General features: G+C 39.2%; 3 protein-coding genes across 5 annotated transcripts; 1 reads left to right on the forward strand and 2 right to left on the reverse strand.

The window, feature by feature from the left end:
- Window positions 1-5,090: 5,090 nt before the first annotated feature.
- On the forward strand, window positions 5,091-20,828 carry LOC137779166 (golgin subfamily A member 7-like). 3 transcript variants are annotated; one of them, XR_011077039.1, is made up of 6 exons: window positions 5,091-5,164; window positions 6,609-6,734; window positions 10,407-10,559; window positions 13,157-13,247; window positions 19,391-19,706; window positions 19,885-20,828. XR_011077039.1 is itself a non-coding variant. In XM_068566708.1 (6 exons), the coding sequence occupies exons 1-5, from the start codon at window positions 5,156-5,158 to the stop codon at window positions 15,397-15,399; spliced, it is 432 nt and encodes a 143-aa protein (XP_068422809.1). In that variant the 5' UTR covers window positions 5,091-5,155; the 3' UTR covers window positions 15,400-15,410; window positions 19,391-19,531. The 3 variants fall into 3 exon arrangements, 2 of the variants coding, with proteins under 2 accessions (XP_068422809.1, XP_068422808.1); XM_068566708.1 differs by lacking the exon at window positions 19,885-20,828 and adding an exon at window positions 15,358-15,410 and having other exon boundaries at window positions 13,157-13,258; window positions 19,391-19,531; XM_068566707.1 differs by having other exon boundaries at window positions 19,391-20,828.
- Window positions 20,829-25,180: 4,352 nt separating this feature from the next.
- loxl2b (lysyl oxidase-like 2b) lies at window positions 25,181-59,637 on the reverse strand. The gene is made up of 14 exons (XM_068604878.1): window positions 59,563-59,637; window positions 56,256-56,615; window positions 55,235-55,410; window positions 45,350-45,561; window positions 41,077-41,293; window positions 38,465-38,648; window positions 35,291-35,442; window positions 34,212-34,379; window positions 32,209-32,374; window positions 31,553-31,793; window positions 29,557-29,672; window positions 28,247-28,383; window positions 28,032-28,143; window positions 25,181-27,341 (listed from the first exon to the last, which is right to left on the reverse strand). Exons 2-14 carry the CDS (start codon window positions 56,602-56,604, stop codon window positions 27,271-27,273), a joined length of 2,301 nt encoding a protein of 766 aa, XP_068460979.1. The 5' UTR covers window positions 56,605-56,615; window positions 59,563-59,637; the 3' UTR covers window positions 25,181-27,270.
- A 3,924-nt stretch (window positions 59,638-63,561) lies between these two features.
- On the reverse strand, window positions 63,562-66,961 carry cyb561a3a (cytochrome b561 family, member A3a). Its single transcript, XM_068566561.1, has 7 exons — window positions 66,730-66,961; window positions 66,458-66,592; window positions 65,130-65,334; window positions 64,384-64,592; window positions 64,093-64,247; window positions 63,840-64,002; window positions 63,562-63,741 (listed from the first exon to the last, which is right to left on the reverse strand). The coding sequence occupies exons 2-7, from the start codon at window positions 66,590-66,592 to the stop codon at window positions 63,715-63,717; spliced, it is 894 nt and encodes a 297-aa protein (XP_068422662.1). The 5' UTR covers window positions 66,730-66,961; the 3' UTR covers window positions 63,562-63,714.
- Window positions 66,962-72,089: the final 5,128 nt, after the last annotated feature.

Below are 72,089 nucleotides of genomic sequence, written 5' to 3' on the forward strand. Positions count from 1 at the left end.
GAAAGAAGGCATTTAACAGTTCATATTGTTGTATAGTTTTCACTGCTTCACTGTTGTATTTCTTTTCAACAAAACCTGTCGGAGGGAAAAAAGGATTGAAATGACTTTTTTTATTGTAAAGTTTTGGCGGCTGTTTTTGTAAAGGAAGGTTTTGGTCACTGGAACTGTGAAGGAATGGCCAGCTGCAAAGATGTCTGCTTGTTAAGTTGGACATTTGGGTACACAGGTCTTAAATGAGCAGCAGAGTTATGTGGGTTATAAGCACTCTCACACACAACACTATAAAAATGTCTGGATTTAACGGGATGATTAATGCCTCTCAGACTGCAGAATGAAATATGAGGTAATCCGACTCCCCAATCCCAGTCAAAACATGCCCAACATGAGGGCAACCCACATCCTGCTGTAATGAATAAGGGACCTTTTGCTATTCTGTGTCTTCATTTGTGCCACAAAATAAAGATTCCATTTTTTGACAGAAAAAAATGTGTACAATATTACTTGGGTGGAAAGATTGTGTGCACATAACAAGCCATGTGGACTCGGATTTAGATCATTTGTATATCTTCAAGGGCCAGTGAAACTGAGAGGGGAACACTACATACAGGAAACGGTGACTTAACCGAGGGACTTAATAACACTAAAATGATAAAAGACACCCTAAACAGGATATTAAACAGCTAATAAACATTGAGAGGCATGTATGTTTCCCTTTAATTCTTGCATGCATCTTGATGAAAGTGATTGCTTGAATTTCCACAGTCTGTATAATACTGTAGACCACAACTGATGCAAGTGGAGGTGAGATAATAACAACATATCATTAGAATGGCAATTTTGGGTGGCATGAGGGACTCCTGGTACACATAAACCATGTGTGACTGATGCGTTCGTGCGTGAAAACAGTCAAACTTTCAATTCTTTCATTTATAAGAAGCTTTGAAGAATATCCCAGCTCTTTATACACATTATTATAAGCCTAAATTAAAAGATTAAATGATTATCCAGAGTTAATTTGCTGTTGTCTATGGTGGTTAATGTGGTTGTTGATGAATGCGAATGACTAAATAAGTATGTGGGCAGGTGCTGAGATTTCTGGCTTTTCATCTACCAGCACGATTTGTAATGAGAAGTCCACACTTAATGGAATTCCAGTACACTCCTCCATGTGCTGACATTTCAGCTGCTCAGTAGCGGAGGCTGTGGGGGATGAAAAAAAGGACCTAATAAGCAATACATAAATACACAGGCATTAATGAACACAATTTTTACATATGTGTTAAGGAACAAAAAGTTTAATAAATAATAAATTAATAATTATTTATTATTTTGTGTAATAAAATCGAGAGCTGTAGAGAAACATAAACAAAATACATGAATAGAAATTATTTAGACAAAGAAATTAATAAATGTAAAAGTTATAAATATATATCTTTATTTATTGCATCAGTCACACATGAATTTATTTCAGTATTTAAAAACAATAATAATGCTTTGAATTTATATAGAGCTTTTCTGAATACTCAAAGATGCTTCACATAGGAATCAATCACACACTGATGAGACAAGCGACCATGCAAGGTGTCACATCAGAACTATCTAACTTTCATACACCGTAGTCGCAGCTACGGAAGCAATTTTTGGGTTAATATAGTTTTATTTATTATGAATTAATACATTTTTATTTAATTCTATTTTTTATGTATATATCTTCAATCCTTGTTGTTTTGTTTTGTATTTTGTGTCTGTAAACTGCTACTTCGTCAACAAATTTATTTAAGTATATATTAATGAATTACCATACTTATTTGATTATTTCTGCATTGATTTCATATTTTTAACCAAACTCAAACAATTCTATTTTCCATTTGATCAAAGCAGAATACTGATAATCTCTGTTGTGATTTCCCACACACCAACATGTGCCAGCTCTATTCAAATTGCTTCAGCTTCTATAGCTTGCCAATAAAGGTCACCAAAAGGCGCAGATTCCTTGATACCTCTTTAAAATGTGAATGTAGGAAAACACTGAGAACACACAGGCATGCTGGCAGCCGACAGAAACAGCTCGGCACTGTTTTGCTACTTGGCTGTTGGTTCATGTTCACAGGGAAGCAGTTTGGAGCTTTGGGGCTAGGGTATATTAAGGGATAGAAGGATTTCACATTGCAGCACAAGAAGCAACTTTCTGTCAAGGACATGACGTTGGCAACACTTGTATCCTTAGTTTTTAGTCAATGGAATATAAAGCACAATAAAATGAACCAGCTTGTATCTGGAGGAACTCCTGCATGTGTGGATCTCCAGCTAAGGCTTCAACGGGAGGTGGATCGCTTCAAAAGGAGAAGACGGAATACAGAGGCCAGTACACATGCTAAGTGGTGAAAGAAGTATCGACATCCTTTACTTCAGTACATGTTCAAATACCACAACAGAAAACTATTCCATAACAAATGTCCGGCATTCGACAGTGGAAAAAAGTGTTTTGCCTTCTGTTACTTGTTAGTTGGATGTTTGAAGACTTCTGTTTTCAGATTCATCTGTTGAAGAATGAATGTTTTCTAAATAAGTTTAGAAACCTACAATGTTCTTCTCAGTTTGTTACACTGAGAGAGAACTTTTCAATAAAATGGAAGAGAAAGGTAATGTTGGTTAAAACCAAAAACCCTTTCTTCATAGATTGTGAAGCGTGAGAATGTAATTGAACCCTTTGTGTAAAACACCCATATCAGACACAAATGAATACTAAGAGACTATATTTAAATGTGTGTCTTCATATATAAAAGTTTGACAGTATTTTCAGCATGATGTACTTAAAAGCATCAAAGTAAAAGTACCCACATAGAAATGCCCCTGTAATGTTCTGTTATTATTCATTATATTATGGGATAATTATTACTGAGCATTCACAAGTAAGCATTTTATTGGAGTAGCTGCTCAACAAGGAGCAACATGAATACTTTTTGTTATTTTGACTTCTAACATTGTACAGTATTTTATAATCGGATGTTTTGGGTAAATCTGGAGGTAACTTAGTAGTAATAGCTGTCAGATAAATGTAGTGGAGTAGAAAGTACAGCATTTTCTGAAGTACTTAACCAATACAACACCACCCTATTTTTTAGGCCCTTTCCTCAAAAATCACATACCCAAACTATAAAGGGTTTATCTCTGCAACCACTCGGGCTATTTAAATAATTTTGGTTGTAATAAAAGGTACACATGTAAGATTTTATTCAGATGTGTAATATCAGTCCACATGTTACTGGTTAAGAGTAAATGAAGATGACACAGAAAAAAAAGAAAACTTTTCAGGTACCTCAAAAGTTTACCTAGAGTGATTCTGAAAGACATGCGTAATGTTCCACCACATAAATGGTGTGATTTGATCTTTGGATACTGTCTGCAGTCTGAACATGGGGTGCTCTTTAAAAATGGTGGTGTAAAAATCCCCCTTCTTTCATCTTCAGTGTGAGGTAGTCTGTTTAATTTGTCTCTACCTTTGGCGGTAAATGCTCAATGCCTGAGTCGAGATGTGAGTGATTATGGTAAAACACAGGCACTTCAGGCTAAGTCATCAAAACAAAGAATTACCAGGAAAAAAAACATACAAATATAATTGAGCAGATTTTCCTTCACAGACAGAGGTTAAGCTCTACCCATCATGTTCACACAATGATGTTTGATGACAGTTTTTTTTCTTCCACTTTGTAGTATGAAAGTGCAAGGCTTTTTTTGTTTATCGTTTATATATATATATATCTATATATATATATATATCTATATCTATATATATATATATATATATATATATATATATATGTATATATATATATATATATATATATATATATATATCTCCAGCTGTGGTTCTATGGAGGATGTATAGTGTTTCTATTCGAGAGCCACTTCAGACAGAGCGGCCTGAGCAGCAGTAAAACTATTGTCGTGGGCTATTAACCAGCATGTGTTGTAAATGAATGGCCCAAATGGTGCTCATTAGTGGTCTCTCCCACACCAACCACCACATCGGAGAGGGGCTTAAAAGGCCCAGCCCCATGCCAGCAGACAAACAAGCCCAGTGCAAGAGCAGTTGCATTTTTACATTCATACAGATCCACTAATTATCCACTGAAAATCGGGATCAGGCCTGGTGATGCATGGGATGGCAGACTGTGAAAAATGCATTCCTCACAGGCAAGGCAGTCAGATCACAAAACTGAACACCAACTCCTGACAGGCTGTGAAAATTTGTCTTGACTTTGCGAAAGTTGTTATACTGTTGCTCTTATTCCCTAAGAGGCATGCAGTGAGGGTCGCTTTTCTGCTGCTTGCTGTCAAACTAATAACACAACATAGTGTTTTGATTATATTTGGTTCTAGGTTGGGAGCCCTTTTCAATGATGAATATTTACGAAAATTTTAAAGTATGAAGTTGCACAACTACAGCTGTCAGGGTCTGTAAGGGTCCGATGCCAGGGACATCTGCCTCTCTTGAGTATAAAAAGCTGAATGCTATCGTTGAAACAGAAACCCAAAATAAGTTCAGTGTGGTCCTCAGACTTTATTGTCAAACAAACAAAACAAAACCTTCCAAGTCGTATCAAAGTGCACGTCTTATTTAAAGGAAAAGCTTAGTGTTTTACTACGATACTTTGGCTTATGTAACAATTATATGTGTACATATATATATAGATATATATATATATATATATATATATATATATATATATATATATATATATATATATATATATATATATAGATATATATATAGATATATATATATATATATATATATTATGGTGTTAGTAAGTGCATTGTATTAAATTATTTTATATATTTAAATTTTAATCTACGAGTAATTATAACTATAATTTATAGCATATAGTGGAGTTGTATGTGTAAAACTCTTTGCATGGAGTTAAAGTATAAAGTAACACACTTAAATAATATACCTTTGAATTGCGTTGCTACTTGAGTAAATGTATTGAGTTACTTTCTACCACTAGTTACATAGTTTCTTTCTTTTATTTTTTACACGGTCCTTTACAAACCGGAACCTTTGTCATTACGCAAATGTTCCTCCCGGGAAAGGTTATTTCGTAGGACATACATAGCTTCTAGCGGAAAGTAAACATAAATCTTGTTCAACATGGCAGAGGTAAACTAACGTTTATAAACCTTATTGTTTCGTATGTCAGTGGGGTGTGAACATTTATTTTTCTAATGTCTCATTGTATACATGATTTATGGGAGTGTGTCGGACTGAAAAACCGAAGGAAAGTTGACCCTCTCTGTTAAGCCATACTCTGTGGCCACTCGGTCACTTGACGGTTAACGTTATCATAATATTAATAGGGACTACGAGCGTTATCAGTCGTGTCATTGTTAACAAGCTCTGGGTTTCATGAAAGTTTTAAATGCGACATTGTCGGCATCCTGTTTGTATTTGAACAAGGAGCAAAGCTGATTAATGTAAATCATTTCCCTCACTTTGCTGGATTGGAAAAGTCATGCCGATTTAATTGGCAGCGTGCTAATTACACATCTGGCTACACAACTGTGCCACAGGGAGAGGGGACGAATACGGCTTCTGGTGACGTTACATTATAAAAACGTTGCCTCCTGGTCATGTAAGGACTGTAACGCCAGTGAGGATGGTCGGTGACAGTAGTCCTTTGCTGCCATTATCTTAAACGCTAACACTAGCTCACCTGCGGTGTGTGTAGACCAACTCACTGTGCCTGTGGATCAGATGGTGGTCTGGTGCAGAAAGGATGCGTCGATAAATGAATTAGCCTAATTGGTGCCAGACAATGAATATACACTGGTATAATTCTACTATCTTTTAATTACAATTTTAAATTGCAAGTAGGCCTTGTGAAGATCAGACATACTGACAGGCCATAGTAAGAAAAGTAAAGGCGTTACTAACGGGGATTCTGTTTTGCTCAAGTGTCCCACTAGCAGTTAAATGGAATTCAGCCATCATTAATTTGTATTATTTACATCTGTGGTTATCCTGCTGTGACGCATCACATGTCTTCTGTGAAAAATAATATCTTAGTGTTTTGTGTTTGCCTTCCTTTGTGCTACACATAACACCATGTTTTTGTTTGCTGAGTATGGCATAACTATGTGCAACCTACAATATGTTATCCTTTTATATTTGCAAGCCAAAAACAATTGTAGTGATGATTACTAACCTTTGTAACATAGCACATGTGTCTGTCAATTCTAAACTTGAGAAATATTTATCATGCAACAATAAGTGTTTAATATTGTCAAGAATATTGTTTCAATATCCACAAATACAGCTGAATATGTAAGAAATAAAACTATAATAGTGCGTATTGCCATGTGAAGTGCTCTTTTCACTGACAGTCTTTGTATGGTAATATATAATATGTAATATAACTGAAAATCTGTTTTAAAAACATCGTTATATGGCACATACATAAAAGTTAGACTTTTTTTCAGAATCTGCGTGATATAAACATGAAGCTACCACAAGTGAGATGGGCTCAGTATGTTCCCTGATTAATAGACAGGGCTGTTGTATCAATGTATGATCATGTTTTAATTGTCATCCCCTTTTTTCACAGACCCACAGTTTGCAGGACATGAGACAACAGACAGCCATCGCTGCCAAAATCTTCATCCAGAGGGATTATACCAACGGCACCGTGTGCCAGTTCCAAACTAAGTTCCCTTCTGAGCTGGAGTCCCGGGTAGGACGCACCTCACTGTTTCTCAGAATGACTTGTTCAGTCAAAGTATGGCATTGATTTATAGTAACTTCATGTCTCCATTACATCCATAAAACACTCATACTGGTGTTTGGACCGGACTACTCTGGATAGGACTCTGCAATATGACCAACATATACAATATCTTGGGGATCATCCACAATTTTAACACGGTAGATTTTTTGAAAATTATTTAACCATAGGTTTTCATGAAAGATAGTTAAGAAAGAATAATGAACAGAACTGCATGTTAAACATTGTGTACATAGCACTGGTGCTACAGCAATGTACAGTTTTGTAGCACAGACCTCAAAATTCAAGCACAGGTATTAAAGTATCAAGTCAGCGAAGTGTAATTTGTCGGCATGGAGCAGACAAACATACAGTTTAAACAGTTAATTTCCATGACAATTAAATTTGTAATTGTTAGGATTTATGCATATAGCATGAGCATTGGAACCAGTTGTGTTGAGGGGGCTACAGAACCTACCAAAACCCAGGACTAAAGAGACTACCAATTGATAAAAAAAATACTCGGGCTGGGCAAAGAAAAAATTAACTGATTAATCTCCTGATTTTTCTGCAATAAATCACAATTAATGGCATTATGTGCCAAATTCAATAATGAAGTAATGAAAAACTAGTATATTGCACACTTTTATTTTAAAGTAATGTTATCAGAAGAATATAACAGGTTCTCTGGAGCAACAGCAAGTTAACATACATACAAATATAGTATATAAATCTGTTTTATTTTTTCTTTCTGAACAGGTACTGTTCAGTAGTAAGGGTCCCTGTGAGGGACAAACAACTCCTTCTTTGGTCCAATTTGGTCCAAGCAATTGATTCACTTTATACAAAAGCAATAAGTGCTTTTAACGTTTTTCAGTTAAGTTTTTCTTCCTCAGTGAGAAAAGTCAAGTCTGTGTTGGCTTGAACAAGTGCACTAAACATCTTGTGATGTGTGGAAAGTTCTCCTCTTTGAGAGAAGAGCAAAGATCCAGAAGTGATCCTGACTTAAAGTGCTCTGCCATAGTGCATGCGCAATTGACTTTTATCTAGACGCGGAGTCTGCCCGTAGACTGCCCGCCCCTGTGAGGGCTTTGTGAGGCGAAACTGCTTGTTGCAGCACTCGCTGCTCATTGAGAACAGAAGTTAATGCTGCCTGTCGGCGAGACTACGAGTATGTACTAAAGTATTACACGTATTAGTATGTAAGTATTACAAGTACATGTGGTATGTGTATGTGTCTATATGTATTTATGTATGTACATATATACATATATATATATATATATATATATATATATATATATATATATATATATATATATATATATATATATATATATATATATATATATATATATATAAACTTACATAAACACACACACACACACACACATACACACATACATACATACACACACATACATACGTACACACACTCACTGGCTGGTCCTCGGTATGCTGCGGCCAGCTCTCGGTTGGCTTCTATAGGCCCAGGGTGAAGGTGGGTCACGGTGGCTCAAGACGTGAGGTTTACATCACCACTCCAGACCTCATCGTGAGCTTAGTGTCCTGCACTCTCTCTCCAGCTCCCGGCCCGGCTGTCCTCAGCCTGCGAACGCGGACCCCTGTCTGGTTTAACATGCTTTGTGGGTGTCACTATTTTAAGAGCAGGCCCCGGCAATGATGCGGAGGAGGGAGAACAGGTTGCTGAGACTCAAAAGCTTCTAATGCCACATTAAAGAAGGTGCCAGCCAAAAAACTGTTCTGAGTTCGAAGGACAGAAGGCTTCAGTTTTTAATGCATGCACCACATGAAAAGAGCAGCCTCAGAACACTTAAACTGCTCACTGGTGGTTTATTGGCACTTCCCTCTTGATTGGGTGGTCTCCAATGTTTTCCGGTAGGATTTAGTTCACAGAGACATGCTGAACTGCTGGACAAATGAAGAATGTTCCCCCTTTGGGAGAGTAAAAGCTCAAGTCTCCTATCAAAATGTCTTCCCACATATTTTTTTAAAATGTTTTACTGTAATCCTAGTTCAAGAAATATGCAGAATTATGCCAAGCTGTTCTGTGGCTTCCATTTTTCATTTGTCTCTTTGTAAAATGTTTGCAGAATCTTAATGTTGAAAAAAAAAACCCAGTTCCTTTTAGCCAACATTTCTTTTACCCATGTTTGGTTTTACCATACAGTTCAGTTTTTGAGTTGCTGAGATTTGCACACTGTATCATCATCATTCTTGCACATAATTATCGGAGGCTGTGGACTTTTATTATTTTTGGTAGTTTGTACCTGTTTTAATGTTTTTGGAAAATTGCACCAAAGAACTGGGAAAGCACTCTGTGTTCTTAATGTATTTGCCAGCTCGATTGCCAAATTATTCAAGAGAGTTTCGTTAATTTGAGTCATTGTTCAATATAGTTTAATATGTATTTCCTTGTTTTCCATCATATTCAGTGACAGTTAGAATTAAACCTTTGGGTAGGTTACATATTTTAGAAACATTAAACACATGATTTTAATGCAAAAGAAAACAATACGTGTTATCTGTGTCGCAGGACTCTTGACAATGATTGAACGGACTAGCTAATTGCCGGCTTACCTGCGCACACTCTGCCGTGCACTCGATCATTAGCTGCAGTTACTTTCAATGGCAAAGAGTTGACAGCACTGGGTTTTTTCTGTTCAATCATTCTTTCAAAATCTAGCTTTCTCTTGCTGGTTTCTCCGATGTTACCCAAGCTTTATGATTAAAACTATCATACTCACTTAAATTTGTCAGCACTGTTAAGCCTTGCACTCACATCTCGCATTTTGGGAACGCTAGACATAAAACAAAGACGTTCAGACGGCAGAATGTAGTTTGAATTGAAATTAGAAGGAAAACAAAAGGCTCTCAATGGCGGCAATCAAACACACCTTAGACCACTGATGTTTTGGAGCTTGCTGTTGCATTCCTCGGTCACGAAGGAGCAGAACCTTGGAGGGCTTACAGGGGCTCAGGATGCCCTCTCAGTCTCCACTTTTTCACCCTCAGTATCATCACCAGATCCATCCTGGACACCAGCATGGAACTAGTGTCGACAACCCAGTCAAAACGTCCTCTGAGTCCAGCACTTATTCCTGACTTCAGTCTTCCCCACAGCGAGCTTTGATTTGAGGAATTTGTAAGGAACACTGATTTGATTTATCAGCCAGTCATGGTTACAGTTCAAAGCTGTCTGCAGAACATCAGAAATATGTATTTATCATAGTCAAGGTGTGCCTGTGCCAAGTAAAAACCATCCACATCCCTTCCTGGATTATCACTGTGTGTGCACTGTTTTCAGCCTGTTCACCCTGTCAGTTTTTATGTGAAAACATTGACAGAGCATTTTGCCAAGGCATCCTAGTAATTTCAGGGGAGGCTTTTAGTATGGGAAGGTGGCCCAGCAATCCCATGATGTATGACTAGCCCAAGAAAATACACCTCATTTATCTTGAGATGGAACGAATTGAGGAAAACAATCTGGTGCTAGGACAAGTTTCCCCACGGATCTCCCAACAGAGACAGAAAGCTCTCAAACACTTTTAGTCCAGATCAACGTTTGGCTCTGTAACTTGTGGAAAGGTTTTAACCCGTTGATCCTTTTTTATGTTTCAGATTGAAAAGCACCAGTTTGAGGAGACGGTGCGGACACTGAATAACCTGTACACCGAAGCAGAAAAGCTGGGAAGCCAGTCATACATTGAAGGCTGTCTGGCCTGCCTTACAGCATACATCATCTTTCTTTGTATGGAGACTCACTATGAGAAGGTGAGCCACATTTCACCCGTGTGGCACTTTATGCCTTTGTCTCGCCTTTTGTGTAAAATCCAATATCAAAAAAGCTTTGATGTTTGTTGCAGTGCAACGGTGTGAAAATAGCTTTGATGGTGCAGCGGTTACCTCCACCTGGGATTCTGAGTCTGGGCCTTTTCAGGGCCCTGAACAGGTGTTAACGGGCAACCCCGGAATCTTACTTGCCTGGAAAAAGTCACGGTTTACCTAGTGGCAATTGACAGATTTTCAAAATAATTGCACTCTGGAGCCTCTTGATTCTAATAATGAGTGTCAATCAAGTTATTACGGTAGAGGCATCTTCAAAGCTGCCTCACTGAAAAAAGCAGGGGGCCCCACTCCCAACATGAAATACAATGAGTCAACCAAAAGCAAAATGGCACATACATTAAAATAAGTATTTACAGATTATACAAGGTAACATATGGTTACCCATTAATATGAGTCATGTGGGCATTTCCAAAACAATTTCTAACCACTACATAATGAACAGACATTCCTATGGTACACTAAAATTAAAATATTATGAATCACTGTCGAACAAGACAAATTGTGGTAAAAAAAAAAAGTGTAACTGTTGTAACAAGTTTTTACATGAAACATTCCTCATTTAAATTACCTAAAGTCATGTCATTTATACTGAAAATCCACTAAGCTTCACAGTGAAATAGCAGTCTTTCCAGATTACCACGTTTAAGTGGCGGATAACTTTTTCTACACTAACAGACTTTAGTTGGGAAACAAAATGACTGCTTTCTTATAAAGTGAGGAGCAACAGTAGAGGTATAATCAGCACCTCTGATTTATGTCATGAGATTTTTGGTCTTTATTGGTGGTATGGCTGTTTCTTTTTCTTCTTCTTCTTCTTCTTCTTCTTCTTCTTCTTCTTCTTCTTCTTCTTCTTCTTCTATTTTTCGAAATAATGAATGGCCAACCACATTGAAACACATGCTTGGCCATGCAAGCAACAAAATAAAGGTGATTGTTTAGAAAAAACATGCAATACTTTTTTTTTATTTCTGCAAAGTGTACATGCTTTAATAACTCTATTAAATCTTACTAAATAAAACAAAGCAAACAGTATGTTGAATCTTTGCAATCCAGTTCCACACACGAAAATTGTTTCATGATCTGAAATAAATAATTAAAGATTTCAAGTCCTAACTAACTTAAAAACAGAATGGCTTCCCTCCAAACACTCCTACAAACTCTCTTCTTATCTATTACACTGCAGCTAAATGATGGAAGGACTTAAAAAAGGGGAAAAAAGTGAAACACTGATCAATTACAAATCAAATTTGATCAAATACAAATGCTTTTTTTGTATTTCAAATCTGATTTCTCAGTCCGATGAAGCACGATCCACAAAGCTTGCAATAGAAGACAGAGAGCTCATCTGATTACCACGCTCAGAGGAAAGAAAAACAGTCGCCGCCCAATATCTGACCAAGGACTGAAACACTAAAGAATATCTGTAGCTATCTAAAAGCATTAGATTTTAGCACCCCATGTGTTCCAGGGGTGTAGTTGGTAACAAAAATGATATATAAAAAGTTATGTTAGCAAGCTAACATTAGCTATGTCTTAGCAAGCATCAGCTGAGGCACTTGCAAACATAACACTGCACAAGTTTCCGATTAACCACATTCCACATTCACAGTGTCAAAATGCTTTTACTTATTAACATAATTACAAACCAACACTTGGTCAGGATTATGGAGTTTCATTGTCCTTCCTGCTGAGCGGCCTCTGTGCAGACAAAACGCTATGGAGCTAAAACCAACAGGAGTATTTGTCTTAAGCGGAAAATAAATTCATTTATTGATTAGTCGATCAACAGAAAATAGAAACTTCAGTTGTGTCTTGTGTAAATGCTAATGTTAGAGATTGAGATTCTTAAAGAAAACATCTTCTGTTACGATAGTTATGTTTTACATGTACACAAAACTCTGTTATTATACACTGTTATTTGATACTTGTCATGGAAAAGTGATATTCTGTTTGGATATATTGTGCATTAAGCCTGATTACGAATGTAGCATTTTCGAGTTAAGACGTGAGATATGTTGATATTAATAAGGTTTTAATAGCATCTTTTTGTACAGTGCCTCGGGGCAATGAGTCTCAATCGAGATTTTAACTGCAGTTTGCATCACACAGCCTCTTGCTGCTCACAGCCAGCTCTGTGCACACAACAATTAACACTTCCGAGCCTGAGGTATAGACGCAGTCCCAAAACATAAGCCCACATTTCTGGTCAGAAGGAAATACACACCTTCTTTGAAACATTATGAAAAACCTGGACATCAACATGTTTTTGGATCCACACAAAATAGCGCCAAGCCGCTTGAAAACATTAAGAGGAAGGCTGTCTTGCCACAAGCTGCATGTATATTAGTGGATTATTTCTTTCCATTAGCCATGTGAACAGCTTAGTAGAAATATTGCGCTTTTCGGGATGCTGGTAATAATCCGAATACTTTGTGCTTGAAAATATAGTCACTTATTCCAGGTTTTTCATCCATAAGAAATATGTGTGAAATGTGAAACGTGTGATTGCCGTGCTGTTTCAGGTTTTGAAGAAGATAGCGAAGTACATTCAGGAGCAGAATGACAAGATCTACGCACCACGAGGCCTCCTGCTCACCGATCCCATTGAGAGAGGTCTGCGAGTCGTATCCTACCAAAAAGTGTCATGGTGATTTAGTCTCAAAACACTCAGCTGAGATGTTTTTCTCAAACCTTCAATGTTTTGCCTTGTGTAACTGTTTGGAAAATAAATCTGCAAACAATGACCCCTCAGGCCTTGTTTAGACAGAGTGTGTTTTAGCAGCAGTTGCGGCTTTATGGGATGGTTTTTAGTGACTGTTACGTTAAAGAGCGAGTCGCTTTTCTCCGCCCCATGCGCTCTGTGTTTCTGCAGTTTAGTTAAGAAGAAATCAACTCTGAGCAGAAAAGCCCCTGATGTATACTTATTGTGGTGACAATTAACTAGTAAGTAGTGTACAGTTCATGGTTTGTGTTACATGTTTTTGGTGGTATTTTTTTCTGATAGGGCCTGAATAGATTACATTTTCAGGCATTTATCTGACTCAAACTCAGATTGCCAAATATACAAACAAATTAGAAACAGAGTCAAAGAAAGAAGGTTTTTACAATAACAAAAAATTGTATAATGCAAGAATGATCATGTCCGGGAAACGGGAATGATAAGTGGAATATTTGTGGTAAATTAAACGTGTTAATCATACCCTGAGATCAGGAAATGTGAATGAAATCACACCACTGCTTAGTTGAACAAGGAGATTTCACAATGACCTAATAGCTGAAGTGATTTACAGGCCTTCTGCACCCACCACGTCCTTCCCTCTAACTGCTGGATGAAAATGGAAAGCAGCAGTCCGAGCGATTTACTGGAAATCCAACGCTATGTAGGGATACCCTGTAAAAACAGCAGATAAAAGTTAGTATGTAATCCATAGCATCTGTGTAAAATCAGCGGGTGCACCAACATCCTGGCTGTACCAGCTAGTGTGTGTGTGTGTGTGTGTGGGGTGACTCAACATCTCAGATAATTGTAACTGGGCGGCAATGAGGGATTAGGGATAACAAAATATGACTGAAATTGTTCACAGCTGAGCTCTGTTCCTTCTCTCGCCCAGGATTCTGTAGCGTTGGCAGTCATCTGGATTATTTCTTAGACACTGTCAGGCTGCTGTGCTGACTTTGGCACGGGAGCAACGGAAGATTGACAGGAATGTCTCACCTGAACCGATGTGATTGCTTAATACTACCATCTGAGAATTTACATGTCCTTTGAGTCTGAAGCTTTGTTTTTACTCATGCGTGGCACTGGCGTGAGGCCCCGCAGATGGCACAAAAGTCAGAGGTTCACAAACCAAGCACCTTCACGTTCGACATGCAAGCCGAGATGTCGCAAGTTGATGGCCCGCGCACCTTCGACCGGATTCACAAACACAAGTTTGAGGGGTTGAAGTCCTTTCCAAGCCCACAGTAAGAGTGCCGGGCTTTGAAGCAAATTTAACATAGGTGCAAAATATTGGGAATATAACTTCCGGGTCCTTCACATGATCTTTGGGCACAAAAATACTTTTTCCATTGACTTACATTGGGTAACAAACGTTTTTTGTCTAATTATTATGCTGAATTACCTGCTGCCTTCCTTAGTGGGGTTGCTTAGGTTTAGGCATGAGAAGTATGATTAGTTAGGTTTAGAGTAAGAATATCAGGGTTAGTAGCTCATGCTGTCACCATAGTCTTATGACATAATTTTGCGTAATTATTAGGTACATGCTTTGATGCACTGAAAGTGTATTTTGGAGAAATTTGGGGTAATTTTATACTTTAAAATTTGCCTTTTTTTTATTGAAATTTTTATAGGAATAGGGTTTTGCCTCCAACGGTGTATTGAGTTTTCTTTATTCATCCATGATCCTTCCTATTATTATTTTATATGCAAACTCGAAATATGCTCTTTATGGAAAAGCTAGACTTTCGCTTGAAGAAAATCATGCCAACAGCAGCATAATGTAAGTCAGCTACGGCCACGAGAAACAATCAGAGAAAGGCTTGAAGGAAGATGCTGTTACCACAAAATCTGTTTTATACTCTGTTGATGAATGTTAAAACATGCTAAATAGCTACTGTATCATTATAGTTTGTATTTTCTTAAAAAAATCCAGTTTGCCTTAATTAAATGTAAAATTTGTCTGACCTTGCTTTAAATATTCTTCCTTGACTGAATCCTTTTAAGATTGAAGTTACTATCTTTGAAGAGAGAAGCCTGACTAGATAAAAGCTGCTACGGTGAGTCTTTAAATTAATATTGTATCTATAACAAAGACCTAAACTTTCTTTCTTGTTCTACGACATCAACAAGCAAACATTATAAAACGTACAAATACATTTTTCCAATTACAAAACACATTTCCGTCTTCCTTTTTTGGGAAGTAGTCCAAAGAACAGTGCTTGAATCAAAGAGCTGCAATAAAATAAGGCTCACTCTTTGCAGAATGCCTCCTCTGCATTCAAAGCAAAATCCCACATCAAAGTTGAAAGCCTCTTCATCTGTGAGTAATAGTAGTTAACTGCTTTTCAGTCAGGAGAGCTGGTTCATAAAGCATTTAAAGGATTTCTGCTTACTTTATGACTTTATGTTGCATAAAACTGTGTCACTGAGGGCTATAAAATATGCACATGGAATACTGTTGGAGTGCTGCTGTCCAGAGTACAGGAACAAGCCAAACCCAGTAACTTAATACAAAGAGCGATTCAGTGTACTTTGAGCACAACAGCACTCACCAGTCATTCAGTAACAAACAGACTTCAGGCAATTTTTGTTTCTAAAATCTTTCAAGAATGAATGTTCGCACATATTTGCAAGTGATCAGATGGTATTTGGGTCTCCAGACACCAACCTATCTGTATGGGTTGTTGTGGTAACGACATAGGCGCGAGTAACTACGTCACTACGCTGATGATGCGGCTTTCTAACCAGGAAGCATTCGTCTTTGAATCAAACATGCCGCCAAGTCGCGTTGCAGACAGGCCTGTATACATTGTGAGGGTTGTTCTCCTCTCATGCCCTTCATAGAAGAATAGTTGCAGAATAAATCCTGCTCAGCACCTCCACACTTTGAAATCCAATTTGAGTGACTAGAGCATCTGAACTTGAGTCGACTCAAGAAGCATCTGTAGCTTCAGCATTTCAGACTACCTCCAAGTGGGGGTTGTGTCCAAACTGCAAAAATCACATTTCATGTCTTTCTTCCTGTCCAGACTTTCTAAAATCAATCTGGATTTGCCAAAATACAGAACATGTCTCAGAGGTAGAGCTGGTTATCCTCTAAATGGAAGTTCAGTTGTTCTATTCCCAGCTCCTCAAGTCCACATGCAAAGTGTTTTTGGGCAAGATACTGAAGCCTAAATTACTCTTGACGGCTGTGCCATCTGTGTGTGAAGGTGGATGAATGTACATTACTTTAGATCCTGACGTTAAGGGGGCACCGTCATGTTTACATGAAGTGCATAGCACTTTGAGTGGTTGAAAGACTAGTCCATTTACACAGTCCATACCAAGAAACTGATTTAAGCTGATAGTCTAAACAAGTCTTTTAAAAAGGTGTAATTAAACAATTATTCAATTGTTTACTCTACTAGCCGCCAGGGATGTACCACATTCAAGTCTTGTGGGAGAGTCTGCGTTTAGTTTAAAACAAATGTATTTGTGTCTCCATGAACCAAACACAAACTGTAGCAGATATGTCTCTCTTTTATTAGCAGTGTAATAGCTGTTATTTCTGCTCTCTAAATACTATAAGAAAGGTTCCCAATACATAGGCTTTTTTTTCTAGAGATACTGTATCTGTCCTAACAGGCAGGACAGTGTCTTGGGGGGGAGAGACCACAGATGGTTTTGATACACCTGCAGATCTTTAACCCTGTCAGACTCTTCACAGTCGTTGCCTCTCGAGCACAGCTCATCTCCCATAAATAGTTTCAATCTCTGTCACAGCAAATCCCTTTTCCTGTGGTGCACTGAAAATGACCCTGGGCAGTTTGTTTTCATGGTGTCACCTAGGATGTGCTGGGCCCAAGTCATACTGAAAAGTACTTTACATAGACGCTGGATGAGGCCCAATCTGCACTGTAGCGAAGACACTACTGTCAAGCAGAGTACGACATACCCCATAAATATTTTACCTGTGGAGAATGTCGGGTTTGGCAAGTGTTTTGAGACCATGCACCCCTGTGGATGGATAAACCATTTCCCTATTACTGTACAGAAGCATATAGGGATTTATCTTCTCATTTGAAATTCCTGCTGAGCGCCTGGACACATAAACATGTCCCATTGAGGAATGTAAACCCCAGGACTTTTATAAGTAGCTGTTGAAAGAAAAGTGTGTTGGAGTCTTGCCATGGTCAAAGACGGGATAAATCAGTGCCAGCAAGCCGACTGAGCATATAGACTTTATATCCATCCTTTCCCAGAGCTTAAGCCTCTTTATCCTGTCACGGTGTCTTCTCCTGTCTCCTGCAGGCTTAGACTGATACACTAGCATATCAAAACATCAGCCTTTTTATTAAAAATAATTTTGGCCATGAAATCGTAATTGAAGTGCAACTTTACCCTCAGCATAAGTCCGCCCACAGCATCATTTAGAAAAATGGAAGAAAGGAGCTGCTCTCAGCTCCTTGTCCACTTGTCCGCTCCGATACATTAGCCACATTCCAAAGTGGTAAGAACAAGAAAACAAGTCATATTTGTACTGCCACCTGGAGACTCAAATTCAAGGGCAAATTTACAGATTGCATCTCTGCAATCTGTAAATTCTCTGCTCTGTCACAATTTCATTGTACAGCAGTTTCCTTTTTTGCCAGTTCACTTATTTCAGGCACGTCAAATCTGCAATGAAACTGCTTTGTCGCTACTATATGGCAACCTTTAGAAGCAACTATATATCCACATATCTTATATTATATCCACAACTGCTGAACTAAAATGGTACATTTGCTGGCCAGAAAATCAGAACATTGGGCTGAAAAAGCACTCAAAGCACTTTAACACTAAACGTCATCATTCACATGGTGATGACAGGGGCTTGATGCAAGGTGCCACCTGCCCACCAGGGCCATCTAACCTGTCGTTTACATCGTGAAGGTGAACAGCTGTGACTCGTGTTCCAGCTCACCGTGGCCTTCCTGGTCGCTCTTGTTTTGACTCAGTGCAGTGATGACACGTTGGTACACATTAACGAGGCAGGTGAAGCAGGAAGACATCCTAAGGTGTGTCAGCATCATCAGATCATCTTTATACCAAAAAAAAACTCTATTAGTGTTAAAGTTACTGCTGGCACCCTCTGTGACCTCGCAAGGCATCTCCTTCTCAAAGCGCCAAACTGAATTTCAGTTAAAGAACGCCCCTGCTGTGCACCGACGTCAGTTAAAAAATGTTTACACAGCTCACTTCTCCTAAATATTTATATTGTTTTAGTTGAATGAGGGTAATATAAAGATACATCACGTATCTATCGAGCTGTCCTCTCCCATTATCTTTCCTTCCCCGTTATGGCTGAAGGTCTAACTGGCTTGGATCAGGGCTTTTTTTTGTTTGGCTGGGAGTCTTCTAGGTGAAGGACTGAGCTGCATGATGGATCAGCCTCTAGTGGGATGACTGCACTGTAGGAAAACCAGACTTGGCCCGGACAGCTCCTGACTGCCAAGCATTTGTTCAGATGCAGAAGGCGCCAAGTCGGTGTCCTGGCAACTCTTCCAAAAGATGTTCTGCTCCTGACAAGGTGTTGTTTGGCACCGCGTACAAACTTGCTTGCTTGGCCACAGCACGCAAAAGGAAAAAATCGGTAAATTAGGCTGCACATATGAGAGTGTTTAGTGTCAGTGGGGAATGTTTGAAAAGGCAAATGCATAACTAGTGTTCTTACTCATTCTTTTTATAAATATCTGACAGAACTATACCTGCTCTTGTTATCAAGACCCAAAACTGATGCTCTCTGCATTTGATGCCTGTTTCAACAAGCCAAGTGTCTTGCAATGGTTAGTTTGAATAGTTGTGTCAACCTGGCCACTCGCAGTGCTGTGCTTGTAGTGAAATGCTTAAAGCAGTTGAATTGTCAGTTGACGTGTGTGCCTTTGCCGAAATATGTACTTCATAACCTTATCAACAACTGCATTGTTACAAAAGGTGTTTGTTGTGAAAAAGGTTTTATTGGAGGCTCACTCAGGTCTATGTTACTTACTTGTGTTGTATGTGTTTCTGTCGGCAGCAACCCAGCACCAGTACCCACCCCCTCCAGGACCCCTCCAGACCTGCACCCTTAATACTGCGTCTCTACAATCTCTCCGTTACCGCTGCGCATGTCAATTAAAAGTAGCATCCTTTGTGACCACGTTCACTTCTTCAACTTTATTTTAACATCTGTTGTGACATTATTTTGTCCCGTGCACTAATTTGGTTGGAGAAAATCTAATTTGCTTCACAAATAGTATTGGCCTTCTTCTAGCCATGATTTTTTTTTTGTTGTAACTTTAGTACATTTCTTTTTGCTCACTCCTTTTTAAATATAGAAGCCAACTGACAGGGTAAGTTATTGCATCCACTTTTATGCTTTAATTGTTTGTTTTAACTGAACTAAGGAATATTATTAAATCAAGAAATACACTGTTTATTATTTTGATTTGCTGCATGCTTGCTTTGTTCCTATTCATATGTTCAAAGAAGTTTGAAATTCATTAACTTTCCTGCATCTGTACTTTGTAGTGTTTGACCCTAAAAGGACATCGCTGAACTGTCAGGATCCAAACATTCCAGTGAAGCTGAGAAACATTCTGACCTTAATCTCTTCTTTCATTTCTAAAAGAAAAGCCTCAACCGCTGCTCGCTCTATTAATAAGCATGCCATAGTATTATTGCTACTTCTCAAGTTGGTTTTGTATTGTTTTTTGTAAACTGTGCTATGCATAGTGTTTGGTGACTACTGTTCATTTTCGACTTGTATTGAATAAGTATAAATTCATATATTGTGAGGTTGCCTTCGATTGAAGTAATGAAAGTGCTCTTGTTGACAGTGCCTGTAATGGTTTTGAATGTTGCCTTTGTCAAAGTCTAAAGGGCTGGTCACACCTGAGTTTTGCCAGACTTTTCTATTCCTTTCAATTGATATGTCCACAACGAGTGGATTTGCTTAAGGTTTTCACCATCAAATGTAGTTCAACCTGTTCTGTCGAAGTATAAACGGTTCCACAAATAATTCCTTTGAATAAATTGTATGTACAGAGGTTACCCAGCTAGCCATGTGCTTATAGTAACATGAGCTAAGTTCTAAAACTAAATATGTTGCATAAATACGCTGATTAATTTCACTGCACCTCTTTTTGGAGTGACCAGACCTAAACTGTGAAATCATGTCAGTCAGAACTCGGCTTTGTTCACTTATTGCTAACAAGCATCTATAACCTAAGATTATGATATAATGTCATTGAAACCGTAACGGAAGTTGAATAAACTGTTGTGCGTATGGTTGGTAAATTATTAAAAAACTACATGTACAAGTATAGATTTCTGAATGCCATCGCTTTTAGAACAAGAGAAATCTTGATTTTTAAATATGTAAATAAAATTGTATTCATATTTTGATTTAGCTCATACTTTATTTATCTTCAGTTCGGTTAAATGGACTTTTGTTATTAATCTAAAACTTCTGTTCTAACTAATAAAATGTGTTCATATTTTACATCATGCTGGCTTCTCTTATTGCAGTTTTTGCACTGCCATTGATTGGCTGCTGACTCACTACTCTTAACGGGTCCCCAGCGCCGAGTAATCACAAGCGTTAACGCAGCTCATCACTGAACCCCAGCCACGGGCCAGAGTAGGGGGACATTATACGGTATATCTACGAGGAAAACACTTTCTTTGTCATCTCAGCCTCATAACTGTACCACATTCTTCAGGGTGGTTTTAAACAATGCTGATATACATTTGAACTTTAACCCATTATGCCAGAGATCTTATCCTAAAAATACAAAAACCATCGGTATGCCTTTAGAAGGAAAAGTCCCCCCCCTTAAGTTGTCGAAATAATCCCATTTAAGCACATAAAACCATGTAAGAACCATTATGAACATGATGTAATCACATAACATAAAACATAAGAATGACAGAACGTGGAGACCAGCCAGTGCTGGTTCTGTTGAACAGTATTTGATCCAAACTTTCATTGGTTTTATTGGTTGTTAAAAATAAGCTTAATGACCTGAAGGGAACACTGCTGTTCTTTTTCTGCACTCTTTGATACTTTAATAACCAGAGTATGACATTTGATACATCTTTTAGTTTTTTGTGTGCATTGACACTGGGAGGGTCAGCAAGTTTGGTAGTCTCCATGGCAAAGGATAGTTCCAATGACAAGGAGGTTCTGCTTCTAGAATGTTCCAAGTGTTCTGTAATAAAATGTTCTAAGTGTTCTGTAATAAATGTTCTAAGTGTTCTGTAATAAACATTACTGTAGTAAAGTAATGTACTCTCGGAGGGGGAGGCATCAAAAAGTATTTTAAAATCTTTTAAGCCCTGAGCCTCTTTTTAGGTTTCTGCTTGAAAATAACATACCCAAACTAAAATGGGCGTGTCTCTGCAACCACTAGAGCTAATTGAATAATCTTGGTGTTAATAAAAAAGTATGTTATATTTTGCTCAGATGTGTAAATATCAGTCTATGTGTTACTGATTAAGAGTAAATGAAGATGACACACAGTGTGGAATGTAAAGTTTTCAGATCCGCCGAGAAGAAAAGCACTTTTGATTTTTAGAATCAGAATCAGAATACGTTTTAATGCCACGTAAATTATCACAAACGAGGAATTTGTCTTGGTGGAGGGTGCATCATAAAACAACAAAATGATGCATTCGTAAGGTCTAAACTTCTCCCAAATCCTACCTCAAAGTTTTAACATAATTTTTGCATTGTTTAACTTGGATGAAGTGAAGCAGAACAAAGTTAGAGAGGATTTAGTACACAAAAAAGTCAGGCGAGGGCTCACATTCGGTAACATTTGGAGAAGAAGAAATAAAAAAATTCAGATTTTTTTTTTAAATTTCTTTTTTAAATTCATAAAACAACCTACATTTTCCCTTTAAAATAAAACAAACACACAAATTAACAATTATCAAACTGTAAAACAAAGGTAAGCAGTATTTGCTGATTGTAAAGCAATAAAGCGATTCATGTTTCTGTGCTCTTTGGCTCATATCTCCCTGGTTCTTTGAGGTCGAAGGATTTTGATGTATATATACATATATATATGTATATGTATATATATATATATATATATATATATATATATATATGTATATATATATATGTATATATATATATGTATATGTATATATATATATATGTATATATATATATGTATATATATATATATATATGTATATATATATATGTATATATATATATGTATATATATATATATATATATATATATATATATATATATATATATATATATATATATATATATATATATATATATATATATATATATATATAGTATGATTATCTTTCTTTCTGTCTGAGTTTTTTTTAAATGGCTGACTGATTCTTGTAGCAAAGGCTTTGGTGTTTAATTTGATGTATAACATCAATATATTTTTTTGTGATTTATATGTTGTATTTACAAAAAACACCCGTATATGGGTGCCATGGTTTTTAAAATAAAAAATAATTTCCTAAGTGGCCATTTTTACCACTTTACCTTGCCTCAAACAGCGCTTTTTTGGCTCTCTTTAAACCCACAAGGTAGATATGAAACAACCCGTTTACAGAAAAAAGAGATTGCTGGTCTATTGTCGCCATGATCATTTAGTTTGTTGAGACTGTTTTAAATGGTTAGTCACACAATAGACCAGCAACGTCTATGTTCGTAAAGCTAATATTACTGTCAAGACTATAGCGTATATGGATAGAACCAGTAAGTAATTTACTGCCATACCACTTGATAGCAAAATGACTAAACAAATATAGGATAACGGCATCAGTTCCTCATCTGATGGCAAGATATAACAGTATAAATAATCAATTTAAATGGAGCTAAAACGAACTTGTATGACAAGACATTTCTGATTTAGAAAAGGCCCATCAAGAGCTTTGTGTAGATGTTTAAAATGAAGCAAACTGCAGTCAGCACACGCTGACACACATCACAGCAGGTTGGATTGGCCATAGTAACATCCACAGAAATCCGATTATAGTTCAATTTATGGGCAATGCTGAATTGCTGAATAGAACACAAGTATTGGAATTAATTTGGGGTTCCTACGGCAACCTTAAACACAGGGAAAACACTAAAATATGGTCTTTACAAAAATCATCAGCATGTCTGTAAAGGGAAAAGTCCCCCACTCAAATATGAAGTGATGGAAGTCTTTCCATGTCTGAGTAAGTCGTGCCCGCCATCTAGTGGTCGGAGTAGGAAGTGACAACTGTGATCATCAGTTGATTCTGCAGAGACGCATACATGTAATGTATTTTCGTTATGGTGGCATCTTACCACTAAGTAAATAAACTAACTTGATTAGTTTGCATCATTTTAGGGTGGAAGAGAATGGATTTTATTATTACATATCATAAAAATATATAAACAATAATATATATATATATATATATATATATATATATATATATATATATATATATATATATATATATATATATATATACACATACTTTATATATATATGTGTGTAATATATATATATATATATATATATATATATATATATATATATATATATATATATATATATATATATATATATATATATATGTATATATATGTACAGTGAAAAAGTGAAAATTAATCCTCAGATCTGGCCAGGGGGGATTTATTGTACAGTCTATTTACAGTGGGCAGGAATGTTTTTCTGTATCGGTCCTTGTGGCAGCGGAGCGTGATGAGTCTTTTTGAGAAAGTGCTCTGCTGACCCTGCAGTAGGAGGTGGAGAGGGTCGTCCGGATTGTCCAATATAGACAATAGTTTCTTAGTGTCCTCCTCTCCACCACCTATTCAAGATGCTCCTGCTTGCAGCCGATGAGGGAGCCGGCCTTCTTAACCAGCTTGTTAAGTCTGTTGGTGTCACCGGCTCCAATGCTGCTCCCCCAGCAGACAATGGCAAAGTTCAAGACACTGGCCACAACCGACTGATAAAACAACTCCAGCATCTTGCTGCACACGTTGAAGGATCGAAGCTTCCTCATGGAAAACAGTCGACTCATCCCCTTCTTGTAGGCAGCGTCGATGTTGGCCTTCCAGTTCAGTCGGCTGTCGATGGAGACACCAGGTACTTGTATAGAAGGATGGGTGGCTCAGGCTCTGTGTGGTTCAGCTCAGTTTACTCGCACAACAAATCGCACAAACACAGAAGCATCTGATTTCCTTCAAACATTCCCCATAAAGAGAAAGCAGCCGTGATTTAGAGGTCGCATTAAGATTTGGTGCAGCTTTCTGTCTCAGTTCGTAATAACGATACTTATGACAACTGTAATTCATGGGCTTTGTGGTTTATGGGATGTACTCTGGGAGAAAACATTTCATTGGAGTTTACTAAACATCCCTCCTTCTGCCAATGGACTTTGAAATGAGATATGTATGTGGCAGATGGGGAAACAGAGGATTGTTTGGTTAGAAAATGTTTTATCTCCCATTGTTTTGCTTCACAGCTGGATCTTATTGTGTGTGTGTGGGTTGTTTCCTCCTGCACCGCAAGAGCCATGCATGTTTGGTGAATTAGAAGTGCTTCTGAGAGTGGAGGAAATGTGTCACAAATAACAGTTAACAGAAAAAAAAGCAATGTTAAATTTGAGTGGTCGCTGCACTAATTTAGGCTTCTGATGAAAGGTGATGCAAAGGGCAATGGGTATATAGTATAATTGAAAATTACACAACTAAACACAACAGGTTTGAAAAATGAGAAATTTAATTCACCACTATTCAGATCAAAAATAATTAAAAGATCCATACACGCATAAATACAACCATTTGTATATATGCAACCATCAAGCTAAAATAAAATTGGAGCAAACAGTAGTTTCATAGTTCTTGTTATAAAAAAAACAATCAGGGTGATGCTGAAAAATGAATACAGAAAAAATAAGGATAATGAAGAAAAAAAGGAAGAGAATCAACACTAAGCAGCAAATATTTGGTTGCTCCATAGCTCCTTTATTATAGTTAACACACAAAGCCAATAGTTTCATATGCTCTGTTCAAGTATACTGTCAGTATGTATAATGTGGCCGTTCAACATGTAGCCGACTGCACCCTCAGAAAACAGAGGACCAGTTTGATAGCACCATTATAAAAGGTACAATACAATATGATTCACAGACATTATTTTATGCAAAGTTTTTTTTTTAAAACAAGGATTAAAACTTCAACAGTAAAAGTGGATATTTGCAACTCTGATAGTCTAAACAGGGGAAATGCCATTCTATGAGCTTTCTCCGAAGATATATCTGAGCTCTGTTTCCTTGTAAAGGCAACGTGTAACGCAGTGAGAGGAAATGGCCGAAACCGTCTCATGTTCAAAGCAGTCCTACGATCCTCCTGTAGAGCCAACAGAGCGCCACTTTATTGTTCTCAATGTATCTGGAATATTTGTATTGTTCAAATAAAAGGACGAAGAAAAGCTCTTTGTAGTAAGATCATGAATGCCGATGATTGGGTTTTCACATGTTTGATTGACAGCTGCACTGACAGTAATAACACACATTGTAAACCAACGTGCTCTGGTAACTGTAGCTCACCAGCCAAGGTCATCAGCAGCAGTTTGCTAGCAGTGATGCTGATACAACGAGTGACAGCTAATAGCTCTCTACGCTGCATCTGCCCATGGATGTATGAAGAGAAGTGGCGCAGTTAATGGAGGTGTGGCCACTGAGCAACTTTTCAATGAAAGTTCAAGCTTTAAGCAAAAATAAAAATCAGATAAATTGTATCTTGGAACTTTACGCAATCTTCCACATCAATTTTTACACCTTTTTTTTTTTTTTTACACCTTTTAGTACCTAATGTTTGAAATAAGGGCTATTCAGTGTTCATACTGAAAAGCGGATTTCACTACCACTATTACATGCTAACAAATTGGTGACCCTGACGCCTGAAAGAGATGCTTGATGTACAGACGTCTCTTTCCCAATTCAACTCTTTAGAAAAAGTAATTGTGGGCCAAATAGCATCACGTGACGGCCCCTGAAATTGTACTCTCTGTTTCTCTGTTTAGAAAAGGGACCTGAACTAGCCCACAAAAGTGTCCATGTAGTTTCCAGAGCAATTTCCAAGAATATATGCTCCAGTTTTGAAGCGGGCTTTAGGGCACTTTAGAGCTCTTCAGCATGGGATATTTCAGCCTTGGAGGATTATTTTTACCACTGAATTGAGTAAGTAACCCTTGTATTTTGTGATGAAGTGGGCTGTTGGCTTTTTGCGGACTTGCTCGCTTGATTTCCATAAACCTCTCCGATGAAGATGTGACACTTTAGTTTAAATAACTGATATCCAGAATAAATGCTCAGTTTGGGCATTTATCCTGGATAACAAACTCAGTGTACGTGGATTTAAATGTGTAAAAGGCACTTAATAAAACTCTTGGAAAGTGGAATAATACTGCATTTATTTCCAAAGACGGACAACTGCTGTTGATATCGATGATTCCTCTCAATCATCCGGCGACCTGTCACTGACATCAACCACTCCAGGGGGAGCTGTGAACAAAATGTGTTACAGCAGCAAGTTCTGCTAAAGTGCTGCAATTCAAATACATCACATTCTTGACTTTGAGTTTATTTCATCACTCATTAAAAAAAATATGAAAAAATGTGCAGAGCACAAGAAGAGCTTCGGCGTTCTCTTGATCTTAACTTTGGAGGTTGGAAGTGTCCGTAAGCTACCTCTGTGTGAGGAGGGGAGGTACAATATTCTTTCATATTGCCTGTGATATAAAGACAATATATTTCTTTTAACAGAAAGCAGCTGCCTCTATCTATGATGGTTTGTCCAGGGCAGGGCTGGCTGGTTTCAATCCAGTACTGGTGGAGATGTGCAGTGGTTGCTGGGCTGCAGATGGTCCGCCTGCACTGCTCTGTCTTTACCTGTGGGTCACTTGGTTGTTGAGGAGGCCTGGGAACGTCTGTTCTGTTTCAGTGCTTAATGAGCCACCTAGCAAAGACAGAGAGAGTCACCACCTTCACGTTTAGTCTGTGTTTCACATCTGACATCTAAACAGTTTGAATCATCTCCAGTGATACATGTATGTTGCTTCTAATCTTTACTTTGAATTAAGACAGTATATGAGATGATAAATCAGAAAATCAAGTCTTCTGTATACTGTGTGTGGACCTTGATTTAAATGTCTTTTATCAAAAGATATCATTTTCAAAATACCATAATATTAATATTTTTTTTAATAACTTAACTTAAAATAACTCAGCAAAATCAACAGTGATCAGTAATACCTGACACATTTCAGGGATTACATTTGATAGTATTATTCCTACAGTAAGGAATCAGAGCCAAAGCAATGGCATGTAAGCTCAAATGTTGTACATTTTATGAATGTAAATAATTTCCACGTCTATAATGCACTAACATTGCATTACGTAAAATTCAAATCAATGTATCAACTGCATGTGCTTATCAAAAACATGTATGTTATATTTAAAATTCAAAGTAATCTCAAGTAAAACAGCATAACAGCAGAATACATATAAAGAGGCACTGTTCAATAATTGACCACAAGTACAAAACAAGGGGGCAGCATTTCATCTCCACTCCATACAATCCAAATTTATGGGTGGATGAAACAAAAGTACAATATTTCTTTTAGTTTCAGTCACCAATAGGTCTTACCATTATGGCAGCTGTACATCCACACACGATGGCCATCATATCGACATCTGCATTTCATGATGTTATTGGTGTAGTCTGACTCTGGTACCTCATAGTTTGGATTAATTACTATCTGTAAGAGGAAGAACATGTTTGAATGTTGTGAGATGCCAGTACTGTAAATAATTTCACTCTCTAATTAAATCAAAATGTCAATGAAACATGGGAAACATTACCTGGAAAATGTAATCTCCAGGTTTGAGTTCAGTTATGTCGATCCACTGGCAGTCAATGTCGTGCCTGTAAGTATCCCAACAGCCCACAGTGATACCCTGCTCTCCAAAGTTAGCACACTCATACCTCTTTTCAAGACCTGTAATAAATGAAGAAAATGTTGGAAAAGAAACTCTCTGAGAACCATTCATAAGTGTCAAAGCTGCATGGATTTATTTATTTATGTCCACTTGGGGGCAGCAAAACACACTGTCAACACAGCACTGACTTGCTATTGTATTATTGACATATAATATAATATAAAAAATAGAAACAACTTCAACATTGACATTGTTTTTTAATCATATTTCTGACAAACTGAAACATTCAAAAATATTGTCTCTCCTTCTGTCTCTGCTTTGGTCTCCACCAGCTTTTCTGAGAAATGTACCTGGCTTATTACCACATCCCCTCTATTATTAAGATACATTTCCGCAGACAGAAATGTATCTGGCTTATTACTGGACATATAGGTAAACAACGCGGAGCATTTAGGAGCTCTCTGTCTGCGGTGCTAAACAGGTCGTGTACAATTAAGAATTGTACTGAACTGCTTTGCCAAAAAGAGTGAACCAAAACATTAAAGCTGCTGGCTGTGAAACAAATTGTAGATGTTTTGTGAGATCACAGTGACCTTGATCTTTGACCACCAAATTCAAAGTAGATGTTTATGCCAAATTTGAGGAAATTCCCATCGGCTGAGATGTCAGGTGTCAATCAGAGAATGACACTTAGCCCCAAATTCCTCCCGTAGCTGTGCGAGGAATGTGTATGACAAGTAGTTACTTCCGATAGGCAGGTGGCACCTTAGCCACTTTCATCAGTGTATGAATGGGTGATAGTAGTGTTAAAAAAAAAAATCGCTTTACAAGTACAGATCCATCCATATTCCGTTAACGAGAATAAGACGGACAACTTTTTCCAACTCTAAAAACATAAAGGCTCCGGTCTACTGGAAATACTTCTACACAACTTCGGGTCGTCCTGCAATCGGAAGATCAGCAGTTCAATCGCCGGCCTCTCCATTCCATGCCAATATGCCCTTGCGTAAGACATTTAACCTCAAATTGTGCCATCAGTGTGTGAATGGTAAACTATAGCCACCTCCTTCAGAGCTGAACGGACGCACACGCATGAAACCATTTACTTTAAGAAAAAAGGGGGATGGGCCGGGGTGGGGGTGGAGGGGTGAGGGGTGTCTGGCACATTTCTTAAAAGTCAAATCACATTCACATCTTGAAATCAAAATAGGAATCCCTGGTTTGGTTCTCACCTTCATCACACTCTGAGTCCTCCAGGCAGAAACTTGCTTTGTGTCCTTCTGCCACTTTGGTTCCATTGAGGGTGAACAGATCATACAGCGTAAACACCTCCATGCTGTGATAATGCCTTCACAGACAGAAATACTGTTTTACAAACCCAGTCAGGGGCAAAATGTCATACAAGAGTACAAGTACAAGGATGACACTTTCCGCTGCAGCTCTAGTAAAGAAAGAGCACCGAAGGTCGCACTACTACCACTGTCTTGTGATTGTTGGCATCCACCAAACAGCCAAGTTACAGTTTACATCCATGTCTGCCCAAAATGTTACCCCTTCAGAAATATATGCTATTAGACATTAATGTGAAATTGTCATATTTAACATATCAACTAGTTATGACCAATGGGTTTGACCTTCGACCACCAAATTGTAATCAGTTCTTCAGACCAGATGGCAATACAAAAAATGAAAGGCGTTCCTGAGATATTGTGTCCACGAGAATGGACCAGGTGGTCTGACAATCTGAAAAGGAAACGCCTCTGTCACCAGCATAGAGGCAAACAAAAAGAGTTAAATCACATATTGGCTTCTGCGATCCATTCCATTTTCCAAACCGCATATTCAATTCAGAGTCGCAGGGAGGCTGGAGCCGATCCCAGCTGACATTGGGCAAAGACAGGGTTCCCCCTAGACAGGTCCCAGTTCATGGCAAGGCACAAAGACACTCACATTTAGAGTCTCCAATTAACCTAAGACTATGGGAGGAAGCCAGAGAACCCAGAGGGAACCGACTGGGGATAATGCGCAAACTCCACACAGAAGGCACAACCCAGGAGTTGAACCAGGATTCACTTCTTACTGTGAGGTGACACTACGTCCCAACCACTGTACAGGCCGGCTTCTGCAATTCATTTCTTTTAAATTGATTGATACACTCCGTCTGTGTGTGAAGCCGCCAACACAGGAACCACAAAAATGTGGGACTTTTGGAAAAGTAGTTAAAGCTTACAACACGTCCAATTATGGGGCAACAGAACGTATGACGTATGTCTATCTGACTGACTAAGGTCTAATTTGAGATGTCATTACTGAATCTCAAACATTCTTTTCCGCTTTGGGGCTAACACACGTTATGCTTGTGATTTATAATCAAGATGCAATTCATGTCCCTGGATTATAAACTGGTTACAACTGCTTTCATATAATTATATTGTATACTGTGCATGTCAGTGCATTGTAAGGAGGATTGTCCTTTAATATTGTATAAAGTCCAAGATTTGAACATTGAATTAGTATTCCCCACACCACCATATTGTCTTTCCTATGAGGGGAAAACATATTTTGAAGAAGAATGTCTTTGAGATGGACGAGCAATTTGCTGAAGAAACATTCTCTGAAATACAACCTATTTGCTTTCTTTCTGCAAGTTTGATAAAAAATAAGGCTGTGTTTAAGTACGGCACTGGAGTCCGAAGGTGGTAACCTAACTGAGCATAAAGACTCCAAGTGAGGGTGAAATGGCTCTGGATACTAAAAAAAAAAGGTTGTTTTGTTACATGTTACGTGCTGAAAATATTTCTTTCCACTCAACACTTCTGGGTGTCACTGGACCCAACTGTTGTTTGTCAAGAAATGTATGTAACTCCCTCTAAAACTGTAATTTATGTTTATGTACTGAACTAACAAGATATATCGTTTTATACGCCTTATTTTGTAAATTTGGAGACAGCCAGGACCTTTATGCTAAGCTAGCCTAATCACCTCCTGCGTCCAGCTGTGTACTTAACAAACAAACAGATGTATCATCTCATTCTTAAGCAGAAGAAAAATACTTTTCAATGTTGAACTATTCCTGAAGCAAAGAGAAGAATGTTTGGAGGTTTAACAGAATGAAACAGACAATTTCAACACCTTGTTGTCCAGTAAAAGCGTGCTACTGTGGAATTATCATCTGATGAAATCAGGGAAGAAACCAGAGAACATATAAAATAGTCAAGTGACACTGACCTGTGACAGTCGTGCCACACCCAGGAATGTCTGCTAGCTTTGGGCCGGAAGTCAGAGTGGCCGTTGTTGTGGATCTGGGAGGAGAAGCGAAGCAGGCGACGGTAGGAGTTGGCCGGCGCCTGGCTGGAGGTGGAGGAGAGACAGTTCTCCTCATACGCACATGTGAGCATGAACATGGGCCTGTCCTCCATGTAGGTGGTCTGCTCCACCACCTGAGGGTTCAACACCAAGTCAGGAGCCGCTGTGGACGAGAGGATGGAAGAGAAACCACGGGGAAGCAGACAGAGACAAAACATACTTAGTGACATTGAGAATAAGCTCTGAGGCTGGCAAAAACAAACAGAAAATCTCTGGCACCGCAGTGTAAATGTGTCCGTTTCAAAGTGCAGAGCCCTCTGGTGATTCCTGAGGGATAGTTGTGTTTCAGTTATGCAAACATTTTTCTGAGGTAGAGCTTCTCCAGAGGCAGAAACTATTTTATTTAATGAATTAAAACTCAAAAGAGTCAGAGCTTTTCAGTGTGAGCTGACAAACTACTAATATCTAGTCAAAATTGACGAAAAAAATATTTATTGTCTTCACTTTTTATTTATGACCCTACAAACGGCAGCATCTTCAAGGGGCAGAAGACCAACGTATTCATTTGGGGTTCTTACTCTCAGAGCAGGAGACGCCGGCGGCGTTGCGTCCGCCTCCTTTAGCGCAGCTGATGTGAGCCCCGTGGTGCAGGCAGTGGGACAGAGACATCTCAGTTCCAGAGCAGCGAATGCCACTCATCACCACAGAGTCAGCACTCACCTCTCCTGGCCAGTACCAGGTCTCCTGTGGAGAGAACATGTGGGGGGTATCCATATAAACTTTAATTGATCACGTACTTGTAGATCTGATTTAAACAAAAGCCCTAAATTGTAAAAAACAGCTAAATTGTAATGCAACTTCTTGATTAGATTCCACTGCAGGTAGAGGTATGTTTGAAATACTGGCTGACCTAATAAATAAAATCATGAATATATATTATAATCCATCACTGACTACTTTTTACTTTGTCAGAAGTTAACAGTTATGGATGATTTTAGTCAGTTTGTAGTGAAACCTTATTTAAGCACCATACATAAAAGTAATATTTCAGGTACTTTACACAAGTAGAAATTCTACCATCTAAATAATATTATCAGTATAATTATGTAAACATCACATCTCAATCACAACTTGGACTTAAAGGGCTTCACAATCTGTTATTGGGACGGGGGACAAAACTGAGAGTATGGTTACTTTCGAAGAAAGTAGAAACATATATTTTAATTTTACAATATTTGCATTCCTAAAATAATACTAATTTTTAGTTTGTTTTTCCCAGATGACATTCATGATATAACTAATGACGTTTTAAGAAGACATTAACATTTTGCTGTGATGGTTGTTTATTTCACCGGGCCCTAACCATAACCCAGAGATGCCAGACACACGGATCCATATGTTTAATATGTTGGTTAAATAAGTGTTAAGTACACTACTTAAGTAAATGTACAACCTTATTTCCTACCATGAGAACAGCAGAAAAACACACCTATTCATTGCGTAATGTCATGCAGTAAATCGTGGTATTTCTACTACTATTTTACAAAGAAGAGGAGTTTTAGAATACAGAGATGCCAAAAAAAAACAACCTCTTTGTGAAGAAACCAACGGACACTGAATTATTGTGGAGAAAAGCCTATAATCAACATTGACCACTAGAGGGCACACCCTATCCTTTTATATCCTCACTTATATGGTGAGGACACTACTTTGTTTTGTTTTTGAACAAAGCACAACTTGAGCGTGCAAGGCTATGTGCTGACAGATAAAGACTGAGGTGTGTTGACTGTTATGGTTGTAACACAACCATAACACAGTCAACACACCACAATTACAACAAACAGTCCTAACGTCTGCCTCAAGGTAAACCTGACATCTTACAATAACACACAAATCATTATTTTACTATTTCCCCTAAGCCCTGCTCTTCACCCCACAGCACAGAAACATTTTCACAATAGAACAAAGATTCACTTTGTAAAATCTTTCAAATTCGCCACCATCACAATGACCAACTTCATTTCCATGTCATTTTTTAACAGAAAATCAGGACATAATTTGATTGCAAAAAGGTTTTCAACTGATATGTATATATACAAATCATGTGAAATCATTGGTTTAAGTTTCCAACAATAAGTGGAAAGTAAGTGCTTTGGTTTCAAGAGAGAAGAGTTTTAAGGAAACTAGTTATACACTTAATATAACTAATTAAACTTAATTAACTTAATTCATCACTAAATTTATCATAGAACTATTTTGGTAATTTAATTGAGTGCACACAGCAGTACATTGATCAAGACTCTGGAGGACTAGAAAGTACTAATTAGACATGTGAAGTACAATAAAATCTGAGCTAAAGTGGAACTTTTCCTGTGGATGATCCTATCCAGAGATTAGGTCTCTGGCTTTGATAGACTGGAAAAACAGTCAACACAACATACACCTTAAGTTAGTTTTGTTCCTGTCAGATATTTACTTTAAAAGTTGTACCATTCAACTGAAAGGGAAAAAAAAAACTGTTTATATCAGAGCAAACCCAAACAGACAGACTCTGACCCCATAGCTGCTGCGACGTGCATACCTGGAAAGCGTTGCTGGCGAAGCCCAGGCCCAGCTGCCTGCAGACCACCATGGCCTCTTTGGTTCCCCAGCTGTCACTGCACACCGTCCCCCACACCAGAGAACCGTTCCTCTCTGCCAGCACCTCCACACGGCCCTCATAGGGGTTACGACCTCCGCTCAGACGCAGCTACATGAGCACAAAAAAAAAGACAGAACCAACACGCCGAGTAAGAGACTGAACCCACACTGTTACATGAATCGGTGATGCATTTTTGAAATGTTCAGGAAAACTTAATGATACTATTGATTATAAGGTTTTGAAAAGGTAATATGATAGGTATAATACATATACTACTACTTATGACTTGAGTACTGTAAGGATAAACAAATAGTATGAATGCTACAGACTGGTGAAACTAGGTTGGATACCTCCGTCAACCAATCAAGTATTCATGTCAGTCCAAAATGGCATCGCTTCATCATTTTATGCTTTGAGACATTTCTATGTGATAATTACTATGATTCTAGAATTTGGGCCTAAAATGTGTGATGTGATGTCAAATCACATAACACACACCACCGAAATAAAACAAAAAAACTGGATCAGAAAACATTTTGATTTTTTTCTTGACAAATAATTAAAGATTTTTTGTTGTGGCGAGGTCGTCCACTTGGACTTAAGTATCAGCTCATAAGTTCCAAGCGGACGGTTGCACCAGATGGAAAGAAATTCCTGTTAGGCGTTCCTGAAATATTGAGTTAAAAAGAACGGGACGGGTGACTCGAAAACATGACGGCGCAGAGGCATGACGAATGCAAATATGCAGTGAGAAACTGAGAATGCAATATTTTTACGACGAATTATAATTTTATATTCTCAAATATCGAAATACACAAAATACCAAGTTGCAGCTCAACAGAATACTAAGGATTGTGATTTAGAAATATGACGATCTCACATAATGTTAACATCTGCAAGTAATGCATATTCAGAAAACACATAGAAAAAAGATCAATCTCCCCTCTCGTTATAATTGGGACAAATAAACAATGACGTTTCTTAATAAGTTTGTTGCTGTGGTGTTTTTGGAGGCTCACCGACTCCTGGAAGCCCATCGCAGGAACATTACATCTGACGGCTGCATCCTCCTCATGGCTGCAACCAAGAGCCTCCTTGTTGAAGAAACACTCTGTGATGGACTTCTCAAACCCAGAGCACTCCACCTCGTTCATATGGACCGGGCCCATACCTGAAAGACACGGACAGGAGAAACTGATTATTATGGTTGAGCAATGTCTGTGTTGTGTCTTGATTTCACCATTTCCATTTAAAAATAATGGCCCGGTTTGAAATCTAAACAGTAGTTCAACATTTGTATTTGCTTAGTTTAGCATAAAAGCTGGAAGAAGCAAATAGAGGCAGTACCTGCAGGATGGAGGAATTGATGCACTTGGCCCTCACGATCACCCAACCTAAACCTGATAGAACACCTCTGGTATATTATGTTTGGGTCCATCAGACGCCGCCAGGTTGCTCCTCAGACTTTACAGGAGCTCACTAATGCCCTTAGACCGATCTGGGAGGACATCACACAAGTGAGGGATGTCCTCCCAGATGAGACGACGGATGATGATACGTCGTCTCATTTTGAGTTGAAGAAATTTAATTTTGGCAAAATAGACATATTTATTTCCCATATTGATGAGATCTGATGTTCTTTCAAAGTTCCTTTTTTGAGCAGTATATATATATATATATATATATATATATATATATATATATATATATATATATATATATATATATATATATAAAAGATAGATGAATACATTAATACTTCCAGTCATTATGCTAAACCAAGCAGCTGAATCTTCATATTCGGTGAACAAACATAAGAATGGTGTCGCTCGCATCAACTCCCATCAAGAATGAGTTAGAATTTCCCCAATTTTCTTTAAAAAGGTAAAATAAACATGATGAGAAAAAGATTTATGAAGTTTGTAGTCAATATGGGCCATTAAAGGAATGGAAAGAAAAATAGCAGTGACAGTAGATTATTAATGATAAAAGAAGCTTACACATACTGTACATTATAACAAGAAGTCAGAGCCCTACAAATAATACAGCAACAGATGGCTACACATGGGCTGCCTGGTGGTGCAGTGACTAGCACTGTCAGCCGAGGGGTCCGGGTTTAATCCCCGATCCCCGCATGTTCTTTTATAGCAGCCCTACTGGTTCTCCGGCTTCCTCCCACAGTCCAAAGCACAGCTCCCTCACAGATGTGAATGTGAGCATCAATGGTTGTCTGTCTCTAAATGTGCCCTGAGAAAATGGTGAACCCTGCCTTTGCCTAATGTCAGCTGGGATTGGCTTTCGCGCCCCATGACCCTGAATAGAATAAACGCTTTGGCTAATGAAATGGGTACACATTGGGGAATTAAAACTGATAAGATATTTTAAATTTTTATTTCCATCTGAGGTTTATTTTTCTCCATGGAAAGAGAGCCACTGATGAGTAATCATGATGGAACATTATTTTGGAAAAGGAACGCTCCATTTTAACATTTTCCACATATGTTACTGGAATGTACTGTGTGTCCTGTGTTTTTATGAAAAAGGAAACACTTGCTTGTGTCTTTCCACAGTGTTTCCTGATAACAGGTGAGCGAAGGCTTTAAAACACTGTAGAGCACAGCGTGGCTATATGCTGAGTGTGTATTTTAGAAGTGTGTCAGTAGCACTTTGTTGTTGGATAGGACCCTCCCATCCAAACTTCCAAACCTGCTGTAAAACTCTCCATGCAGGAAGGTGTTAGAACTCTGCAGGTGCCGTCTGGGAAGAGACCATAAAGTGAGACTGCTGGAGTGGAGGCCTCCATTAGGAGGCAGGAAACACAAGTGGTATATACTTGACGGAATAATTGTTAAATATGTACGACCAAAACGTGAGAAAACAGACTTGAAAGTATGAAACAGTCTAACAAATGTCAAGAAATGTTTCTCATTAAATTAATAATGTTGTATTTATTTAAAAGCACACATGTCATACTGAAGCACGGTGAAACAGGGAGTGTCAATTGAAAAGGGAGGGCCAGGGTGATGAAGATATGCGTTAACCATAATTTATATAGTCACAGCATATGTCTCTCTTAGCTTACAACGTAGTGCTGAATTCTAAACATTTATTTTACTTTTTTTAAATTGTACTTGTGTGAATGCAGCTCAGACACACCTGTACAAATAAAGTCAAAAACTCACTGTTTTATTTCATTTAATTATCTTCTCCTGCTGAAACAACCAGACGTTTTGCAACTTTAAAACTGCCTTTAATCAATATTTATATAATAACGATGGATCCCAACATGTGATAGGTGTTGCTTGTATTGACCATAATAAGTGAACATAACCCCACACAGTGTTACCCAATGGTCTGGGGACTAACGGTTTGTAGCATCACGTTTGGTATTTTGGCCGTCATTATTGTTTTTTGTGGCACTAGCATTACATTTTATATCTAAAATTGTAATGTTAAAATAGTGCATTATAATACTATTCTGTGTTCTAATGTTTTATATTGCGCAACTGATGATAAAATGCTCATCACAGCCATAACAGACATAACGTGTGACTTGAAATTTAACTCGAAGACTGACAGAACACAGATACATTCTCCATGGGGTTTGTTTACAGTCCAGCTGAGATACACACAGCTTGTCTGATCACTTATTTTCCTGAGCAAGTTACTTCCAAATTGACGACACAAAAATCTCAATATATCCCTACAGAAAGATACGTATCTGGGTTCATACCTGCTCAGATTCCCATCCTCACAGATCTGCACATTGGAACTAATTCGTTTTCCACCGAGCTAAATCCCTTTCACCATCAGATCTGTGAGTTCATGATACTTTACTGAGTGGCGCAGAGGGGTGATAGGAGGATCGCTATGAGGATAGAATTACTGCCTGAAATGTTCAGGATTTCACTACACAGTCATAACCTTCTGGCCCATGTAGGAAATATACATGCATGGATGTTCTAACAATAAGTCATTCTGAGTTTGTTGGCATGGGACGGTTTCAGTGCAACCTTGTCTAGGCTGTTGCTGCTCACGATCCACTTCTTCAGGCTTTTGCCTACATGCAGCAGTCTAGTTTAATATGTTCAATGCTGTAGTTGTAATACATATCCATTTGATCCTTTCTTTTAAAGAGTCTTTTTATAAAAGTTTTGAGCACAAATAACAGTGAGAATGTTAAACGGATATACCTTGTCCCAGGCGACCTCCGGACAGGGCCTCTATGGCCGTACCAAAGCCCAGCTCTCGACACACCACGGTGGCAGACAGCAAGCTCCAGTTGTCATCACATATGGTGCCCCATTCTCCGTTTTTCAACACCTCCACTCGACCCTCACCTACGATGGTCCCACCACGAAGACGAACCAGCGGTTGCTGAAGAGGAAAAACACAGACTTTTACACAGTGAAAGCTGAAACGATCAAATCCTAAAACCACATACAGCACATCACATCTTGTATTCTGGTTCTTTCGGGGGGAAAAACAGCAGCCTCAAGTGGAAGTTTGGAATCTCAGCGTTTCCCTTTTCTGTGAAAGCTGAGGCAGCACACTGGGTGGCTTCTTGTTTATAGAACATGCTATAAATGCAGTTCTCCCATTAACTGTTTAGACAAACTGGAAGTGTTTAGTTTTACAAGTAAATACATTAGTCCCAGTTAATCTGACATACTGCTATTGGTATTCACAAAGCACAGACGTCTTAATGTGTGCGCTCTAAAATAAAATCCTTACTTTATATATCCTCCACATACCGACTGAACTATAACATTAATGTAAAGCATTAATCATCCATACATGTGAGACATACGTCTATCAATATAAATTGCCATGTATTAAGCAACAATGTCCAACTATGATTCCAACTTTTCAAATTTAATCTTAATCTGGCTTTTTACAAAATCGTTGTTATATTGAATGGAACATATTTTTGGATATAGACCAAACAAGCAATACAAACCTTTATCTTCATCACCGTTGTATTATAACAATAATTTTACAGATTTGGCATTTAATAGGCAACCAGCTCAAGTCCGGACGTTTGCAGAGTTCCAATCAAAATCCTTCTAATTAAAGTCTTCAAAAACAGGGCTCCACTTATTTCATTAGGAATGAGAACTAGTTCCAAATTTTCTGATCCATCAGAATTCTTTTTTCACACAAATTCCCAATTGTATTGGGAATTGATAAAGAGTCAGACTGATAAGCAAAATCAATAATGGCATAGGTATCAATAAAACCTCATTCATTCGTAACCTAATATATCATATACCCCTAATATATTGAGCTTCTGCGCACTGTTTAAAGTTTAAGACGTGTGTTGAAAAGTAGCAGTCACACAAATGCTAATAAACTTAATGAACATAAAACAAAAGCATTATATATCAAGACTCATTAAGGTACTTGTCATGTAAGAATTAAGAAGAACGGGAATGATTAAATTAAAATAGATATGATGCAATGTGACTTCATTTACATCCATTCCCTGGTCCACATCTCATTCCTACTATTAACTAACAAATACTTGCTACAAAATCACCCCCAACCTTCAACAATTTAATATATAAAATTACAGTTTTTATATAATTCCCGAAGAGATATTTTATTTATGTTATCTATTTTTGAGGTAAATATCTGGTTTTAGGATAGAATTCCATTCAGACTTGTTGAATGTGTTAGAAGATTTAGGATCTGATCCTAGGCACATGGCTCCCAGCTCAGCACTCAGCTGTGGAACGTGACAGAGAGCAGGCAAGCTCAAACCTCACACCGGAATGTGGACGGAGTCACGCAGACAGAAAGAGGAGCTGATCTGATCTGATTGTTTACAGCGTGAGTTTTACATCCCCTAAAACCTTGATTGAAAATTAACGCCTTTTTTAGTCTACAATGGACCTGAGGAAGAAAACAATCCCTCTTGTACCCACTGGGGAGGTAAAAGGTAGGAAGCACAATGTTTGTCTTCTTTGTCTAGTGAAGACTTATTAAAGATATGTGCCAAGACAAAGTTTCAATAGACAAAATCAAAAGACTATATTGGGACAAATCAGACAAATCAGACAAATCAGTCCACTCAAGTTGGATGGGGTTCCAAACCGGGAAAAATATTTTTTTATGGGGGCTATTGTCACGTTGCAACAGGTAAAAAAAAATGTATGTAGCACATTATTTGTTTGAAATATCAAGCTTCCCTTATCTTGTGATGAGCTTTTCTTGTCCAAACCACCACCAACCTGCCCAAAACAAACTGTTACCTAATGCACACCTGAAAGATCAGTTTCATGCTTCATGCATTCAAGCATTGACAAAAGTTAGCTCACACTGGTGTTGCCCTTCTGGAGAAACATGTTTTGCCTGGCTCTGACCCAATAATTTTACTACATTGTGTCATCTTTAATACCCCAAGATGACAATAATTTATTCTGATGGGAACAAATTGTTCACATGAGCTACAGCTGCAGTACACAACGTGACCATGATGGAAACGTCAGTGCTGGCCTCGATTTCCAACCTCTACATTGAGTCAGTGAACTGAGCGGAACCAGTGCAGCTATCTCTGAAAACAGCTTTGTTGACTTCATCCGAAGACATGACATTTAATTTGCCACTGACATAAGACAGTAAGAACTTAGTGTTACAGAGGACAAATATCTTTTAAAGAATGTGTTTATTGAGAGGTCAAATCGTTTCATGTGTGAGCAAGAACTAGTAAAGCAAGTCAATCTTTAAGACTGTGGAATTACTTAAGTAAAAAACTACAAATGATCAATAGCAGGGTATTTTAGATGATGTAAATAGACTTTACCTCTTGTCTGAAGGCTTTCCTGAATCCCGTCATGGGCGTTGGGGCAAAGTCTCTGCCGGGCACGCAGCTCACCACCACAGGCAACCCTCCAGGACAGGTCTCATTGGATTTCATTGATGTAACCTGGCCGAGTTTACAGCTGGACAAATGGGCTTCATTGCCAGTGCAGTTCACAGCATAGTCCCAGTATGTGGGCTTTCTCCGGCGAGCAAACATCCTGGACAGATGAAGGAGAAAGAAAGGTGGTTTGACAAATCTTTCAGCGGTTAAATGTTTTTGGGTTTTCAACTCAGTATGTCAAACATACAAAAAAAGACAACTACTTTGAGAAAAAACTCAAACTTACAGATGCACAAATCATTATTTGTCGTATGACAATGGGCTATATGACCATATGTAATGTGGAAAGGTTGCTAGTAGTAATGCAACAGTTTTTTTAGTAGTGGCAGGCCTAAAAAGAATCACAAAGTTCTAGCTATTTTATAATGATATACTGTAATAATAATAATAAAAAAAGTAATAGCTGTTTTATAATGTAATTGTTTTTCACAAATACTACATGTATTTGAATTATTTTTCCCTATTAGCTTATTTTGTCATTGTATACAGCTCCTGTCTTCCTCTGCCTGCACGTTTGAGCCTGCAAAGCAGTTTAAAAAGGCTTTTGCAGATTAAAATACACAAGGATTCAATGGTTGATTGTCATGGACTTCAACAAATCAGATTTTTAGTTTGACAAGCTGGGCATGTTCTTTTACGTACCAGGCCTGCGAGATGCTATGGACGTATATGATTGTGTGTACATTAACATGCACTGTGATTGGTCAGTGTGGCATAGTGACTTCTGTCTACCAGAAAACTAGCTGGCTGAAATGAGTAGGAAGGAAGTAGTAAGGTGCTGAAACATATGTTAGAGAAGCAATTACATGTGTATAGTTTTGCTTTGTGCATGTTTTTTATACTCTATGGGTGAAGGAGTAGACTTGATGGGGGTGTACTGGCAACGCCTTCCTCACGGAGGACGTTTCAGGAAAGGGCTCTGAACGTGAGCTGCTGCGTAATTGCACGTTATTCGGCGGGGTAGTCCACGCTGGTGGATGAAGTGGCTTTGTGGGTCGGTCCATGCGCCCCATGCATTGCGTCATGCTAATGGAGCGGTGGGGAGTTCACACACATAGTGGACGGTGACAGTAACTCCCGGGATACTTTTTTCCCCTAGTCTGCCCGTGATGTGGACTATACGGCACTCATTGAAGGCCTAGGTCTAAAACCCACGGCCCGCTAGTGGTTTTCAATCTTACTTAGTCTGTAGGCATCTTTCAGGTAATTCTTTTGGTTTCACAACTTGCAACATTATGATAGTAATAATAATGCATTTTATTTGCAAAAATGCCAGAACTTTAATGATAGGTTTGAGTGTAGTCCAACTCGAGGCAGCTCCTTTGGCAAAAAAGAAAGCTAATTCACCAGATGAACCTAACTTTCCAGGTTAGCTGCTAGCTTGTGGAGTCCAAAAATAGAGCGAAAAGAGATGAATATTGTGCATAATAACACTTTAGGATGCGTAAATAGGCAATTATTTCTACGCTACATGTTAGCATAGCAACTCGAAAGGCAACTTTAATTAAGAGTGTAACATTTACATAATAATGGAGTGCTGCGATCAAGTGGGAAAAAAGAGCATGAAATGCACATGGAAATACACATGAAAAAAAGTGCCGTCATAAGACTTCGCATTCATGACATTTATAAAATAGGATTATCTCAACTGCAGTTGAAAACTGCAGATCTACATGAGGGAAATAATTAAACTCATCCCAATGCGTTATCTTGACACCACAAAACTAGACAAGGGCAATGCTATTAGCACATTGTATAATTAACACCAAAAGTGAAAGGTCATCTAACAGCTGGAGAGTTCACACTTCTCCGTATAAACTTGAACAAACAGGGTTAATGACACTCTTTCAGGGCTCGTGGGGTGCTAATCTCTTCCTCCACACTTATTAATGAGTCCGTATTTGTTTGTAATGAGTGCCATTGGAAGAGCGGCGTGTCCTATACTTTTAGCTCATGTTTGAGGTGTATGTGAAAAAAAAAAGAATTAAAATGGGATGTGCTGCATTTGTTTTTCATTTGGGAGCAGGAGAGACGGAAGCTGCAGACTGGAAGCTATCCAAAACTAATGCCCTCAAATGCAATTTAAACACAGCAATCATGCATATCACTTTTGTTCAAATGGAGCACCTTTCAATGGCCTTTAAATATTAAATATCTATTTAATAGAGTTGTTTAATGCCTTCTCTGACTCTGAAGGAGCTCGAGTGACAACACTTGAGACAGCTCAGCTTGGGCCTTGAGACTGAACTGTTATAGATATAACAGAAAGTCTCGGCATGAATTGTGAAAGATAGGAATATTTATACCCGCACACACGGGAACAACGGTATTATCTCATTTTCAGTAACACGTTGTGCAAGGTATTACAGTTGGAAATTAATCAATTGGATGAATGCTGATAAACGAGTGTTGATACAGGTTGTCTTACTGGGAACTTTGTCGCACTGTTAAAGGCTGGCTAGTGCTTTGCAGATGCAAATAGCCATTGATGTAGCATGAAACTGATCATTTCCAATTTAGAAAACTCTCCAGTGCACACACATTACAGGGACCCGCATGTTGTTCACGTCTTTATTTAAACAATTAAATTTCATATCCGGTGTTCCCAAACTGTGAAGCTAAACTCCACAGGATCATCGGCACAGGAGTCGGTTCAGTGGCGACACTTGGCTCTGTGTGCTGTTTCAAGCAGCAGCCTGTAAAAACAGACGCTTCCCGGGGCTGAAGCGAGTCGGCTGACACGTAGATGGAAAGGGAGGGAGCCCTTGTGCTCTGCTGCGGTTACCTAGCGCAGAGGAAACTTCCAGCCCCGGCGCATACAGTAAATTCAAGTTTTACTTGAGTGTTGGATGTTTTATGGGAGCCGTGATTAACCTGTAGCCGGTTGACTGCAAGCTTCATCATGTAAGCACAATTTAAAACCCTCACTGGTCACGACAGCTTTGTAGAACCACTGATGTTGGACATGCAAGAGTCAGGTCAAGATTCAATGTGCTGTATTAAAACCTGATGAGTCCCAATTCTTCATGAGGAGCTCTTCCTCACTCTCCAAGTCCTCGTACTCCCATGAATCGATACAAGAGCCACTGATTGTGACAGCAAAATCTCCTAAAAAAGTGACATAGCAAAAAAAATTGCACAGCCTGGTTTGTGTTACAATTATGTAAAATGTACTTGTATGCTCTTGTAATAACAAGAGCATACAAGTACATTTTACCAGTTTATAACACAATTCAACCATAAATATTAACATAAACTATAAATATGACTCGAGAGGACTCGAAAGTGAGAGAGTGCTCCCCATGGAAATATCAATTTTCATCTCCCTAGCTTGATGCCACATGAATGCCACGACATTCATGTGGCATCATGAATCGAACTGATGGTATGTATGGACACTATATTTTTAAGGGTTCAGTTTCACTTTGTTGTGAATGTTGAGTTTCAGTGAACTGACATTAAGTCCCTGCAGGATAGGCTGTTAACCAAGGGCGAATTACCCAACATGCAAAGCAGAGAGCTGCCCCAGGGTCCCAGAAATCAGACCACATGATGCTCGCAGTACTACAAGTTAGGGGTGACTTGTGGAGGAGGTTGAGGAGGTTAGATTTCTCTAACCTCCTCAGAGGCATATTATTCAAGAAAACACCCGCTGATTGACATATTTCAATTGGCCACATTGTGGCAAATGACCTTGTCTGACCATGAACGTCTGTGGCCCCTCAAGAGTTGAATGCTGAATCAGTAATACTCAACTTGCACCCTACGGGCAAAATCTGGTGTGCAATCGGGTGCAGAATGTCCAATTTTCTAATTCCTAAGGAACATTTTTTGTTCTACTTTTAATGTAAATAAGGTCTGTCTCTATCAGATTACATAGAGACAGATAATAATAATAATAATAATAATAATAATAATAATAATAATAATAATAATAATAATAATAATAATAATAATAAAATGAAGAATTTCAAAGAGAGTTACGTTTTGGCCTTTCATTTAATATGACAATATTATGAATGCATTTATTATCTGGCCGTGACCTCTGGTCATTTTCCAGCATTGGCCCTCAACAGTTGCGTATCTCTTTCCTACGTCCTCCTGTGCTCTTTTGAGTGACCCAGGACCTGACTTACAGCTGTGGAGTACTCACTTGTAAACTCTAGCATTGTACTTCCTCTCCCCGGGGAAGCCAAACATGCCACAGATGACTCTGCCGTCATGCTGTGTCCACTCTGTGTTACAGATCTGCTTCCATTTACCGCCATCCTTGACCTCCACGTAGCCCTCTGTCACAGGGATCCGCTTACGGTAGGATGACAGGATGGCTCGTATGCGCACGTCCTCCACTTGAATATCGAGGTTCTGTGGATAAAGATAAATGTGCACATACGTCACGAAACTCAAAAATATAAGAAAACAAATTTCTAACAACAAATTATTCATGTTCTTCTTACCAACATATTATTTGTCCAAGTATATATATGTATTTTTGTGTGTAATCCATTGACAAACATGTTTGGCATGTTTGGCAAACTGTTCATGTAAATGTATGAGTTATGCATAGGGGCCATTAAGGGTATGAGTTATGCATAGGGGCCATTAAGGGTTTTAGTTAGCCGGCTAGACAGACCCGTGAGCTGATGAAATATAAACAGTCTATACATCTGTCGAGAAACAGCATTTCCTGTATTATAAAACACACAATTTAAGACTCTGACCTCAGGTCCACACTGCAACCACAGCCACTCGTGTGCACTGCAATTTCTTCCCCAGATTGCTTAAAATGAATTACGCCAAATCACCTTATTAATTCTGAACAGCATGACCAGATGCCCTGCAACTATTTTTTCTTTTAAAAACCCCAAAGGATAAAAGGGTTTCCATGGTAACGTGTGCAACACGTTAGGGTGGAAAGCGCAAGTCGGAAGAGAACAAAATTAGCATTGTGAGAACACGTGCAGTAGGAGGCAATTACAGCGACTGCCTTTTTTTTCCAGGCGCCCTGCATCCACATCCTCGCTAAGCACAGACACGAGTAGAGGCAATCGACTGTCCCGTACTAAGAACACCAGTTAGTTTGTGTTAGAGTCCTTAAAAGGCAGTTGCCCAACATCCCCGTTGAGCAACAGGCAGCCCAGGGTTACACTAAACCACTACCATAATTTTTTAAAATGGCATACACCTTTATTGTTAGGTTCACTTTTACTGTTTCGAGCAAATTTCATGATTCTGTGAGAGAATCTGAAGATATTGATACTAAAAATGGTTTCCCACCTAAGAACCTTTCTTGGGTGGTTGGGTGGGGGCGGGGGAGGGGGGGGTAAAATGTAAACATTCCCATTTTTGAGATAAATAAAGGCCACAAGAACACAATCAAAAATGTGAACATAAACCTCTATCTGAAAAGGTATTACGTATCACTCCCTTCGTGACACAAGGATCATTTTAGTGTCTATGTTTTGATTACGATCTCTGATCAAAACTGTTTTCCATCTTTGTTGGTAACTTTGATAGATCAATAAAGAAAGATGTGTTCATCACTAAAAGAGGAGAAGAAAGTAAAACTCGATCAGTGGCCAAAAATCAAGCCAGAACCGCTTTCCCCTCAGACTATATGGAGGGATTAAATACACATTTTCCCCTCCAATAGACCAACACCACATTCTTGTGCTACGTGACAGTGCAGGCTGAGGGGAGGGAGCTCGGTCTGGCAGCAGGGGGGAGTATGATGCTTTGCTTAGCAGGCAGACCAGTTAAGGCTCCTCTCATATACAGCCAAGAAGAACCTGGAGATCAAATAATGACAAAGTAGGGTTTCCTAAATTAGCACTTGCCTCTGATGAAGGGCAGAGGCCACCAGAGCGAAAGGTACAAACCATCAGTCTTGCTACCCTCTACTATTTTCTCCCAAAGATAACCACATTAATCATTCTGGTCAGAGACGGTGAGGTCTGGACTGCAGAGGGCACGAAACTAAATAGAGGCTGAAATCATGGAACATGATAATGACTGAGAATGTGGCAATGGTGACCTTGTCTAGATTTACTGGATACACAATACATGACTCAATGGCAGACGGACGTTGTGAGATGGGTTATGAGGAAATCCAGACCTTCTGAACATCCAACCAAACAAGACAATGACTAATCAAGATTGCTGTGGGCATGCTGGTGCTTAAAAATCGAGATTGAACGTCTGATAAACAAAATACTCTACCCTCTCCCTCAAACGGATTAACCCTACATGTTGGTAAGATAAACAAATTCCATGCAAAACCCGTATCTGTCCATATAATAGAACTTATCAAAGAGTCTTCAGAACAGCTACTTTTCCCATATATTTCGAGATCCAACTCATCCTTTTCCCTTCCCCGACTTTTCAGATATTAAATAGAGAATAGTGTACAAAAGCCATTTGACTGGAGAAAAAAAGAAGAAGATTTCTAACATGTGTGCCTTTTTTTTTGGCACACTCCGGGATAAGGGGCCTTTCCTTAGTCTTTGCTTGTTCAGGAAGAAAAGTGGCATGGATGGAAAAGTCATTAGTCGGTTGAGTTGGCCCGGAGAGGTTAAGGGGCTTCAATCTGTTGCAACTCAGCTTTGTTTCACAGAGGCTACTTCAAGGTTGTGATACATATTTTCTAATAGCAATGCTTTAAGCATAAATTCCTCATGTTAGAAGACTAATTACACCACTAGTCATGTAATTAGAGGCAACAGGTCAGTCAGGAGCAAGATGGGCAAAGCCTGACTTGCTACTCAGGAGGCAGAAAAAGTGTGGTTTTAATAGCACTGCATAACTTGGAAAATAATAGAATTCTAGATTAATGCATGCCATGAAAGATATTTGGTTGCTGTGTTTTTTTAAATCATTAATCAAGGACAGGGGTTGGATAGGGTTTTAAAAAGTGGAAATGGCCCCATTTTCATGATCTCAAGTGCCCCAAGTGTGTGAAAACAACAATACAGTATGCTGGCCCAAGGCCTTCAGCAAAGAAAACTACCAAGTGGGGCTGACGCCTGTTGCCCCGCAGCAATTTGATTGTCTATTTGCTAAGTCCTTGAGTTGTTGTCATTGGTTTGTGACTAAAGTGAGTATTTATTGTACAGAAGATAGTTACTGCGCCATAAATTGCCAGTGACAATGTTGATTATCTTCGACAGCACATTGTTGGTTTGAAACACCATGTTTCCTTTCACTTTGAATAATAAAAGGGTTTGTTTTACACCTTAAAATAAACCCTTTTCCATCATTATTCTACTGTTAGGAATCTTTGAAAAAGGGGGACCAAAGGCCCCTTATCAATGATAATAGGTCCCAGACATGTCTCTCACTCCCAACTGGTCACTTGGGATACAAACCACAGCATCTGAAATAGAATATCCAAATACCCTCCATAGTTATGAGCTATTGCTTCAGTTAAATTATATTACCCACAGTCATCTGTGACGACAAGAAGCGTAGTATGTCATAGTTTTTAGTTACATAGTACATGTTTCCTCTAGAGTCCACTGTGAAGTCGAGACTACGTTTGCCAGAACAAACAAAGTGCATGGAACATATGGTTCCAATAGAGTTCCTCAACAAGTACTCTGCCAGCAAAAATCACCTCACATCTACAGCAAAAAAAAAACACATCCAGTGTAATATTTAATTGCATGTCTCTCTCTGAGAATTCTAATGCGCTGCAGCCCTTTTTTAGGTATGTCTGTTGTACACATTTTTACCGGTCCCTATCTAGTCTTCTAGAAGGGAAAATGGACCAGCTGCAACACAAATTGAGGATAATGCGTTTTTGTAGCTGGTGTTTAGAGAATGCAGGATGCCATAGTGTGCAGTTGGTCTTTTAAAATCCATTTAAAGCAGATGTTTTTAAAAAGTCGTTACCAACCACAAACTGGAGTGAAAATTACAAGGACAATGATTGAATGGAAATAAACAGCTTTCATGTGGCATTACAGCTGAAGTGACATTAAAACTTGTGGAAAATAAAGACATTTTCTGGGATGTGGCTGGTTGTACTGCTAGTCTCATTCTGTATTACAAAGTAAACAATCTTAGCACTACTGTCTGTTGACAAAGTAAATCATATTAGATGTGACAAAGTTGACAAACCTACTAAATACACAACAGCAGTTTAGACTTATTTGTTCCTCTGTAATGTATGTTAAGCAATGGCAGGACAGATATGCAATATACAAAAGGTATAAGTAATGTAATTCCTGACATTTCCAGATCTTATTTGAGTCTCCACATAGCGGATTTCTTGGTTGTACTTGGCCACAGCGCTGCTTCAACTAAATGCTAATATCAGCAAGCTAACATGCTCCTACTGACAACAATAACATGACTCTTAGTTTTAGCTTGTTAGCATGCTACCACTTGTTAATTAGCAGCTTTGCAGTTAGATTAGTGGTAGTGTGACTCTCGGTCCCTTAAAAAACTAGTATTCTTGTGATTGTTCTCATATTGGCTTTATTAGTAACCCCCGTTCCCTGTGCCCAGGATTCCTGTGCCTGCATTTCAGCCCAGCCACCGCTGCTCACGCCACACCTCCCTACCTGCCTCCATTCAATTTCTGCAAAATGTCATTCAAATAAAGGTATTTGAGTGGATGGGTCTGATGAGTAGATTGCAGCAGACAGGTGTTGGAGATGAGTCCAGGTGCCAGTTGATGGAAGCCACACACAGAACACAGAGGGCAAACACAGGGAAACATTAAAAAAGGACTGGGGTCACAGCTGAGCCGTGGCAACTGTGACTTAACCATTACTGGAGTCACACAAACAGCTAAAAAACAACTCTCTCAATGTCCATTTACTTGCTTTTTGAGCATAGGCTAAAAACAAATAACCATGCAACAGACACTTTATTGGATAGAGTTCCCTGGTTGGTTCGGTCTATATAATGACAATGTGATATGTTTGAAAGCTTCACACAAATATAGTGATTTGTCCTTGAGTTGGGATTGTTTTGTCAAAATTCTATTTTCAAAATCGAAAATTTGACGCCTAAACTCTAAGGCAACTGAAACTACATTTTTTAGGACAACAAGTGCTAAAAGTGCAGCTACTGAGCTTACATTTCAACAGGTCCATCTCTATGACAACTCCAGTGGCTGATGAAGGTTATGTTGCATGGTTGAAAGCGCCATAAAATTATGGTTATTTGATGTTGAGGGCAAAAAATATCTATGTAATGCTAAAATACACAAGTTGAGCCGTAAACACTGTGTTATTCCCTGTTAGCACATGTCACACATGTTACGCATTGTGACAGAGAAACGAAAGGGACAACTATGGAGAATAGGCAAAGAAAAAACGAGCAGACACCACTGCATTCCTCTTCAACAACACACTTGATTAAAGGAGACAACTCCCTTCTGCAAATGGCTTGAAAAACATTAAGAGTCAGAATAATTAAAGGCATATTCACTCTGACGTTAATGCGTGTTTGTCTAAAGCATAAAATAATCCTATTGTCCATGAAAGTAAGCTGTGTTCGGATCCTCCATTCACACTAGCTTCAGATGGGGCACTTCATTTTAGAGTCTCCAGAGGCTAAACATCCGCCTGGGTTGCACTGTGGGAATGTGATGCCCGAGGGCGAAAGCTTTCGCGTAGCGACAGAAAACATCTCACATCTATGTGCGAAATGATTAAACAGTTAAAACCATTTTAGGATTGTGACACAAAAGGAAGACATGTATTAATTCATGTCCACAGTGTGAACGTGCTGACAAGGCAATTTATGGCGCCTGACCGCAAGATTTACAGAGAGGAAAGTGGAAGATTTGACCTTAAGGCCTCCGATGGGAAAAAATGACTAAAGAGAGGAAAATGGGAGCTGTAAACTTTGCTTGGGGTGACTTTGTGGCTGCTTGTAATCCACTTATGAGAGGAAGAGCAGCAGAGAGAGAGGAAGGAGGGAGCATGAGAAAAGGGGCTGAAGAAAAGGAGACAAGAAGAAAATTATAGAAAACCAGAATAAAAAGAAGACAATTAAGTAACATTGTATTTACAACTATAGCCACAAACTACAATATAAGAATAAAAAGGGACAATTTTAGAGTGCAGGTATCTGCGAGGTAACACATGGAATTAATCTGGTGCTCCGGGTTCAAAATGAGACCAAACCTTTGAGCAGCAACAAAGGCCAAACATATGGCTTGCAATAGACTAGACAAGTCATGTTTTTAGGAAATGCCTTTTGCTACTGAAGTAGTTGTTGATCACTTCCGGCCTCGACTGACTGGTCTTGAGGAGACAGCGGTCGATGACGGTATAAAACAATACAATTGCTCTTTCAAAAATTGTGAATCAACGCAACCTAGAGAGGTCCTTGAGCATATTCATGAATGTGCAGAAAAAATATTAGGCTGACGAGTCAAATAGTGTGCAAGATAAGGTGCGAACAGACAGACAGACAGACAGACAGACAGACAGACAGACAGACAGACAGACAGACAGACACACACACACACACGGCCGAACGGATTATCTCCCCTCAGGTTTACATCTTGCGAGGGAAGAATACATAAAACAATAAGCAGCGTTAGCTGTAATAATATGGCTATAAATCAAAGGGTGTAATCAACAATTATTTTCGTTATCAAATACATTGTTTTTCTTGATCTTTTTTATTATAAAAATGTTAATGCTATGCTACGCACTGTCCCACAGCGTAAATTACGGCCATCAAAATTCTTTATTTTTATTATCAAAGCCTAATAATGTTTACTTCATTACGACTTAAGACAAAAACAATAAGATTGATCCTGCCGAGACACCAGAGCGAGGTAACGCTTGTTTGATTTTGATTTTTTGATTGTCCTAATAGTTGATGAGTCATCATGTCAGCTGCATAATGAGACAACACTGTTAAAAAAGTTTGAAGAGTAACATATTCCTCAGTGAAAGTCAAAGCTACTAATAAACTGTATTTCACAGTGCACAGTCTTTATAAAGCAACCAGACTAGTTTGTGAAAAGACTCTGTGAGAGTTCAACATTATGACCCATTTTCAAAAGCTTTTGATGATTTATAATTGAGGATGTTTGCACTAAGCCCTAATTACAACTCTCCAGCCTTTCTGCACTGCTGACAGACAGTTCTATAATACTCCCTTGTGCAGCCAGTCTCCACACCAGTTAACATTTCCACATAAAGTCAAGTGACTAAGAAGCTTTCTCTCTCATGGGCCGCTCCTCAAACATTTCTAACTGCAGTTTTTGTCCCTCTCTGAGGGTTGACTTGAATAAATCAGGTTGAGAAATCTGACTGCAACGCTTTTCATATCATTTGAATAAACTAGGCGGTTGCGGGACAAGCGTGGAGACGCGGGTACTGCCAAACATCACATTTCACCAGCCCCGGAATGTATTCATGTTGAAATTGGTTTAAATTGGAATGTAGCGCATGTGCATGATCACAGGTCAGACCTCTGTTGCCATTTCTGCATAGACCAAAATGTTGAGGCGAGTCAGCAGACTTCCTTGAAGAATTACAGGGACACACAAATAAACAACGGAGAGACGTGACTGTAAATATTCCAGCACTGGACATGGTGTCAAATTCTTGGTGTTTACTGTGCTGAGACACAATGCTATATATAGTCGATGGATGGAGTCTATGCCAAAAAAACTGCCCCATCCGAACCACAACAGAACAAATCCACGGAACAAGATTTTAATTCTTTAAGTTTATAGATCAACAATGCGAGAAAACAAAGCAGTCACAGAGAGCGACCTAAGCGCACATGTCAAAGGTCAGCGACACGTGCATGCAAGGGTTCATGTTTCACCTCCCTCCGAGCTCACCCTCTGGGTATTTCATCTGTGGTGGACTGGCTGGCTGTTTCCCTGAGGTTACCATCACCTGAGAAGGCAGCTGTGCCAGTACATGAGGGCCACTAACCACACTGAAAGTCCTCATCATCCCGTGTCGTCATGGCTGCTATTAAAGGCAAAACAAGGCAGAATGAGTAGGTTGGCAGATTACCCCTTTCATTTGATAAGTCCAGGCTGTATGGCAGCGGGGCTTCGGCTGGTTGTATTTTACATGCTTAGAGCCCACGTGACTTCTTTCCGTGAATGGAAAAGTCTACATTTTGTGGGGTGGTTCAGCTACTATCCTTGCTTGACTCTAGATGTCTCAACCTCTCCACTCGTGTTTGCTGGAGAATCATAATCTTAACCATTTGCCTCTGTAAACCTGTGCGCAGCCAGCCAGCTGGATGTATCTCACGATAGCATTTGCTGTAATTTGATCGCAAGGAAAAGGGATGAAATGCCAAAATAGCAACATAATAATGCAGTTTTGTAAAAAAGTCTGAATCAATTCAAGCAAAGAAAATGCTGGTTTTGGGATTGGAGTTTGGACTAATTACTGCAAGGCTCTACTAGCCTTGAGTGTGCTCAACCAACACTCAAAATAGCCATGAATACTGCAGTGACACTATTGTTTATATCATAGATACACATTTGGTGAACCACAGATTATGGTACAATTTGACACATACTTTTGTCTGGGGCTGTGTGGGTGGGTGCTCACAGACAGCTTATTTCCACCATGTCTGGTTCAACTACGTCAGGATGTCAGTGACGATAGGAGAATCTCCACGATGATAGAGCTTGAACTTACTTTTAATCTCTGTAAAGTAGAGAGAACCTGCAGATTCATGTGACGTCACGAGACGCAACTCCTTCCCCATTGTTTTCTCATTGTCATTTAATACCTTGTTATGGAGAAATAATGGTTATAGCAGCTTCACGACGTCTTCAGTCAGAGGGGGTACATCTGACAAGCTCCAAGACTCAATTGTTAGTGAGAGAGAGAGAGAGAGAGAGAGAGAAGAGAGAGAGAGAGAGAGAGAGAGAGAGAGAGAGAGAGAGAGAGAGAGAGAGACTTAGCTCTGGTTCTCAGTTTGCTCATAACTTCGGAATGTGGATTCATGAGGCCTGCACAGCGAGCAGAGAGATAGCGTTCTGCTTTTGGTGGTAATTAGGTCGGAGCTTATTGGCCGGCTCGGAGAGCCGACGCTCAGCAGAGCCTCTCGAAGGGTCCTGACAGACAACTCTGACAGTTATGAGCACAACACCCAACAATTACCAGTTTAACTTCACTTTCGCTGACACACTTTCACTGCGGGCTATTTAGAAAGGACTGTCATTAAACTAGAGTCCGGATGGGTTATTGGCTTTAAGTGTACAGATCTGTTTCCAGTCATAACCTCGGTACGATTTATTATTTAAAGGTATTCGGAGTGCTACCGATCCTGCGACAACAATTGTATACCCTTTTCTGAAAATATTTGTCAAGTCTGTAAGACAACCCGAGTGATGTCATTAGGATTATCTTGGACTGTGTTGCAAAGTGGGGGTCTGGTTCATCGTGCTAGAAAAGTCAATATTAAGTCTTAGCATGGTAAACTTAGCATCCAGCAGTTTTGGAACTTGACCTCTACATTTCACAGTTATTTTCCTTTTGAAAATGTAGTTTTTACCTGTCCATCACAACTAATATGAAAGGGAGAGCACAATTCAACAATACACTGCAAAGTTGATGAGATGCATGATAAATGCATTAAGGGTAAATTCATTTGGGCTTCAACAGTAAAATAAGTTTGCAAATCCTTCACAGATAACGGGCCTGTGAGGGGAAACACTGATGAATAGCGAGGTGATGCCATTAGGTGCATCAGGTGTTAAATATAGTGGGAGCATTGTGACTTCTCAAGGGTCCTGCCTGAAACAGCCATAACTAAGATTTATGTACAGTAACAGACTCTCTCTGAAAAACAAAACCCCATTCCCAAAACAGAGGGAGGCAGTAATATTGCAAATTCCAAATATCAGCAGGGTTTTTGAGACTGAAGGTGGACTGTATGATTTACATTCCATATAAATAATGTTTACAAGGTGAACACATGTCCTTTTAGCTGATAGTAAATGGAAATGAACAACAGAAGTTGACAGAAGGTCGACAAAGCCTAAATGAAATTGAAATGTTTGATGGAGTGAGTGAGATGAGTTTACCTCTACATGGTTGGGCAAGGTGTTGACAAATTTAAACCCTGGGATTCTCTTGTCGCTGCACACCACGCCCACGTCTTCACTGTGCTTGCAGTCTGAAACGCCGATTCCATTGGAAGGACACAGTGCTAAAGTCTTTTCTTTGCCTGTGCAGTGGAGATTGTCAAACCAGATGGGTCCTGAAGAGACAAGACAGACATTTGTCAGTGCTTTCAATGGGAGGAATGTTATCCCTTTCGTAGTGGAAACAACGGATGGAGAAATGTCTTTTGAAGGCAAACCTGGTTTCTCCAAAAGTGGTGAGGCATTTATCATGAAGCAGTTTCTAATGCGTTGAACCGGTAGTACAAATGAGTCATGCATTGAAAGATGATGCACATGGGTTCTGTCACTATACAGCATGTTCACAGTATTGGTCTTGTGTGAAAAATGTAATTCCTTTTTATTGTGAGGAATATGATATTTGTACATATAATTTTACAGTCCGCTCTCCTCAAATAGGAAAGCTTTTGCCAGTGGTTCAAATCAAACTATAAAGGTCTATAAGGTCAGTGGTATGACGGGAGAAAAGGAGGACGTGCAACCAAAAAGGTCAATGTGGACTAATTTTAACTTGCGTATCGTCATGACGTCTCTTACATAAAATACAACACAAACACAGGACTTCCACACAGGACTTCCACCCAGGTGACCGGCGTACATACATTACAGAACTTTACTACATTGTTTACGTAACAGAGCTTATGCAACGGAGCTAACTCAAACATAATTAACATAGTTATTTGAATTCAAACTACTAACTTTTCATAAAGCTAACGAAGTAGGTGTGTTGGCGAAACCAAAGCAACTTTGCTGCAAATTTCATTTTGAGAAAAATCCATGCATCTAAAGAGCGGAAATTGACTAAACAGGTAAATCGAGAATCATAGTTTGATGATTGTGGAGTGAGAACATGTTGCATACTAAAGGTTTCCACCCTGACGAGAGGGCAGACATTGACTAAGCAGTTCTTTCCTTTACCTACCTTGTCCTTTCCCATATTTGGAGGATGGGGACCATGAGATGGCCTCCAGGTAGCCCAGCTCCCTGCACACCACCTGAGCGGCGTGGATAGTGAAGTCGTCATCACAGACAGTGCCCCATTCGGCGTTGTAGAAAACCTCCACGCGACCCTCGTTGTGTTTCCTCTTATCTCCCCCCAATCGAAGCTGGATCCTGGGCGTGTCCGGCGTCAGCTGGGGCGCGGTGTAATGCTCCTGCTCGGGGTCAGGGAAGCCTGGCGGGTAGCCGAGGTGTTCGTACTGGCCGAGAGCCAGCTCGAGTAGCATCAACAGAATGATGGCGCAGCAGGGCTGACACTGGATGGTCGGCATTTTGACTGGAACTGATGAAAAGACAAAAAGAGAGAAGCCTTCTTTAATTTCAGATGTTTCTTAAACAATAGTTTATTAGAGAGGAATCAGACTGAAGAATAAGTATGAGAAGGGGCATTAAGGAGCTCTCTACCAATTTGACAGTCTCAGAACCCCGAATAATGTCATCAGGTTAATCTCAATTTGGGCTGGTAGACTATTAATGTGTAACAGGAAGCCTGTGTTACAAACTAGAGACATTTTAGTTTAGGAGAGGGCATTTTCCAGGCAGGGACCAAGTAAACCATCAAGTGCATGCTCTCTGCTCTTTTATTTGGAACTATTTTTAAATTAAAAATAAATATAAACAGCTCGCTGTGTTGATGTTTAACTTGGAATATTAAAGCCGCGGTAATCACCTTGCTGATCCCGCTTTAGCATCTTTCAGCTCATTGCTTTGGTTTTAGAGACTGTAAATGTATGTTTTGGTCTCCAACATACTTTCCAACAGCCAGCAGGCAGCTGTTTTTAATGAAAAGGCTTGGATAAACCTACTGTATGCCTCTTGCTTTGCGCCAAACAGCAGACAAAGTTAGCAACTAGCATTTAAAATCTCAAAAGCATGATATTTCCAGCTGGAGTCGGTGGAGACCACAGAGACAGTACATATGAACTGAAACAACTCCAAGTTGCTCCAATTTTTTACAAAAATTAAAAATAATTATTTTGTATTGATTCCTATTCGTAAATGGTGTAGTTGGTTGTGTAAAAACTCCAGTACTTTTTCTGACACAACTTCACTAGGCAATGATAAGTCACTGTTGCTCGTTCAGCTTCAGTCACTGGCACAAACGGGGTCAAACAATCTGTTTATCGCAGCTTTGAAGTAATTGTCTTTCATTGTTATTTTTTAGAATAAATACATGTGATCACTTTTGTTCCAGGCAATTAAGAACACTGTTTAAAAATGTACGGTAATATTTTTTAAATAGTTTTAATACTGCATATTATAATTATAATTAGTTATTACGTCCTATGCTGCATAGGGTTATGATTATGATAGAGGACACTTTCTTTTTTTAAAAGAAAATGGAATTTTGTTTAGAAGTTGCCAGGTCTTGAATTATTATTGTGATGTATCAATAGATGGAATAAAGTGTTAAAATATGAATGTATGTGAAACAGTTATACAACTATTCAAATGACTGTGTGTCCAGGACTAATCATACTTCAGTTTTCTTTGTGATGAGTTCAGAAAATGAGTGCAAGAATAGCTGGAATTAAGCCTGTGACCATGCTGCAGGGTGATGTAATGACAAACCTTCACAGAAAACACTTCATTTATGGCTAGGCCCCTGCGTCTATAGCTAATCACAATTCAAAGCTCGACTGATACAACCACACGCTCATAGTCCACCAAAACGTGACACGGAATCCACCGCAAATCCTCCACAAACTCATCAGCAGCTGTGCTTCCACAACCCGTTAAATGTTTCATGTCACGAGCTCCAAATCGTGTGCTTTTGGGTGTAAACATCTGGCAATGAGACAGATGATCCTTCAACTGCAGCGTTTCTACTTTCCTCATAGTAACGTGGCACTGGTTACACAAGCTGGAAACAGCGCGCACACACACATTACAGAATGAACAGATGGAACCGAGCCCACAGCCTCTGGGTCTGTTAACAGCGATATTGTCAATAGAGAAAACATGGTGAGTAATCATACAAACTGAGGTCCAATTCAGGTGATGTTTCTGGAACCAAACCTCCTTTCCAGACAAACTCATTTCTGGTTGTAAACCACTTCATGCCAAATATTGCCCTCTTACATAGTTTTTTTCTTGGTGTGAAAGAGGTGACTCGAAGTAAGGACGAGGATTGGACAAAGCTGCAGGCACTTAGCAACATCTAATCAAAACAGAGAAACGTATCCAGGATGTTCTGGCTCCCCTGTTGCATTCAGCACTAAAACAATCTAAAGATCTTCCTTGATCCAGGGACCTGGGAATCTGAAACCTCTGCTGCCTTTCTCGGAAGAAACACCGACCAGATGTTTTTGGTGGGAAAATACATTGTGCTCATGAGGAAATTTTGAAACAAAATGCTAGAAAAATGTCTTCATGTCAGAGGAATCGTGGTGTAAGGAAGGTCAGCATGGCATGAGTCCCTGCTGGGACAGGGGACGCTGGTCAAAAAGGTCAAAATGTCAGTTTATGATAATATCCACTGCTCTTCTCATGCACCCTCTGCACTCTTAAAGAGCTTCACCGTGAGTAGACACAGGGAGCAGGGCTGAGATTTCAAGACCAAAAAGGTTTGGACTGCACATGGTGCATAGAGATACATTATTTTACAGTCATAGAGATTAATTGTGTATTCGCTTAATATGTTGATAATTTTTCATAATAGTCTGTTCATCTTTTAATCAGTTAATTTAAACAAAACAACTATTTCAAAATTCCAGAGGTGATGGAGACAACTTCAGTTGTCCAACAACTGAAAACCCAAATGGATTCAATTCATGATCCGAAACACAGAAAAGCAGCAATTAAAGATACCGAGAACACAGCAAATCTTTGTTATGTTTGATTGATGACTGACATAAACAATTTCTATCAAAACTGCTTACAATGAATTTGCTGAATTGGTTTATTGACCAACAACTACTGCTGTATATAGTGATTGAATGTAATGCACGAGGTATAAACTACCAACATAGTTTAAATGATGTAAAAACATAAATAGAATCTGTTTCTATGATTCAAGCTCAAATATATCTACGTCAGACTTCATAAAGACAGAAGCCACACTTTAAAGAATGATATATAACCACTAAAAGTCACACACACGCACACACACAACGCTCCAACAGCAGCGCAACATGACAACTGGCCACCAGACAAAAACAAAGGCTTTAAGCGTGAGAGTTAAATAGTTATGGTACCTCTCACATGTTTTTATGTCTAGTTGAACTTACTGTTTGTGTCGCTCCTTGGGCTGTGTTCCACAGGCTGCACAGCAGAAAACCTTTAAAGTCAGCTGCCTCTTCACCCTTCTCTCTAAACTTTCACTCTTTCTCCTGCAAAAGCTGCAGCTGCGGACCGGAGCAGCGGTGGCCCCGCCCATTAACGCCCACCTTTAAACGATGACCTCACCGCAGATGGCCCGGGACGTGGAAACAGCGGATCCGACCCCCTAAACACAGCTCCGATGGCGTACCGTGCTGCCTTTAAAGACCGTCGTAAACATCGCTAGCAACGCCGAGGTGCTAGTTAAACAACCGTGAAAAGATGGGCTAATAAGGGAGCATCTAATTTAATGGAAAAATACCAGGCCCAATGGGATTCCATTAGTAGATTATATGTACTGTAAAAAAGTGAAATATTGGCGATGTTGCGTAATAGGCCTATTCCAGCGGCCTTCTCTTGTAAATAAGGGAAAGACATAAAACGCAAGATGAATTTGGCTGATTATATACATTTTTTAATTAAATTTGATACAGCGGTTGTCATATTATTGTTATAATTTCTATCGAAATCTGATCTTTCTTTAGATAGTTTTAGTTGTCATAATATCGTTACTGTGAAATATTTTGCCCACGATAATCGTGTATATGTTGTGACACTGTCACAGCCTGGAGCCGGCCTTGCAGCCATCAACACATGCAAACGCTTCGTCCTTGCAGCCAGCGTTACTACTGTTTTATCAGGTTGCCAAGAGTATAACGCCAAATGAATGCTAATATTGCTCCATATGGATGTGTAAACAGGCAGCTGTTCACCATAGCAGTTTATTTCTATCGTGGCAACAGTTTTAAATATTATTGTAGTTTGATGAGGTTCAGCAGGACTTTTCGGGCCTGAAATTAAACAGAAGAACAAATAATATTGTAATGATTTGATTATCTGTTACATTTATGTTTCATTAATCTACAATAGTGAAAACATGTGAAAAAAAGCTAAGTAGGAGTATGATTTTAGTTTAAACTGTTTCACTGCATTGCTAAACACATTAGCACAGAAATGCTGAATATGCTTTATTTTCAAGAGTTTATAGCTGTAACCAAATGGATGGCAGGTAATACAATAATGTTGTTTGTTCTTATTTTTGTTTCTGCCTCATTTAAGAAATTAAAGTCACTGTGCTCTAAAAATTTCAAGCATGATTAGTCAAATGTACTGTTATAATTATGTGGTGCAATACATTAATAGATAGTTACATTGATAACAAATTGTCAGCATATTCAAATTATGTCATATTACAGCAGGTATTCTATTAAATGTTTTACCACCCTCGTTTGACCTTAACTATATTTCCCAAAGTACATGACGGTAACTTTGACCTGCCACTTGTAGGATAATTTTTTGCCCACTCATCTCTTTTTCACTTGGCACAGACTTGATTTAACTGGTGTCCCAAGATTGAACCGCTTCATTGGACTGGACTCTGCTCTGCTGCCACCTTGTGGGACATTTCTTTTTCCAGCAAAAACAAAGATTTGATCTGATACAATACAGCTGGATACAGTAGAACAATTACAACGTTGTTTTGCCATATTTGTGGCCTCCAAAATGCTCAAGTGAAGACATTTCTCATATGAAAGGTGAGAGACATGAGAGGCTTTGCTGTGCGACTTTTCAAACACTTATTGTGTCTTTCATGGGTTAGGTTCTACCATTCATAGCGTTCGTTGTGGTGTTTGTGTTTGCCTCTGCTGATCACATGCTCCTCCACGTTCACTTTCAGCCTGAGCGGGATCAGTGGACTCAACTGCTACCGGCTCTTTCATTTCTGAGACAAAGAAAACACATGGAGCGGTGACTTGATCGTGATCAGCGGTGCATGAACTCACTTCATCTTTTCTCTCTTTCATTTCTGCACAGCTGAGTTGTTGAAGCTTTGACTTTCCAGGTGAATATGTGTGAGACAAATAACTATATATATATTTATACATACACACACACACACACACACACACACACACACACACACACACACACACACACACACACACACACACAGTACTGTCTCTATGGGCTGCATAGTGATGAAGTGGCTAGCACTGTCACCTCACAGCAAGAGGGTATAGGGTTAGATCCCCGATCCTGTGTGGTTCTTCTGAGTGGAGTTTGCGCGTTCCCCCCGTGGCAGCATGGGTTCCCTCTGGGTTCTCTGGCGTCCTTCAAAGACATGCAGCGCAGGTTAATTGGAGACTCTAAATAGCCCGTGAATGTGAGCGTGTCTGTCTCTATACGTGCCCTGCGATAAACTGCCGACCTGTACAGGGTGTACCCTGCCTTCGCCAAATGTCAGCTGGGATCGGCTCCAGTGCCCCCATGACCAAGATACGCGGTTTGGATAATGAAATGCATGCAATGGGTTATGTGTGGACTACGCTGTGGTCAGGCCGGGAGCCGGAGTCTAAATTGTTTGCCAGAGAACATCACAATGTCAAGAATCCTTGACGTTATTGTGATGTCAAGGATTGTTGACATCACAATTTTTTTTGGCTAAACCTTTTATCAAGCGCGATCATGAGTGCAGAATCATTATACATCCAATACCTCACTGTCTGCAAGAAAGCAAACGTGCACATTTTCTCAAAATCTCAAACTATTCCTTCAATGTAGGATCAACACATCCATTATAAAGGTTAAAACCGAGCACCAGACCCATTCTGAATCTCCACTCAATGGTGTCTTGCTGTGACCCGGTCTCATGCGTCAGTCAGTGAGACATCTGATGTGTTTCGGTGGTTTCACTCACACAAATATAAGTTGAGCTCTGTATTGTAAACATAAACTGCAGATTTCCCTCAAATACGCTGCAGACTTCCCTCACAGACGCTGCAGACTTCCCTCGTGGGGTTTCTCTACTTCTGCCTTTTCTGGTTTTGACAGTCAAAGTACTTCAGCTATGATTTAGTATTAAGATCAACTGTTAAAGCAAACTCCGGACAGACTCTTCATGTTTGCCTCTGAATTTCTAGATTTGTGTCAGGCTTCTCATTACAGCGTTATGGCCAACTTTCAAGAAAATAAGAATTTATGAATACAAAATGGAAATAGCATGTCATTCTGTATTAATTTCATTTGAATCAGATTAGGGTTAGGCTCCACTGATATTATTAGTATTATACTAATAGTAGAATTAGATTCCAGTGGTGCCAGCGTAGGATACAATAGTGTGCTCCAACGCTTACAACATACGAAGGGAGGCACTCATTACAAAAGCACGGTGTGTGCAGTGTTTGTCAGCAGATTGCAAGTTTGGGAATCACAGTGCTAAAGCCCCAAAATACTTTCCAGTGTAACTTTAACGGGCGAAAAATCCATCCATCCATCCATCCGCTTAGTCCGGGGTCGAATCGCAGTGGCAGCAGGCCCAGCAGGACAACTCAGGCTTCCCTCTTTATCTGCAAAATGCTCCTCTAATGCATCCAAATTAGATGCCCAAACCTCCTCAGCTGATCCCTTTTGACATAAAGGAGTAGTACCTCAACTCCAAGTTCCCTCTTGATTTCCGAGCTCCTTACCCTATCCCTAAGGCTCCCTCTCAGCTCCCTCTTCGCCAAGACGGTCCGGTGCAACGCCTGTTTTACTGCTGCAGCCGCACTGATCCGCCTGTCGATCTTCCGTGCGGCAATTTTTTAAAATTTTTAAATCTTGTAATTAAGATGTCATAAAATATGAGGACATACATTCAAAGCTCCATTCATAAACATCCATAGAAGCCTTGACATGATATTTGTTATAATCCTCATACAATGTCATATATTAGTATTGATCTTAAATAACGATGTGAACCTTGGCACACAGTCGTCATTAAAAGAACTGACATAGCAACATTTGATCATCAACAGTAGTCAGGCATTATGAAACAACACCAGCTTTAAATATATGTCACCTTTTTATTTTTGGAGATATATTCTTCACCAATATCTTTGGTAAAAATTCTAAAATTGAAGGTTCTCTTAGTTATAATTATAAATACAATTTCAAAGAAATATTTACACCCAAAACAGACCCGCATAATTCTCTGTGTTCAAATAGCTGCTTTTACATTCAAAGTTGATCTTTTGGATTATTAAAGTGAATTGTTGTCTTTGTGTTTTGTTGTTTTATTCACCTCATTCATTTTCTTCTTGAAGCAGGGGCTGTGGGAGAGAGTAGATATGAATGATTAGGAAATATTTGATTGAAGTATATCATGAATAAACCTTTTTTGTTGCATATCAACTGCTGATAATCTCACCGTGTAAACCAGGTCCTCGGGCCTGGATTCTGGTCTTTGCCATTCGTAGTTGGACAAAATCTTAAGGACAACCAGGCCGAAGGCCACAATCAAAACTCCTAATACATTTGCCAACAAAGCCTCGGGTGGAAGGTCAGCATAAGCCTGAGTTCCACTGCCGTTGCTGTGAAAAAGTACATTCAACAGGGAAAGTTTGTCAATTTAACTCTCGGTAAAATCTTTATAAAAAGTAACTCAGAAATATGGCACTCACAGAACAAAGAAGAGTTTCTCATTGATTCCAGAGATGCAGGCAGCGATGCTAAGCCACAGGATGGTGCCTCCCATCCACACATGGACGGGCTTGAGAAGAACACGCAGAGACATGGGGGAGCAGGGCAGGAGGAAGCCAGCCAGACCCACCACCCACTGGATGGACCAATGAAAGAGACGGACATCCACAGACGCAGTGAACACAAAGGCAGGTCAATAAGGAACAAAAACCGTTCACAACTTATTCCACTGAACTAATACAATGATTCAGTTTCCTGCATGTTAATCTTACCTGTACGGCAAAAAGGGCCGTAGCAGCGATTCCTATCCAGCTGTGCAAAGAGTATAGGTTGGGAGTGTTTTGAGCATTGTGGAAGTTGAACACGGCGCAAAGCCCCACGATTGACAGGATCAGGGCGAGAAGCATCAGTGTGGCATGCAGCAGCTTCCAGGGGAGTTTATTCTGACCCCAGGTCAGGGGGATGCGGTACAACACAGCTCCTACAGGAAGGAGGCAACGCTGCATTTAATGTCATATGGGTTATAGACGCTTGTTTGCTTCATATACTTTTGGCCCTGAAGGCAAATATTTTTAATCTTCATTACAATCTTGAGGCACTGGGGTTTGAACGACATGAGCATTGTTGCATTGTGGGAAGTGTAGGGTCTGGGTTTTTTAGGAGAAACTCATCGCATGTACTGAAAGTTGTGTTGTTGTGAAAAGGCCCTACTATAGTGTGTATTGTAAAACATGTGAAGCCCAAGGATTATTAATAGTAATGTAATGTGAAATGTGTGAGAATATTTGAGGTACTGCCATTCCCACAATATTACTTTGACTTCATTTCCGGTGTGGCACCTAAAACACTGTGGAAGTGAGTCCCTATTTATGCTACTGAAATGCTGCATTTTATTATACGCTAGGTCTCCATGAACCTGTAATGTGAAATTGTCTTCATGTCACACGGTGAAAACTACAAGTGAGAAAAAGAAATGAAACCGTTTCATCCAACAAAAAAAAAAAGAAAGTGCACCCACCATTGCCGTACAGCACAATCAGGCCAGTCACCATCAGCACTGGGTGCCAGTTGAACTGCAGCGCCGAGCCGTCCCAGGCAAAACCGCCCCGCCAGTGACTGTTCCACAAACACACGCACACCACGCAGGCCAGGCTCAGGCCCAGGCACAGCAAGTAGCACACGTAGAAGCTCACGATGGACCACATCCTGCAGGGGTATGGAGTCTAAACCAATGAGGAGAGCTCAAATCAGAACAGATTGTGGGTGGCAGGCTGGGGAATACAACGTCAGGTGAAGTGGTCACACAGTCAGAGGGGCTTGTTGCCGATCAATGGGTCCATCAAAAGAATAGTTGGGATGTTTCGGTTCTCGTCCATCAGTCGGTGTGTTACTACCGACAAGAGATGGTGGTCGGACCTCAGTTTGCAGAAAAGGAGCACTTGAGTAAAGCAATACCACACATTTTTATCCACTTTCAGAAAAAGACGATCAGTTTAAGTGTATGCTACGTTAGATTATTTCTTAGAATCGTTTTATCTTTGTGTGACTTTTGAAAGGGTCTGTTTGAATTCACCAAAGTCACTTAATAACACAAATAGATTGACCGATCGAGGCAGTGATAGACCACTCTAGTGCTCTACGAGGTAAAATAACTGTTTCCGTCAATGGAGTCTAGTGACTTTGAAGAAAGCACAGATGTTCCTCATAGAGGAAGCGTTGAAAATATTCTAAATATAGTTAAACTGACAATTACGTTTTTTACATTGGCTGAAATGTTTGGCTGCTGTCCACAGCACTACATCGCATTAGCTTCTATGTGGTTTGTGCAAAATATCCAAATTATACATAAATCTGACTATACTATATCTAAGCCTGAGCTAACCTTTTGTAATTTGTCTTTTATTGTAGACTTCCAGGTCATTGTTATGACAGCGATTCAAAGACTATTTTCGTCTTAGACAGATTCCGTCATGACATTCTATCATTAAAATGTTGTTGAAGCAATAACATTATGTGTGAACAAGACTTTAATTTTTCAATCTAATTCAACCTGGTTTAAAGCTGCTGCGGACACATGTAGCAGCTGCCATCATTAAATACACACTTAATTACAACGACAATGAAAGTGGTTTGAAAGTGTCAACAGGTTCTTATTTCCTTTGTAGATCTGCATTACATCAAACTCAACAATATTATCAGAAGCTGGACATTTCATGATCAGAAGACATAAGTGCTGGACGTCTTACCTGGTCCACCTCGAACACCGACAACACTTCCTACTGCAGTGCTGGACAAATACAAGTTACTGGCTTGGTCTCAAGTTTCCCCTGGTTAACCGATACTTACATTTGCTCTCACTTCGCGTTTCTCTGGTTCAACTGAATGCTCACTTCCACATTCGGCTGTGTTACTGAGGCGGCTGAGGTGGAAACAGGCGGAGGTGGAGGAACAGCTGGGAGACGAGGGGACAGCCTGCCGCATCTGCTGCCATAGAAGAGGGACGGTAAAAGCAGGGGCCATTCATCAGTTTGTGTGGAGAAAACACACACACACACGATCTGCTCCAAACAAACCGAAATTATGACAGTTTTCTGAAGTTCTAAACTTTTTTTTCTGACCTTCCAAAAGCGACAATGTCACCAAGTTAGTGCGAAAAACCTCAGTGAAAAAACAACAAGAACTTTCTGACAAAATGTGTAGACGTCTTTCAAGACTCGATACATGTCAGGTTACAGCTCCAAGTTTGACATTCGTGCCATTTTCACGTCTCTAGCGAAGTAGTAAAATGTTTGCAACATAACTTTGTACTCTGACGTTTCTAACAGCACAGTTAAACACACTTAAACGGTGTCATTTCTACAATACGTTAACGTGACTTCATAACGCGACCGCTGCGTCTCTTCTCTCTCAAGCAGAGGTGAAATTTAATTAGCATGTTTTTTAAACGAAGTCTGGTGTGAAGTTCCGCTGCTAACACAAACAATCCAAAATAATTCCCGGGTTTTAAGAAGCATATGTGCACGTTGCATTTATAAAGACGACAGCGACATAAAAGCTACGTTAACAGGTTTGAAAACAATTCATTTCAGGAAAAGATATTTACCTAACCTATTTCCGTATTGACGGCGCAGGGCCTTGTGGGAACTGTGGTTTTAGTTGTCACCAGCGTTGCGCGCTATCTCGTCGCGAAAGCTATCCAATTGTTTAAACGCGTCGTCCTCCAGTTCCTCTGGTGCCATTTTCTTCAGCTTGAAACAACCAAGTTTCATGATTAAATAAGATGACACCACTTTATAAATCGACTGAGACATAATGTCATTGACACAGTCAAAACAATACGACTCGGCTGGGAAACATTTACATTTAATGGAAGCACACATATGCCATACAAACAAACAACAACACAATAACTAAATAATACAAACCTGTATAGTCACAATAAACAAGGCTGAAAAGTATAGGACGAATTAATACTAAATGAAGGATAAATTAATGAATAGTATGAGGCTGTGAGAGAGTACCCTTTAGGAGGAGGCCATGGCTGCATGAGGACCTGTAAAGATCTGTTGTCTTCCAGCTCCACCTGGAGGCAGTATGAGTCCCTTTTTGACTGTTGCGTGTGTCGTTGTCTGTTTCATGCATTCAAATGCTTTTACATTCTGCTCTCAGTGTCTCCTTAAAAGATAAGAGTAAAAAAAAATGGTACATTGAAGTGTTTTTGGTCATACTTTTTTTTCTTCTTTAAAAAAAAAAAAGTTTAAAGAGCTTATAAATAAGTAAAAAAAACAGTCAGTATAACAAATTGCTGATTTTCATAATATATGCATATACATGTTATTACATTACATTAATGTATGTTTATATTTTAATTTGTGATATTAATTATGAAAATCTGCTATGTGTTACTTAATCATTTATTTTTGTAGTCAATACTCATATTTTCCCACTATAAATTTGGGAACAATAATATAGTTCACTTCAGTTCTGGCTCGCAGAATAACAAAAGCAGACACACTGACGCAAATGTATGCATCAAAACATGTCATGCAATTTTTTTAATATGACAAAATAGAATAAAAAATACATTTGAAAGAGTAGCACGTTATGGCAATAAAACAACGAGACATGCACAATAAGAACAATATGTGCACACCTCACAGATCTTTTCTGCACTGATGCCGATACCATTAATCAGTCAAATGTACCGAATATGCACACACGGTTATTTCTGTTATCAGACTGCTTCACAGTCACTAAACAATGCACACACCATGCATATTGCCAGGTTTGCGCTGCAATTTTGATTTCAGATTTTTCCGCTTGTGCTGTTTGCAGCAGATGGTCTCCTTAACCTTTTAACTTCATTGTTCTTTCTTTAATACATTTGTTTGTCTCGTATATTTCTTTAAATATATTGTTCTATTTCTAATTATCTGCCAGCACTAAGGACCCAAGAGACATAAACTAGCCTCACTTGCAACACATGTCAAGCAATTATTTTATAATAATGGTTTCAAGTATCCTGGCGCAATATGTTTCCCTCTGGTCTTACTGAACAATATCTAAGCTGTAGTTATTTTACTGAGAAAAAGGAATGGTAATATTTCAGTTAACTGGAGCCTATACATCATAAATTGCAAAAATATTGTAAGTATAGAAAATAAGTTCACAAGAACATGTCACAAATCCCCTTGTAATATTTACAGATATTATACATACAAATACATTTTTTTTATTGTTCTTGAATGCGTGATATGTCAACTGACTTGCACTCCAGCTCACTTGTCAGATTTTGCAAGTCAGAAAGCCTCCCATTCCCACAGACAAAGTGTGGGATTCCCACTGAAACGGACATTTGGGTTATTATACCGTGGAATACTGAAAACTCAAAACTGTGATGTCATACTGATCCACAGTGTGGAGCCGCTCTGTTGGCGGCGAATAGAGGGCCGACTTTGTGAATGAGAAATTATGTCTTCTCATCATGAAAAAGTAATCCTGAATCCTGTCACAGTGACCTTTCCCACATTTTACAAGTTATTCTCTGCAGATTCATACATCAGTATCACATATTTAGATGAAGGGACGGGGGAAATTTCCCCTCGTTTCCAGCAAAGTAGAATACATTTTATACTCTCTCTTGCAGCTTCATATTTTAAAGCTGAATTTCATGTCCATTATCCTTTACGTCCTGTGAAGAAGCCCTTAAGGCTACAAAAAAGTAAAAATTAATCCCATTTTATTCCCTTCTGAACGCTGATTAACAGAGTTCCTAGTATAACGATTGGCAAGCTGTTTTATCTCCTTCTTACTTGGCTTGAATGGAGTGATCCTCATGGCCTTCATCAAAATCAGGCCCTATTCACTCAAAATTGCACATGGAAGTCCCCAGCATCCTGTTGGAGAAGCACTTAGACGGCTGCGACAGGAATTGTGTTAGATAATTTCAGAGAAAATCTAATTTATCATTCTTAAATGAATGTCGGGACAATGGTGATGAAAATGTGATTTTAAATTGAAGGGATGTGAACTGAACTGAACTGAACAGTGATTCATTGTAAGTTTTGTGTTGTGTCAATGGGGAAAAAAACAAGTGAACTGTCTTTTCAAAGGGTGCCGCTGTAGCTGTAATATCCCCACTGGATGTCAGTATTATCCCAGAGGGCCTTTTGGTTTATGATCACACACACACTGGAAGTTTTGGGTCTCTGCCCTCAGCTCCATGAAATCCTGGGCAGCTGTGGTGGGCTCTCTGGAGTGGCAGCTGGGCTTCTTGGGGTCTTACCAATAATCACAGCAAACCACGGTCAAATTGTGAAAATAAAGACAAATGACTTAAAAGGTGTGGAGTGTGTTTCAGTGAATGAGAGTCAGATTCCTGTTGAGGACTTGGTAAAATCAGATTTTAGAGCTGCATTAATTGGTTGTTGGTCAACGTCGACATATTATCGCCTTTAAACGTTGATATGACAAACGTTTTAGAACTGTGGCTAATTTACATGGCCACAGTTTATCTAGTCATCCGAGGACTTTAGAATCAATCTCCACTTTCCTTTTAGTTCTATTTTGCGTTTTACTTTTTTCTTAGACTGGGAGACCTTTCACATATAATGTAGTTTTGCTTATTTTTAATACTTTTGTGTTCTTCTTGTAGAGCAAAATGGGACTACAAACAAAAATCATTCACCCGTTCATACACTGATGGCAGTGTTAAGGTGCCACCTGCCCATCAGGACTAACTAACATGTATACACTGGAAGCACTGCTACAGGAGGAGTTTGGGGTTAAGTTAAGGATAAATCAACATGCTAGCGGAGCCGAGGATCGATCCATTGATCCTCTGATTGAACCCTGATCTCCACTGATCCCCATCCTGGTTTCTTGCTGCACGTCTACTCCTATGTGTTTTCTCTCGGTCGCAATCTCTGCTTTGCTTTCCTGGGCAATTTTTTTTCGGAGAGATGATGGGTCAGCAGGGGCTTCATCCCTCTCAGTTTTGCACCTGAGCTCTGCAGCCAATGTGCACATCTCATTTTGTTTTGTTGTGCTCTCTTGGTCTCCGAGAGTATATCACAGAGCGTGTGCACGGTCTCTAGCAGAGGTCAATGTTTTCAAATGAGGTTGTTTGCAAAGCTGAGTTACCAATGAGGGAAGCTGATCAAGAAACATTGATATTTGTGTCATTCAGCTGCCTTTGGCCACAATACTGGAGAATACTGGTGGGCTGTGGAACATCAAATCCTGAGGTTTCTAATCATTAAAATGCTCCATTGTGATTGTTGTTGCTGAACAAGACAAGTCTCTGACCGTGCCTTTCTATTATTGGTGATCTGACAAACATTGTTTTGACAGTGACTTGGTTTGAGCTCAAGTGCCGAACATGATCATTTTCAGCAATCAGACACCATCTAAAAATACTTTAGGGCTGACGTTCTGATGTTTCAAAGCACTTTGGCATTGGATCAGGATGCTTCCTATAGATGCAGCTAGTAAATACTAGAACTTCTGTCTGAAGTAATCTGTTTGTATTGTATTACAGTGGTTAAAGTACTATTTGTCCGCATTATGGGTATGTCAGTCAGTCCAATTATTAATAGCGGCGAGTGATTTTGTTAATCCTCAACTCTTTTATATGCCACCATCCCACTGAAATACCCAATGAAATATCTCCATACTTAAACGATGTATTGTAACGTGGATGTTTACTTTCTGGCTTACGAAGCATACGAATAATAAGAGTGTTGTGCTGCCAAAACCTCCCTGTAACCCGTTGTGCAATTTGAAATGTGTCACTGACCAAAGCGAAAGTCTGTCTTCCTGGGCAGAGGAGCTTTTATGTCGAGCAACTTCATTTCCATTATCCTTTGCTGCATAGCGTTCACATACTATGAATCACAATTCTGTGCTTTTAGAATGAGATATTAATGTGTTCGGAATTCATGTTTTGCAATTTGGTTTTAATAGCATTTGTTAAGAATTTTAATTAAATAGTTTGAAGCTTTTTTTCAATGTGGTTTGCTGGTTGGATGGCTCACATTTGATTTCACAAACCACTTCCCAAGAACAGAGATAATAGCGTTACGTATCCAATAGCATACTGATGAGTAGGTATAAGTATGTATAAATAGATTTGATTTTGATACAGATTTGTCTTCTACTTGGAAAAAAAACCCACATTGTATTGCAAAGGCATCAGCGCAGGCTGATTTCAATTTTCAAAGTCAAACACATTTGTTTTTCATGGAACAAAGTACAACATGGCCTCCAAGCTCTCAGATCTTTAATAGATACGTACCTTGAAATCACCTTTTTCCTGAGTGGTAATCTGTCTGGTGCGCTAGACAGCCGCCACAGAATGTTTAATAATGTTCTTCTCGGTGAGCATTAGTTTGATGCATGAGAGTCGAACAGCTGATTTGTTACAGCCGAGGTATCATTCAGCTGAATTTTTCTGCGACACCTCTACGAAACGCTCTGG

Source organism: Clinocottus analis, unplaced genomic scaffold (assembly GCF_023055335.1).
Source record: "Clinocottus analis isolate CAN_PGR_092001 unplaced genomic scaffold, fCliAna1.0.p SCAF_7, whole genome shotgun sequence".
Taxonomy (NCBI): Eukaryota; Metazoa; Chordata; class Actinopteri; order Perciformes; family Cottidae; genus Clinocottus; species Clinocottus analis.

Bases quoted from the DNA above. Each gene is read 5' to 3' on its own strand.
- LOC137779166 (XM_068566707.1), top strand. The intron at 10,560-13,156 runs GTGAGCCACATT...GTGCTGTTTCAG, and splicing joins TGGAGACTCACTATGAGAAG to GTTTTGAAGAAGATAGCGAA. The intron at 13,248-19,390 runs GTCTGCGAGTCG...TTCTGTCGGCAG, and splicing joins CACCGATCCCATTGAGAGAG to CAACCCAGCACCAGTACCCA.
- loxl2b (XM_068604878.1), bottom strand. From the start codon at position 56,604: ATGCCGACCATCCAGTGTCAGCCCTGCTGCGCCATCATTCTGTTGATG. The intron at 35,443-38,464 runs GTATATCCGTTT...CGTGTCTTTCAG, and splicing joins CGGAGGTCGCCTGGGACAAG to GTATGGGCCCGGTCCATATG. The intron at 34,380-35,290 runs GTGAGCCTCCAA...GTGCTCATGTAG, and splicing joins CGATGGGCTTCCAGGAGTCG to CTGCGTCTGAGCGGAGGTCG.
- cyb561a3a (XM_068566561.1), bottom strand. From the start codon at position 66,592: ATGCGGCAGGCTGTCCCCTCGTCTCCCAGCTGTTCCTCCACCTCCGCC. The intron at 64,248-64,383 runs GTAAGATTAACA...TGGTCCATCCAG, and splicing joins CGGCCCTTTTTGCCGTACAG to TGGGTGGTGGGTCTGGCTGG. The intron at 63,742-63,839 runs GTGAGATTATCA...TCTCTCCCACAG, and splicing joins CCGAGGACCTGGTTTACACG to CCCCTGCTTCAAGAAGAAAA.